This window comes from Pelobates fuscus, chromosome 1 (assembly GCF_036172605.1).
Source record: "Pelobates fuscus isolate aPelFus1 chromosome 1, aPelFus1.pri, whole genome shotgun sequence".
NCBI classification, from domain to species: Eukaryota; Metazoa; Chordata; class Amphibia; order Anura; family Pelobatidae; genus Pelobates; species Pelobates fuscus.
This window is the reverse complement of record NC_086317.1, coordinates 450,570,534-450,642,622: the sequence shown is the minus strand read 5'-3', so window position 1 is coordinate 450,642,622 and position 72,089 is coordinate 450,570,534. Positions and strand designations below refer to the sequence as shown.

General features: G+C 43.7%; 1 protein-coding gene across 1 annotated transcript; it reads right to left on the bottom strand.

Moving 5' to 3' along the window:
* Nucleotides 1-30,387: 30,387 nt before the first annotated feature.
* Nucleotides 30,388-71,226, bottom strand: LOC134598929 (UV excision repair protein RAD23 homolog B-like). The gene is made up of 3 exons (XM_063444927.1): nt 71,010-71,226; nt 37,165-37,335; nt 30,388-30,605 (listed from the first exon to the last, which is right to left on the bottom strand). Exons 1-3 carry the CDS (start codon nt 71,089-71,091, stop codon nt 30,412-30,414), a joined length of 447 nt encoding a protein of 148 aa, XP_063300997.1. The 5' UTR covers nt 71,092-71,226; the 3' UTR covers nt 30,388-30,411.
* Nucleotides 71,227-72,089: the final 863 nt, after the last annotated feature.

The following is a 72,089-nucleotide window of genomic DNA, read 5'->3' as shown; positions in this document are numbered from 1 at the left end:
AAGCGGCGAAACAAGCCGCGAGCCGGATTTTGAAGCAGGGGAGTGAGCCTGGGCACCCTTACTCACCACAGCAGCTCCTGCTCCCGTTTTCTTCGTGACAGGTGCGGATTTTTCAACCTTCTTAAGCTTCTCCATGTTAGGAATTGTATTAGTTATTAGTATTTATATGTAGAATTTCTTCATTGAAATTAAATTGGTGCTTTATGGACGAAATTGCCCCCCTTGTCCAGGAGCCTCTCTAAAACGTGGCCATCTAAGATGGTGGCCAAGACACGCCCCCTGATGTCATTCCTCCTTGGCATTGTGTCGACACACACCAGTATTATCTAGACCAGCAAACTGCTAGAACTTAGGCTTTTATTAGCCCACCTGTCACCACTTAGCCTCTTAATTCCTAAGGAAACAGTATGGGTGTACTTAGTTTTTCACATATGTCTTCTCCATTTTGGCTTTATTTTTGTTAAATCATGACACTGTGTAAAAGTCATGTGTTGTTGTTCATCTGAGAATTTACCTAATTTTAAGGCCTGCTTAGGAACAGTGATTGTTATTATGTCCTGATATGTAAAACAATAGAATTCACAGAGGGTGTATACTTTTTTCCATGACTGTATGTGATTAGACATTGTCTATTTTAGCCTCACGCGTAGTTTTCTTTAAAGTGGAAAATACCTTTCTTTCAGAATCATTCATCATTCTATAGTCCATCTATTTTAAATATGGCCTAACCCTAGTCATTGCATAGCCAATGAATGCACATACGTAAAAAATAAATATAATGTAAAAAGACAGCAATAATATAGGTATGTGACTTATAACCGCTTATTGTATGAGTGATTCAGGTGGAGTTGTGGTTTCTATAGCAGGAAAAGGAAAACAGTGTCTGATTGAGGTTATTCTGGTCAATGCATTTACGTGTTTTCAGAAATATGTGAGTATATGTATTTACCCTGTTACGCTCACTTTTGCTCAGCTCCAAGTAAGTGAGTAATATATACAAATATAATAGAGTGTGTGTATATGACAGTATTATACTATATTATATTACTATATATCATTATACATATAGAAAAGTTGAACCTTGACATATGGTAATATTAAACCCTCTTAAAGGGACTCTCCTGTGCCAGGAAAACATATTTGTTTTCCTGGCACTGCAGGACCCTGCAGTGCCCCTCTCCCTCCCACCCCCATCCCATGTTGCTGAAAGGGTTAAAACCCCTTCAGTGACTTACCTCAATCCTGATGTCCCTCGGCGCCGGGACAGGCTCCGCCTACTCTCCTGCCCCCGCCAACGTCAGCCAGCGGATCAGACCTAATGCACATGCGCTGCAATGGTGATCATATCATACCAGACCTCCTATACTTGAGTTCAAAGTGGTGCTAATAAATGTAGACATATTACCTAAATTTACTTAGTAGTTGCCCTGGTATAGACAGTATTATGTTGTGATATTATTACAGGAAAACTATAAACACCAAAACAACTTTAGCTTCATGAATCAGTTGTAGGTATATATCATGCCTCTGCAGGCTCTCTGCTAAATTCTCTGTCATTTAGGAGTTAAATCATTTTTTATTCTGTTTACGCAGCCCTAGCCATACCTCCACTGGCTGAGACACGCAGCATTAAAAAAAAAATAGTATTTTATTATTGGTAACATAAGCAGATACAATTCAAAAATAAGGCTCTAGTGATGCAGTGTGTTCTGGCACAGCAATGCCACCTGCTGTTGCTCTGCTGCACTGCATCTAATATAATGTTTGGAAGAAACTACTGTTGCAGATTAGCATCTCCAAGCTTTAATATTATTGACACTTGGGGCACTTCGTGAGATGCGGTTTCTTTTAAATTTATGCTAAAGATTTAGAAAATTTCAACATCATCCAGTTCAGACAAGGCAAATCCAGCGCAAAAATTGCACACGAGGAAGAGAAACATTTTATGCTTTACCTTTTTTGAAGTAATTCTCTCCTTGGTGGTCCAGTGAGCTGGCTCTCCGGTCTGCAGCTTCGCCAGGTGTGAGCTGCAGACCATGTGATGGGGTTGTCGTGTTAACCTGCAACAACGTTCTGGGAGTTTGCAAGCCCTCCATCACATGGTCTGCAGCTCACACACAGACCGGATGCTCTCTCCTCTAGGGCAGACTGATGGAGGGGCCCTGCACCTGGGTATACAGGGTAAACCACGATGTTCCCTCTAGGTGTCGGATCAGCGGATTAGTCTGCCTCAAGGCCATTTAGTTGGCCACCTAAATCACCCAATTAGAGACCCCCTCGCCAAATATATGTGCAACAGAGGTGGCCCGGGCCCCTAATGGCAGGGGCGGCAATATGCCACCCATGTTAAAGTGCCGCCTGGGGCCATGGTGTTCATGGGCATCCGCAGGAATTTTTCCAGGGGGGGAGGGGGCATAATTGTAATGACTTGACCCCTTTTTGACAGTGTCATGAAGGGGAGGGGAATAGTCATAATACAAGTCATAGTCACATAAAGCCAGGGTGAATAGCGTTTTCACAACTATGGTGTCAGGAATACATGTTTGCTGGTAGTCGCTGCTCCTTGCGGTTCCTTTCTGCTCCTTCTCCTACTTTACCTTTGTGCTCATTTTGATTATTTCTGCTCCTTTAGCTTTGTGCTCCAAGCTGTACCTTCCTGCTCCTGCTGCCCCTTTCTGCTCCTTGCTGACCCTTCCTGCAAATATCGATTCCTTTGTGCTCCTTCTCCTACTTTACCTTTTTGCTCCTTCTGCCCCTTCCAGCTCCTTGCTGGCCCTTTCTGCTCCTTCTCCTACTTTACCTTTGTGCTCCTTCTGATTCTATGTGTTCCTTTACCTTTGTGCTCCTTCTGTCCCTTCCTGCCTCGTTCTGCTCCTTGCACTTACCTGATCTGTAGGCAGTCCCCTCATGCCTTACTTACCTGATCTGTAGGCTGCCCTTCCATGCCTTACTTAGCTGATCTCAGGCTGCCCCCCATCCCTTACTTACCTGATCTGTAGGCTGCCCCCACCATCCCTCACTTACCTGATCTTAGGCTGCCCCCCATCCTTCACTTACCTGATCTGTAGGCTGCCCCCCCATGCCTCGCTTATCTAATCTGTAAGCTGCCCCCCATGCCTCACTTACCTAATCTATAGGCTGCCCCCCATGCCTCACTTACCTGATCTGTAGACTGCCCCCCCATGCCACACTTACCTGATCTTTAGGCTGCTCCCCATCCCTCACTTACCTGATCTGTAAGCTTAAAGGGACACTATAGTCACCTGAACAACTTTAGCTTAATGAAGCAATTTTGGTGTATAGAACATGCCCCTGCAGCATCACTGCTCAATCCTCTGCCATTTAGGAGTTAAATCCCTTTGTTTATGAACCCTAGTCACACCTCCCTGCATGTGACTTGCACAGCCTTCCATGAACACTTCCTGTAAAGAGAGCCCTATTTAGGCTTTCTTTATTGCAAGTTCAGTTTAATTAAGATTTTCTTATCCCCTGCTATGTTAATAGCTTGCTAGACCCTGCAAGAGCCTCCTGTATGTGATTAAAGTTCAATTGAGAGATTGAGATACAATTATTTAAGGTAAATTACATCTGTTTGAAAGTGAAACCAGTTTTTTTTCATGCAGGCTCTGTCAATCAAAGGCAGGGGAGGTGTGGCTAGGGCTGCATAAACAGAAACAAAGTGATTTAACTCCTGAATGACAGTGAATTGAGCAGTGAAATTGCAGGGGAATGATCTATACCAGTGGTAGTCAACCTTTTTCTACCTACCGCCCACTAATGCATCTTTTTGGTTGAAAAAAATTCCTTACCGCCCACCAGTTTTCGCGCAAATACGGAATATTTTTTAGAAAGGAGGGTGTTTTAAAAAAAATAAATGTACGTACATTTATCTTTTTATTTCTATTTAATGCAGGTTTATAAGGTTTTAACTTTATAAAGTTTAATGAGAAAACAACGAAGTAAATTGAAATTACCTTTACTAGTGATTAATGAGATCCTTGAGGTTGATGCTGCGAGACTAAATATTTGATATCTGGTTCGATTTTCGTAAGGAACAAACGAAGGTCTCTTTCAGTGATATTCAGATGACTTCTCTGTTTGCGTATAATATGATTTCTCATTTGTGCGTCAGCTCATCTCCTCTCCCTCCTCAATTCCCCTCCCCACCTTTTTTCCCTTTTTTCTATTTTTTAACCTTCCTTGTAGCAATGCCCAGTGGGAAGGCTGAGCTAGGTAGCCCACTTACTATAGTCCACTATAACAGACAGGCACACACACATGACACACATACAAGACACACATGCAAGGCACACACACAGACACACACAAGACATACATACACACACACAAGACACACATACAGACACACATACACACACACATACACACATACACAAGACACACACATACATACACACAAGACACACATACATACACACAAGACACACATACATACACACATAAAGACACACATACAGACACACATACACACACACACACGACACATACATACAGACACACACAAGACACGCATACAGACACACACAAAGACACATACATACAGACACACACAGACATGCACACACACAAGACATACATAGACACACACACATGCAGACACACAAGACACACATATATACAGACACACACACACACACAAGACATACATAGACACACACACATGCAGACACACAAGACACACATATATACAGACACACACACACAGACAGACACACACAAGACATACATACAAAGACACACACACATTATATTTAAGTCACCCTCCTGTTTCCTACCTTTTAGATGCAGGAGGGTGACTTTCCCTGGGGTCCAGTGGTGGCTCAGGTGGATGGGAGTCAGAGTTCCCACTCTGACTCCCTGGTCTTCCTCCCGCGCGGCTCTCAGTGTTAGCTGGGAGGAGTGACGTGCAGTCACTTCCTCCCAGCTCTGTTATGTCATCACAGGGGGCCCGGTCGAGCTGACCGGGCCCCCTCACAATCCACCTCCATCGGGTGGCCCTGACAGCATGGGCCACCCGATGGACCCCTCCATATGCGGCCACGGCGGTTTGCCGCGCGGGCCGGGGCCGCAAATGGTCACGGCGGTACCCAGTCGCAGGGGTACCGCCGGCTCGCACCCGCCCGGTCGTCAAAACCTGGAAATCCCTACCGCCCACCTGGAATCCTAAAACGCCCACTAGTGGGCGGTAGGGACCAGGTTGACGACCCATGATCTATACACTAAAACTGCTTTATTTAGCTAAAGTAATTTAGGAGACTATAGTGTTCCTTTAACCTTAATAATCTCTATTTAGAGCCCAAACTGCTCAAACTGCTTAAACTCCTTAGACCCCAAATTTGGTTTGAAGCTTCTCTTCTGATGACAGAGTGGTCTGTCTGTGGCTGTAGGCTAAGCAAAGGAACCTGAAAAAGAACAATTCTGGAAATGTGACGTTTTACTGCATGTCTGCTTAAAATAAAGATGTTATTTTGTTTACGTTGTAATACTAAGTGATATGTTATCAGGCTGGAGTTACCAGCTACCAGGGAAATATTCAGAGTTAGTTACTAAACTCTGAGTGGAAATACACATTAATACATTTAGTTTAGCCCAACATGTGAGACATAGAGTTGAAGGATTTTTCTAAATCAGCTGTTGGTCTATGTTAAGACCTGCAGTGGTTATGGTACAGCGGTGTTCTATTCCTTTCCCAATAGCTAAGCATAAGTGATTATAGCTGCAGTAGGGAGTAGAGGAATAGTGTAGATGAATGCAGCTTCCAAGACGATTCTCCCCAACAAATAGAATATCCCTGAAACATGAGCCTAGACTTCATGAAGGGTGTAACAGGAAGGAAGTTTATTGAAAACACACTGGCTTTTATGAGAAATCCTCCTGCAAGAGGACCTCCCACAGCAAACAAAGACAATAACCAATCACCATACAGATTTACAGTAACCTCCGCCCTCCCTCTGCCTGGGAGATATTGAGATAAGTTAAGGAATACATCAATTATCTCCAGGCAGAGGGCACACAATTTCCCCAAAAGTTGGAACACCCCTTTCCATACAAGGTATCCCCACAAATTACATATCCCCTTATAGCCCCGATCCGGGGGACAAACATTTTCAGGGGTTCTTAAAAAGTATGGAAGTCACCTTTTACCGACCACACACGAGGCTCCTGCCCAAAACAGTTCCACAAATTCAGCGTGTGCGGTCGGTCAATTCAGAAAAAGGTAAAAAAAACGAATAAAGTACCGAATACATCCTCCTGGCTCATAGGAGCGATTGCTCCCCTTGTCCGTACGAACAAAACTACCGAATGGCGCTCTCCTGGCTGTTTGGCAACTAAAGGAAGCAGGCGTTCGGTAGTTTCAGCGGTGGTTCGTGAGGTCAAATGTCCGATTTTAGTTCCAGACACTTGACAACCAAGTCCCGCTGCCTCCCCTCGTGCGAACAAAATGGCCGCCATTTTCTGTTCTACGTGGCATTCGGCTATACAAACAGCGGGCGCCCAGAGAGCACTTAATAGACGGTTCTTTTGAAGTAAATGAGCCAGGAGGGTGGTCGGTGTTCGGTAGTTTCAAACTACCGAACTAATAGATTCAATATGCATACAATACTGTAGGAAAAAGCCAGAACATAGAAGAAAATACCGAACAAAAGTCTATTTTCTTCACAGTCTAAGTGATGACATTCGGTTTAATTTGATCCAATTTTTGATCCAATTTTTAAAAATCTAGTGTGACTAGCCACTTACTGACTGTCTTGCTTTTCTATCTAAATGTTCTGGCCACTTCCTTATTGCAGGCCATGTTTTCGTTTCTTGACTCCTCTGTCAAGCTGTATACTAATTGTATATGATTTGGATGTATCTGGATAATTGGTCAGCTACCGTTCGTTACCGTTCGCCAGCCATCTCCAAGAGATCATGTATCCACCTATTTTATAAGATATTGTGTACAGCAACAAGTGAATATAAATACCTAAGATAAGGTGCATGGTAAATTCCCACCCATGCTATTTAGCAAGTCTCCATAATGACAAGTTTAAACAAACCCCACATCTAACGATAAACCAGTATAAATAAATATTTGCATCTGGGGAATAAGCCTCACTCAGCATATCATTTTCTCATGCAAACATGATATCCAGTTTCTCAGTGGTTTTACCTTACAAAGCACAAGGTATTTAAAGTGTAATTGATAAACTTGTCACCATAGATAGAAATCCCCAGCTCATCTTTAAGTTACCATGCAAGTCTTGTTTTCATATCTAAAAAAAACTCCCCACTGATCATTATAAATTCTCAGATGTACAGTATTGCAGTATTGCAGCATTTTCATATTAGAATACTAATTAAAAAAAAATACCAGATGTAGTTTTTCTGAAGGACTGGTTTTACACAACACTTCTACAATGCAACTGGCAAGTTAGCACACATTTCAGTATACAATAGGGGATATTTATCAAGGTAAAACAGGTGCTATTTTGTGTGCAAAGTGCTAAATACCAGTGACGGCTCTCTAATTAGTCGAGTTAGGCGGCCCCTAAAGATCTCCCCTGCCAGTCAATGCAGGGCCGAAGCAAACAGACTGCTGGTATGGTGGGAGTTGTAACACTCAATGGGCAGTGGGCAGATCAAAGATCTCCCTCACCGGCCTGCTCAGGCATAGGTACCCAGGGAGCATGTGGTCTCCACCTCTGGCTGGTGCGGACCTCATGAATCACTCCCACCAGGGCCGGTGCAAGGATTTTTGCCGCCCTAGGCAAAAGTAAAGTTTGCCGCCCCCCATCCCCCCCCCGATATGACATCACAATGCCCCATGTTAACTAACGCAAGTGCTGCAGTGCCACCGTGTTTACATTAAAAGGCCTGCAGGGACAGGCTATAGACACCAGAACTTCTACATTAAGCTGCAGTGGTTCTGGGGACTAAAGTGTCCCTTTAATGTGAGGTAAATTAGAGATTAGTGCCACGAATAATATGCTAGATTGCCTACTTACAATCAGATGAGGATGGTGATGGGCTCTACCTGCAGTCTGGCTCCACTGGTCTGGTGTAGAACAGGCTCTCTGGAGGCTGTTTGTGTTCTGGGAGAACAGGAAGAAGGCTCCATTTTTTTTTAAGGCCCTTTGCACAGCTCAAGGTCTGGGCCCCAGGGTCCACCTTCATGTTCCACCAATTCGTTTGTTCACAGGAGTAGGGGATGTCCTGATATGTGTGTAAGGGATGCATTGTGTGTAAGGGTTGAATTGCTTGTGTGTGTGTGTCTGTGTGTAATGCATTGTGTGTTTTTCTGTGTGCAAGGGGCGCATTGTGTGTGTGTGATGGATGTCAATCTCTCCCCCCTCCCTTGTCACTCTCTTCTCCCCCTCTCCCTCCCTCGTCACTCTCTTCTCAACCCCTCTTGTCCCTCTCTTCTCCCCCCCATGTCCCTCTCTTCTCCCCCCTCTTGTCCCTCTCTTCTCCCCCCTCCTCCCTTGTCCCTCTCTTCTCCCCCTCCCTTGTCACTCTCGTCTCCCCCGTTGTCACTCTCTTCTCCCCTCCCCACTCTCATTCCCCCTCCTAATCCCGTCAATTCCCCTCCCTGTCAATTTATCCCCCCCCCTTTCAATTTATTCCCCCCACCCTGCCTGTCCATTTATTCCCCCACCCTGCCTGTCCATTTCCCCCCCCTCCCTGTCCATTTATCCCCTCCCCCTCCTGTCCATTTATTCCCCCCTCCCTGTCCTCCCCCCTCCCTGTCCATTTATCCCCCCCCTGTCCATTTATTTCCCCCCCTCCCTGTCCATTTATCCCCCCCTCCCTGTCCATTTATTTCTCCCCCCTCCCTGTCCATTTATTTCTCCCCCCCCCTCCCTCTTCATTGATTTCTCCTCCTCCCCTCCCTGTCCATTTATTTCTCCCCCCCCCTTCATTGATTTCTCCTCCTCCCCTCCCTGTCCATTTATTTCTCCTCCCCCCCTCTCCATTTATTTCTCCCCCCCCTCCCTCTTCATTGATTTCTCCTCCTCCCCCCCCTCTCCATTTATTTCTCCTCCCCCCCTCTCCATTTATTTCTCCCCCCCCCTCCCTCTTCATTGATTTCTCCTCCTCCCCTCCCTCTCCATGTATTTATCTCCCCCCCCTCTCTATTTATTCCCCCCACCCTCCCCTACCTCTATAGTAGCGTGGCCGAGCTCTGTATCATGGTCCGCGGGTACAGGGAGCTTTTGTTTCCTGTACCCGGCGGACTAACAGGAAGTGAACACCAGTGTTCACTTCCTGTTAGTCCGTCCGAGTACAGGAGACAGATGCTCCCTGTACCGGCGGACTATACTGCGCTCGGTCACGCTACAGAGAGGGAGTTACAGGAGGGAGCGCTGAGCCCCCTCCCTCTCCTCATGCTGTGCCCGGGCGGTGCGCCCTCATGGACGCACCAGCCCGGGCAAAGCTGCAGCCGCCTGAGGCTCTCTACAGAGCGCTCGGGCGGCTGCAGCATTAGGGGGGCCGGCGCTCCTGGCGGCGCCCCTTCCCAAGGGGCGCCCTAGGCGGCTGCCTAGTCCGCCTTACAGGTAGCGCCGGCCCTGACTCCCACAAGTGTATCAGAGCATTGATGTGTGTTTTCACAGCTCTGATTCATTTAGTAACTTCAGACCAGAGAGAAAAGAAAGTTTGACCTGCACCTTCTAGGGGTGCAGACCAAGTGGTCCACTCACCAGACCACCAGAATCGTATCTGTCCAATACAGGCAGTGGATGCTGAATAATATGTCAGCACTCGCTGCTTGGAAACTGTGCTACATGCACAGGGAAAGCAGGGAGCCGAAGGTACCGTCCTTCCTCCCCAGCAGCAGTGTGTCCTGCAGGGAGCAGAGACAGTCGGTCTTGCTCCCCAGCAGCGGGACAATATATTGAAAGGGGAGACAGTCGGTCCCCCTCTCCACCAGCAGAGAGAGTGTCAGGGAGAGAAGCCTGTTACCCCCTCTCCCCAGTGGATGAAAGTGTGTAAGGGAGAGGAGCTTGTTACCCCCTCTCTCCAGCGGCAGCGTAGCCCACCAAGGGGAGACACTAAGCTCCCCACCAGTGCAGATGGGACCGTGGTCTCTGCGCCCAAGCTACAGGGAGTACGGCCAGTTGGTCCTGCTCCCCAGCGACAGAGTATTCTACCGGGAGGGGAGAGCCTCGTTCCCCCTCCCCAGCGGCAGCCTAGCCCACCAAGGGGAGATGATAAGCCCCACACCGGTGGAGATGGGGCCGTGGTCTCTGTGCCCAAACCACAGGGGGTAGGGACAGTCGGTCCTGTCCCCCAGCAGCAGGGTTGTTTATCCAAAGGGGAGACAGCCTGTCTTCCCCTCCAGCAGCAACACCAGGTCCAGAGGGAGGAGCCTACTAACCAGCTGGGCTACAACCAGGTTACTCCCATGGTAGCACTGGCACCAGGGCAGAGTACCGCTGGTCTCTGCCCACTCAACAACCCACCGATCCGGAAGGCTAGTACCCCCCAGAGCCATGGTGGAGCCCCTGGACATGGAGAAGCTACCCACTACCCCAGGTGCAGTAACCAATTCTTGTGGGTGGGCCACTCTGTTGATTATGTTTTGTGGGTGGGTTGCTGGACTAACGAAGGCACTGACCGACAGGAGGTCAGATACCTTGTTAGTCTTTTGGGGAAAGGGGAGAAATGTGGCAAACCAACCTCGCCACTGGGCATTGGAGAAGACTGATTGCCAGCCTCCTGCCATGTAACTATGGCCCCTGGGATGTATTGCCCTTTAAAGACATTATTTGGGCTTATTGGATTTTGAAACACTTTTTCTGACCCTTTGAATACATGAGAAAGGTGTGCCCCTCCCCTGTTTCCTGTCTATTGTTCTTCAGCAGGGCGTTGTCCCAGGGACACTGCAAGACCAGTTGAAACTTGTTGCTAACCTTTAACCCCATGGCGATTTGACTGTGTTTGTGAGATCTGAGCGCTGTTCGGATATAGTGAGCGCTCAGATCCAAGCTATCTGGGGATAGGGGATTGAATGTGGGGATTCTGTTAAGTATAATAGGAATGATGCGATTTTATGTGTTTTTACTGTTGTTGTGAATAGAGCTATTTTCTGTATGCTGGAGGTAATTGGCTTACCACACCCAAGCCATGCTTGCAGGCGGTCACAAAGGGATTTCCAACTAACTTTTGACCCACTGGACCAATTTGTATGATTTTGACGTATTTTGCTATTTGGAGTATGCTGATTTTGAAAATGAAAATGTAAGTTTTATGTGAATGTGATGTATACTTTTAGAGTTATGAATATTGTGTAAAACTGTGTATTTTCCTGCCTGTGATAATTAAGTTAGACCATTGTGTTCAGTAATTATATCACAGGCAGAGGGGAGGATTTTTTTGTGGGAGTGTCTGAGTGTATTATACGTATTGATTGGTTGTTCTGCAAAACCCTGTGGGCAGTACTATGTGTGAAAAATGTCCATAAAAGCAGAGTGTTTGATTAAAAGCTTCAGTTCTACTTCACCCTCAATTTGGAGTGCCGTCTCTTATTGGGGGAATCTGCTACAAGGGATTGCTAAGCTTTTCATACTCCCTTGCTAAATCACTACTAAGCTCTTGTAAAAGCTTGTTCCTGTCCTGCTCTCTGAAGGAGTCCACGGTGGTTATGGTGTCGGCTGGAGTGCTTGGAGCCCTCAGGAAGCGCTAAGAGCATCCATCAACGGAGGTATCCAGTCGGGGTGCCAGGTGATCCGTTACAGGGTACTACTAAGACATTTCACAAGCTGTTGGAAACAGTTGTCCTCTCGGCACTTAGGCTCCTCCGCCGGCCCCTTCGCCCCCTCCCCCTCTGGAGCCTCCCTCCCCTCCCCTCGGCGCCCCCCTTCTTTCCCTCTCTTCTCTTTTCTATCTTTCCTTCTCTTCTTAGGCCCTCTTCTACAGGGCATAACTTAAAATATGTACCAGCATACACGGAATACGGATAAAGTTCCTAATATCAAAAAGATGATGCATAACGCTGATGTATGCTAATATGAAGATGGGAGTTTTGGATCAATATGACACTGCAATTTTATCGGAGATCCTTAAAGGCACTCTAAGTCCAATATATGCTGAGTTTAAGAAATTAAAGTGTGCACCATGAGGTCCTCTGTACTCTTGTAACGTTATCTTGCTACTCTTGTACGTTACTCTGGCACAGAGTGGCACAAGGCCTCTTCAGGCTAAGACAGCTTTAATCGACAAGCCTCCTACTCTAGATAAACTCTAAAAGGCGTAGTTTCTGCTCAATTCTGACCAGGTGTCATATGATGTTGTGTCTTGATGTTTATTTTTTACTTCACAACTACTTATGTACAAAAATAGTCTTTCTGTCATGATATAAAAACGTGCACTGTGTTTTCCATGCCATGCATACCCAATGTGATGTTAATTATTATATCAGGTATATATGCTGTTGGACATATTGGCATGGTGGACATATATGTAACTGCTTTTACTTTGTGCACGCAAAAATAAATAAATAAGAAGAAGAAAGAACATGTTTATGCTTGCAATAAGGTGTTGTTAAAGAAACAGCTTGTCAAACCAATGCCTAGGTTAGCACTTGAATAAAGCTTAAAATAAATGCCAACGTTTGGTATTTATCTCTAGGGAGATAAGGTTGGGTGTTACCTAACAAGTACCCCATACTGGGCGCCATAAAGCCACGTAGAGGGCTTGTAATGTGAGGTTTTAAGCTTTACATTTGCTATGCTGCACAGTTTCATGTTGCATGCAAGGAATTGGGATTGTTTTGGATCTTAAAGGAACAGTACAACCCTGTGGTCCGTTCTGCAGCCAGGTCCTGCACAGTAGAATATTTTAGTGGATGAAGTTTATTTTATAGCAGCGGTGGAACTAACGCACACCAAGTTTGCACCTGGGAACACATTGTCATCAGTTGGCCCTAATTGTATGGGCCACACGATGGCAACATGTCCTCATGTGCCGAGTCAGCCCTTGCGGCCCTAAGAGCGCGACAAGCCCCTGTGATGATGTCAGCGCTGGGAGGAAGTGACTGCCAGTCACTTCTTTCTTGCTAAGACAGAGCCACGCGGGAGGAAGGCAGAGAAGGGGAGCAGAGTAGGAGAACCTCTGACCCTCCCCCCATCAGGCAGCCCACTGGACCCCAGGGAAGCCACCCTCTTGCACCCTTAAAGTAGGAAATGTGAGAGTGGCTTAAATTTTTTACAATTTGCATGCAAGTCTGTATGTGTGTATGTTTATCAATTTGTGTGCCTGTCTGTGTACCTATATTTGTGTCTATGTATCTGTTTGTTTATGTATCTGCGTGTTCATGTGTGCATCTGTGTATCTGTATGTGTATATCTTTGTCTGTATATCTGCATGTGTGTCCGTATGTGCCCCTGTTCGTCTGTGATCAGCACAGTGATCTGCACAGCACTCCACTCCTGTCGGTCACAGAATGTAGTGTGGCCGAGCAGGCAGACTGCGGTAGAGGAACCTCTGTTCCCCTACCCAGTCTGACAGGAAGTGCTCACAGAGAGCACAGAACTGCAGGAAGAGAACTATAGAGTGCACAGAAGGAGAGGGAGACTAAATAAAAGCACAGGAGGGGAGGGATGCTAAATAAGGGAACAATAGAAAAGGGGGCAAAAGAGGTCTCATGAGGGGAGGGGGCAAAAGAAGGGCACAGGAGGTGAGGGGGTGAGTTCACAGGGGGCTAAATAAATCACAGCAGGGGAGGGGGTCTAAAGAGGGCACAGGTGGGGAGGGGGCTAAAGAGAGAACAGAAGGGGAGGGAGCACAAACAAACAGAGGGCCTGGAGGCACAAAGAGACACCCAAAGGGACTGGCGACACAGTGAGACACACAGAAGAGCTGAGGGCACAGAGGACCATAGAGGGGCTGAGATGGGACAAAGACACACAATGGGTCTGGGGGGGAAGAGGCCCATAGTAGGGCTGGGGGACAAACAAACACACAAAAGGCTTTGGGGGAAGACACACACAGAGGGGAAGGGGAAAAAGAGACACACAAAGGGGTTGGGGGAGAAACAGACACCTCCTGGGGGAAGAAAGAGGCCTGCCAGCGACAGCCTGCCAGCCAGCCACAGCAGCAGCCTGCAAGCCACAGCAGCCAGCTAACAGCAGTAATTAAGGTGAGCAGAGCCAACTTCGGCTGGGTATCAGAAAACTATGCTATATTACTATATTGTGAATGGGGACCAGAGTGTTAGAGAGACCCCTCTCAGGGCCCATTAGACTTCATTGTAGTCTCTAATGAGGGGGTGCCATGTATAGGATCTTCCCCGGGTGCCAAATGCTCTAGGTACGCCTCTGCCCTGTGTATCTGTGTACCTGTATGTATGCCAATGTTTGTATCTGTATAAGTGTCATTCTGTGTATCGGAATGTGTGTTATTCTTTGTCTGTTTATATGTATGTGTGTTAATGTGTGTCTGTATTTCTGCATAATTGTCAGTGTGCCCCTGTGTGTGTCCATGTTTGTTACATAGTTACATAGCTGAAAAGAGACTTGCGTCCATCAAGTTCAGCCTTCCTCACATATGTTGTTGCTGTTGATCCAAAAGAAGGCAAAAAAAAATGTCTGAAGCGCTTCCAATTTTGCCACAAACTAGGAAAAAATTCCTTCTTGACCCCAAAATAGCAGTCAGATGTCTCCTTGGATCAAGCAGCTATTACCCCACTAATTAGAAATGATATCCCTGTATGTTATGTTTTTGTAAGTATTTATCCAATTGCAGTTTAAACATCTGTATAGACTCTGACAAAACCACCTCTTCAGGCAGAGAATTCCATATCCTTATTGCTCTTACTGTATAAAAACCTTTTCTTTGCCTTAGATAAAATCTCCTTTCTTCCAGCCTAAATGTGTGACCTCGTGTCCTATGTATAGCCCTGTTTATGAATAGATTTCCAGTTAAAGGTTTGTACTGGCCCCGAATATATTTGTATAAAGTATGAGTGTCATTGTGTCTATCTGTGTGTCTGTGTATCTGCATGTAGCGGAGAGGTAGTATAATCCACAGGGTCTCCACTGGTAGACAGGAAAAGCAGGTAATAATCCAAGTAGGCAGATACAGCATGCAATAATACAGGTAGCGTTAAAAGAATCCTTCCCTCCCAAGAACTAGATGACACATAGGCTGGGAGTCAACTGAGCTTTTAATCACAGGTCACCGTATTTATGTGATTCCCCATGCAAGGGGTTTCCCTACTGACATTTCAGGGGTTGTACAGTAGGGGACTACATGGGGAACTGAATAACCTGAACATTTCTCCCATCATGCCCTGCTGCACGAGAGGGATACTCCCACTAGAATATACAGTTAAGTGGATTATCCCTCCGTGCAGCAGAACCAATATTTTACATGAAAATACATACATTTTATAATATTCCTTAGATTTAAACGAATGGACGTATCGTGAAAGTACCGCTCAGATCCCAGCTTAAATAACTGAACGCCGCATGAAATACACATTGCATTAAAGTTCACTTCAAACTACCGATTTAACATATGGGAACAAACTACCGAAGGGCCGGGACTCCCGAGCGGCTTGGAAGTCCAGCGGTATTCGTGCCGTCGAGTAGCCGATTTTAGTTGCAGGCGCTTGACGGCCAAATACCGCTGGGCTAACAAAGGACCCAAGATGGCCGACCGCCGCGTGGTCGGTAGCCGAACGGCGGCCACCCTGAATCCTTCTAATTACCGATTGCAACACTGTTGCAATCCTTAATGGGAGCCACACGACCTCCTGTGTGTGTTCTCCCTTCGGTAGTTTGGTTGTTTCACGAACAGTGTTGAAATTCACTGTTCCTGAAACGATTTTGCAGGAAGGCTGGCGGCTTTCATGCCGCCAGCATACAAACGCCATTGTTCGCAAGAACCACACTACATACACTTGGTTCTTAACCCCTTAAGGACCAAACTTCTGGAATAAAAGGGAATCGTGACATGTCACGCATGTCATGTGTCCTTAACCCCTTAAGGACCAAACTTCTGGAATAAAATGGAATCATGACGTGTCACACACGTCATGTGTCCTTAAGGGGTTAAGGGGTTAAAGGCATACATACACACTTGTAATAAAATACAGTAAATACAGTTTAAAGTGGCTGGATTTGCCACACTGCATATGTCTTATTGTGTGTGTACCTGTGTATCTGCATCTATGTAAGTGTGTGTGTGTCTGCTTATCTGTATGTTTGTTAGTGTGTGTCTATGTATCTGCATTTGTGAATCTGTGCATCTCTGTATCTGTATGTGTGTCAGTGTGTATCTGGATGTGTCAGTGAGTGCACCCGTGTGTCTTTGTATCTGCATGTCTGTACCTCTGTATGTCCGTATCTGTATGTTAGTTAGATTTTATAATTAAACCCCCGGACTTTCTCTTAAAATGCATAGTCCCTTTATGTGGTAGAATATATTAAAATGCTAAGATGTCCCAAAAAAGAGTGAGAGCCCTGGTATCACAATTTCAAATGTAAAAACTACAATTGTCAGGTTCCTAATTTTGCTCTTCAACTTCTCAAAACCTGTTACATCTGGGAGAATGACTGAACTTGTGTACTAAGTATATTAAAAAAAACTTATTTTTCCTGTGGTCACGCAGTGTGTATCAGAATAAACATGTTTTTGTTTTGAACATTGTTGGGGTTGTTTCTGCAGTAGTAAATATTTACAGTGAAAATGTTACTTGGAAAGTACATATGACTAAAAATCCCTTAAAAAAGATTTGTGAAACACTTGCATGAAAGGTCCCTTGCTTAATATGCTTGGGTGTCTTTTTCTTAAGAATATCTACTCTTAAGTAGAGATTTAGATTTAGAAAAATATAAATGAGCATTTTGTAAAGATATAATCTTTTTAAAACGCTTTTAAAAACTGTTTTGGGATTGAATTGAAATTCCAATGCAATCATAAGATATGTCAGGGACATCTTTTCGTAGGGACTACTTCGTCCTTGGAAAATTCTCAAGTAGACAAAACTTGATATAAGGCAGACTGTGGGAATAAGGTGTCATTTTGCTCATCATGAGATAATATCTATAGAGGCTCCTGCAGTGTCGGAGGATGGCGTTATATTGCGAGGAGTGTTTAGCAAAAAAAGTGGGAGTTTTTTGTCCCTCTATGTAAAAGAGGTCTTGAATTTGTTTAAAGCAGTGATCCTCAACTTTCGCTCAGTCAAGGCACATCAAAGCTCCTCCCACAATTCTCGTGTACGAGCAAAAATACATATAAAAAAATAGGAGTAATACAATGCATGCACGGAACAGTGTCACTTTACCCCACAGAACATGCTACAGTCAGTTTTCCCATTCAAAAAAATACCACAGTAATTTTGCTCATAACATATGCCAAGTCAGATGCCCATTAATATCACATTGAATTTGAATGCTGGGATATATGCCCACAAACACATTAGCAGCCAGGACCGGTGCAAGCATTTTTGTTTACACAGACGAAAATGCATTTTGCCGCCCCGATATTTGTCTGGATTAAGACTTTTGCATGAGACAAGTAGACATGCTACACACCTAGCAATATACCTGCATGTTATGTTCTTTTATTGCCCTTTTTGCATTCACTTTTTTAAGAAGACCCTGAAGGGGAAATAAAGGTTTTTGTCTTTTATAATTTAAATCAAACCGGACACATTTAGTCCACTACTTGCTTAAGACGATGATCACTGGGGACCTTTTATAGCGGATGCCAGAGTGAGTACTTGCTACAGATTTGCTGCTTGACATTTGAACTATAAAGTAATAATTGTTCTGGTCGTGGGATAGCTCATCTGCATTATTGGGTCTGCACGTGTAATTGGCATCTCGTGAGGACTCGTATAGTGGCTTTGGGTTCTTATTTAGGTGTAGCGATTAGTCCTAAATGTGTTACTTGACTTCCGAGCAAATAAGCATGTGCTGAAACATTTACACAAAACTGGCCAATTCCAAAGAAACAGCCATTTAAAGGGACACTCTGGACACCAATAATACTTTAATGTATATGTTAGCTTTTGGCTAACTAATATGCAGTATTTTTTGCATGCTCAAATATTTACAGTTTTTGCACAACAAAAATGTATGTACATTACAGAATGCTGACTTCCTTTGCCGTGCCCCTTTATGCCAGAAAGACGTCCTTATTATATGTATGCACACAACTCACACTTACAGCACTGCCAATACAAAGCCATATTTCTAACACTAAAGTGTCCCTCTGGCCCCACCACAGTGGCTATCGATGGATTAAAGAAAACCTTTAAATACTCCACGAGTGTCACCGCGAGGAGGAACCTAATGCGCGTTAGGCCTCTAGTGTCGTTTCACATGGTTAAACTCTGATATAGTAGACAGCCACTAGAAGTAGACTTAACCCTGCAATGTAAACATTACAGTTTCTCTAAACTATCATGTTTTTAGATGCACGGTTAAGGGGATAGGGACACCGCCCCCAGATCACTTCAATGACATAAAGTTGTCCGGGTTCCTATAGTGTCCCTTTAATTCATAACCTGGAAGCAGACAAACTACAAACAGGTAGATATCTTTACTATATCTCTCTGTGTGTCTGTGTCTCATCTTCTAATGGAGGTGGTTTGTAGTTCACCGCTGTAATTGGCTGAGCTGTGTCCGTACGTTTAATAAGGAAGTCTTTTTCTTGGGTGAGGAGGTGTGGCTAAGGAGGCTGGCTTATGGCGCAGCATTAAACTAAATACGTTTTACTTTTTGTATAAAAACTATAAAATATTTGAGAATGCAAAAATACAGCCAGTTAATGAGGCCAAAACCTAATGCATTGATTAAAGTTGAATTTGTGCCCAGAGTGTTCCTTTAAATAACTCCAAAATTGATTAAAAGAAATGAATTCCCTTAACAGCAAACTGTAGTAAAATGAAAATGGACAAGCATTTTGCATACATTTTGCAGTTTGTGTTTGATTCACTAAAATTCCGTGATTCATTACATTTGAATATTTTACTTTGCCTGTTTGTTTGCCGATGAATTTAATGAACAAATCAGAACATGTTTTATGGTAAATAAACTGATGACCCGCTAGCCTTCAAGCTAATAACATTACATTCCTGATTACCAGTTACGGATTTACAAGTGTGATCTTTATACCTCTCATGGGTGTGCCCAGCATATTTAATTAGGGTGTGCACCTGGGAGTTGGTTCTCTGTTATTTTTACACTTTATATATGGTGAGTATTTATTGAAGGGAAACTCCAAACACCATAACCACTAAAATACACTGATGATGTTATGGTGCCAGGACTGCGCAGCCATCATCACGGTGTAATTTGTCATACTGTGTTAGATCAGTTTAACAACTTAACTGGATCACACTTGTCTCCTGCATCCCGATAGCTCCACTGAGTTAATAAGAGCTGTGCTAATAAGTCGAGTGTGTCAACTGAGCATTATTAAATTACATAGTTACATAGCTGAAAAGAGACTTGCGTCCATCAAGTTCAGCCTTCCTCACATTTGTTTTTTGCTCTTGATCCAAATTAATGTGTGCAGTCCGGTATATACCTTAATTTAAGTCTAAAACATCCAGTGTCTTCCGCACGAGAGACTGATTCAGCACAGGCGTCTGGCGTCGACCGGCGAACCCGCAGCACTCTGACCCCCCCCCGCCTAGATCTGTGGGGGATATCCCAGTCCACTCAAGGTGGAAGGATGAGCACCTCAGGGGAACCGGAGGATGAGGGCACCGCCCGACAGGGGACCCATGGCGCGTCCAAGATGGCCGCCACGTGGAATACCAAGCCCGACGAACAGGACACTCCCTGGGAGGATCTATTCGAGGCCAGGTTTAATGCCATCTGCCATAACTTCTGGCTCCGCATTGCCCAACGAGCAGCAGCTACAACCTGCCTAAACACTGTGCGGAAGCCTACCCCTAAAAAAAAAACCAGCGAGCATAACAAGCGGAGGAGACGGCATGAGAACGGGCAGCACCAAGACACCGCGTGTAGAGCTGCCACTGCTGTCCGCCCTCAGGGCCGATCTGGGAAGACGGCCAACCGGAGAATATCTCCAAAGCACCAACCACAGCGCCCGAAGCCCGACTGCCGCTGGCGGCGGCAGAACACCCGGGCTTCCAGAGGCGCCCGACAAAGGGGAGACCCGGCCCCGAGTCTGTGGTACGCTGGTGCAGGCCTCCCCAGCACCCGGGGACCGGAGAGCGGCTTCTCAACAGGTACCATAATGCCCGCAGGGGGTGGCCCCAACTACTAGGTTCCTTCGCACTCCGCAAGGGCATCGGCTGACGGAGGACTCATCGACCTGTAGGACCCGCTCACGGACACTCTTGACCGTGAGACATAACGTACCCGGATCACCGACCGCACCACTTACGTTGCAGACGAACCCTGCATGTCAGCAACAGCACTATGTTGGACTAGAACTGCCATGACACAATTAAGGGCCTATTAAAACCCACTGTACAGCATTACTAATGGTTTACAGCAGGCCTGACGTTTCTGAATAGATCCACTTGGGGATGATAGCATTTAACTTGTCCAGGGCTATTGCCCCACCTCCGGCTAACCCACATATCACCGCCATATATTTCATACCTTCTGACCTATCAAGCCTGTTGACCATCATCCCTTTACCAACACGAGAATATAACACATTTTGGATAAGCAGCCTATGTACATTATGCGTCCACTACTACTTACTAATCTAACCACATTAGCCTGCTTCAGTATCTAACTTGTTATACCCACACTACCTATACTGTTACTAGAGCAGCTTCAGTATTGCCTTGATAATTTATACCACACAGTTATAGATATGTAAGTGATTTACTTGTTCTTTTAAAAAAACAAAAAAGAGGCAGTCGCTTCACATTTTGAAATGTGTCTTAACTGTCCCCCCTTCTTTTTTCTGTTCCCATATAACTTTATGCCTCAATAAAAGAAAGAGAATCAATGAGTTTTGGGTGCCAATAACCCTGATGCTGATTCAGCGGTTGTCCTTCCTTTTACCACTTTTGGTAGGTAACAACTACTGCATGCTGGGAACACCTCACAAGACTTTCCGTTTTAGAGATGATCTGGTCTGGCCATCACTATTTGGTACTCAGATTTTTTTTCTTCCACACATGAAAACCAAGAAATGACAACCTGCTGCCCAACATATCCACCCCTTGACAGGTGCTATTGTGATTATATTATCTATGTTATTCACTTCACCTTTCAGTGGTTTTAATAGAGTGCCTTAAAAGAGTATAATTGAAAAGAAAAAGTAAAAATGTGTAATAAATATTGAAGATTATAATAAGTGTTTACGTAAGAATAATGTATTTAAAAAATAAATAAAAAGAAAATAGGTGAAGGTCGCAGAAACGAATAAAAATAAATTAAAAAAAAACACAGAAAAAGGTTGCATTTAAAAGTAAACTATAGTGCCAGGAAAGCAAACTTATTTTCCTGGTACTATAGCTTTCCCCTCTGTCAAGGTTCCTCCCATGCCCGCAGTGCAAAAAGGGTTAAAAATCCCCTCTTACATGGGCCCAGTGCCGATGTCCCTTGGTGCTGGCTCAGCTCCCCCCATCGACTTCAGCCGGTGGGGGAGATTTAATGCGCTCACATTAGGATTTCCTCAATGCTTTTCCTATGGGGATTCCGGTGATGCTGTAAGTCGTCATGCATAGTGGTGAGGACGGCCAGTGTTGTTTAGGCGACCATACAACGCCTATGAGCCCGGAAGTCCCTCTAGTGGCCGTCTGGTTTTATAAAAACTGCAATCATTGCATGTTCAGGGTTAAGGGTAATGGGAGTTTGCACCCAGACCAATTCAATGAGCTGAAGTGGTCTGGGTGCCTACAGTGTCCCACATCAAAAAGCAATGATTCATCACATAAATGGTTCTACAGCGGCTGAAACTTCTTAGGGTTTCACTGTGGAAGTGGCTGTCCATACTGCACACCTGGAGTTAACATTGTTGGCAGATAACTGATGCACAGTATCCATTAAATTGTAAACAAAGCTTTTTATGATAGCATCATTATGATGTCCGTGTCTGCATGGCATTTTATATTTGTGTTTGCTGTGTACTACATTGATCTAGATCAGGGGTGCCAAAAAGGTAGATCTCGAGAGGATTTAAAATTACAACTTCCATGATGCTATGCCATTCTAAAGGCATGCAAAGTGTCATAGGAGTTATAGTTCTACCTTTTGGGCACCCCTAATTTAGATTGTACATTCTCATGGGAATAGGGCCCTCAACTCCCCCTGTATCTGGTTGACAAACTTTGTATTGTCTCAAATGCTTTTTTTTTTTTTTACCAATTGTACCCCAGTACAGCGCTGTGGTATGTGTTGGCGCTTTTATCATTATAGTATTAATACAATTAGAGGTAGAATGTTAGGTCTATATTCTAGTTCTGTGTTAGTCTGTCTTTCTCAAGTAACAGCAACATCTTGTGGTCTAGTTTGGTAATGCATACACTGGATTCAAGTGTTTTTTCCCCACACTTCAGAATTGAAAAGAAAAAACTAGCCATTCATTTTCAGAAATGCCTACAAAAGTAAAATATGAAAATTGGCTGTTTAAAGAAAACTATTTAATAAGAGCCTGACAGCGTACCTAGGTCTCACTATTTTCCTGCCACTGTGTTAAGCCCAGCCATGCAGGGCCACTGTCATTGGATGAGAGTAGTCAGGTGACAGAGCAGGACTAAGCTCTGTGGAGCCAACAATCTCCTTCCAGAACTTCTGGATCGATGGGAGACAGGGCAGGTGCCCAGTGGACTCTAGGAGAGTTGTCAAGCCATTCTTAAATTGACTACTTCCCATGGAAGGATGCCAGGGCAGTTGTGGTTATGGTGCAGGTAGTGTTCTTTTAATAAATATATCAAACTCCGCACTTGGGAGAGAATTTAATCCAATTGGTCATTTTGAAAGCACAGAAAGGAATTTCAGACTTCTTGCGCATGTAGATGCTGACTTCATTTCAAGCATTTTAATTGATTGCAGATCAAGTTTATACAAAATTGCTTGATACCACATACATTGGCAACAAGCTAGGAAAGTTTGGTTTTACCTACCAAATGATATTTTGTTAAGAATTGAGAAGAAAACTGCTTATGTTTTTTTGTTCCCCCAGTTTGTCTATGTTGGTCATCCCTCTACACACAGATGCCAGTAAACATAAGGGGAAGCCCTGTTTGATTCTATTCTTATTCCCCTTACCTAATAATGGAACAAGCGCATCCCAGTGGACCATCATTTGTTTTATTACACAAATATTTTTTTAAAGGAACCAGGTAATTCCAAACATAAAGACCTTCAGTGTGACTACAAGAATTTGTTTCTAATTGGCCTTTAGAAAATAGATCAATTGAAACCACAGTTGTCCCCTCCCCACAACCCCCAACAAGATATATACATGATGGCAGAAGACCCCAAAACCTTGTCCACAAACTGTTAATAAATTAAAAACTACAGTGTTACCGGTGTGAAGCTGCAATGAGAAAAGACACATGCTAAGGCTACTGCAAGTCCTCCATGCTAGCTACCGTTGAACAGGCTGGTAAGCTGATCTGCTGATTTTGTGCAATTTGTTTTGATGGCCTCTTGTTCAAGCTCACATGGATCAAATCAGTGTTGGTTCTGTTTTGGATAGTACATTTAGTGAACAACCTCTGACATTCGATTCCAGAAGTGTTTACGAAATGTTGGTGTATGATACACAAGGTGATATATTGGACTTTATAAAAGATGGAAAAGATGTTGATCCGTTTTGGAAATTTTGGATTAACAACATACTGAAAACACAACAATCTAACAGTGCAAATTACTCTTTATTTAGGCAAAAAAGGCAAATCAAGAATATATTTAAACATTTTTCAAAAGGCACATTAAAAATATAAATTTAGTTTTAAAATATTATATGTAAAGTCTGCAGATTTATTTTAGTCTATATTTGACCCAAAATATTTGACTTTCCAAAGTTTCAATAGTACAGTACAAAGTATTAAAATGACAAATGTAACCAAAATACAAGAAGAATCGGAGAAAACAAACATTCCACAGGACCAATCCAGATCTTTGCTAGAATTAATCTTTTTAAATACAACAAAGTGAAAGTGAACTTTTAATTGCATTAATCAGTGGTTCCACACTCAGTGCTCAAAGCTCACTAACAGTTCACAGGTTTTGTCAGTATCTCGTAGAAACAGAATTGGTAAAAGACTAAGTCTTTGTCTATTGGCGTCCCTTGAGCAATGGGTTGGATACCATTGTTATACATTATCTTGTTAGACATACCCGGGGATGATCTCCATAGCATATAACATTGAAGTGCCATTTTTTGGGTCATTCAAGATTGTTTGGTTTTAGCTATATGGCTCTTTGAAAGACAGAATCCCCCCCCCCCCCTTGCCCCCCCACAAAATGTGCGATTTTATTGCATGAACGTCTTGAATGTTTTTAATATTTTTAGCAAATGTGAAACCTCATGGAACATAAGGTTTTAAAATCCATAGCCGTTTTCAACCAAGCTCTAAGGTTCGATAGTCCGGGTTTTATCTTTATCTCCATTCTAACATAACTGGGCTAACACAAAATCCTACACAGTCTGGTTTGTGAAGGAATGCTAAAGTTTCATAAAACATGGAATGATATTATCCATATCCAGCATGGCTTGACACAGTACTAAGGTGGAAATGGCAAAACAATATAGGCCTCAATTTAATACTTTTGGATAAACAAGATTTTACTTTGTTAATTATATTACTTATAATAAGGTGTCTGCGCCCCCCCCCAATTTCTATAATTTGAAGAAAACAAAAATAATTTTATAAGTTTAGCCAAAAACATTAATCCATTTGAAGAGCTTATCCATAAACATTGAAATTGCGGCCATAATCTGTCAGTGCTGAGGGATTAACAATTTACTTGACCTGTGATACTCCATTGGGGTGTAGAATATAAAGACAAAAGGGGAATGGGGTGATCAGTGCATTAGAAATGTTTTTTGATTTCTCCAAGTTCCACATCTGATTTTGTAACAAAGTGACTGCATCAAAGCAGCAAGAGGTCAAAGCAGTATATAACCATAACAGAGAGCGCTGGATTCCCTTCACTGTGAACTACATTAACCATGATGCTTAAATAACCGAAGCGCCAAGGTTAGCCGGTACTAATCTATACTGTACCCATATAATTGTGACAAGATACCCAACATAATATAATGTAACTTTTTCCCCACTTTAACTAATAGACAACAAACTGTTCTCAATATTACACGTTGCAACAGGCCAAAAAAATAAATTGGCAAAAAGAAAATGACATAAAATTGTATACTGCAGCATCAGCAATTATAAAGAATACAGATCGCTTGTCATGTTGCTACAGGTTAACAAATCAACTGCATTAGTACTGAGGCAATCATTACGAATTACAAGTAAAAAATAAAAAAATACTTCAGTTTATAAAACCAGCTGTATCAGGTGGGGGTTTAGAAAAAACCAAGACAAATAATAGATGTATTCAAGAAATACATATATTTGTGCCTTTGGTTATACGAAATGTGCATTATTCTTTTTGTTTTTTGTTAATTTACTAAATACACAAGTGACAATTTTTGAACCAAAAAAATCTCAGCTTAAATCATTTCCAAAAAACACGGTGAATATGTGTGCAACATTATTTGCAGCTTAACAGAATGTGTAGCTACTTAACCGTCTACATCATCCAAGACATGTCCTGGATGATGTAGTGGGCAATGGACGAATATCAGAGCTAAGAGATTTATTGTTAATTTAGGGAATTTCATACTTCTTTTAGATACACTTGGTTATTTGCTAAACTCTGAGTGGCTTAAATAATGCGAAGATAGCTTAGCGGTGACTATAGCAGTGTTTGAGAAGTTCTCTAAATCAGCAAACTCTACCTATATTTGCAGCTCAGATTTTTGATTCTCAATAGGTTTATATGGATAAACCAGAAAGTATTGACAAGATAACACATCTGATAGTTTTACTGGCTGCAGGGGAACATTGATGTGAACAATTAAAAAAAAAAAATACAAAATATACTTTCTCCACCAAGAAAGTAAGTTACTGCAGACACAGCAGCCTCAGAGCTGTATATTCTATGATTGTCATCTCATATGGAGAGTCAACACTCATTTTTAATAAGAATGCTACAAAATAGGAGTTCTTTTTCAGGTGCGGATGTTTCTTGAAGTAAAAAACCCAAATCCTTTAAGAAGTGTAATTTCCTTAATATAACGATAAGAATGATTTTGTTTCACAGCACTTAACATAACAGTCATTTCTTTTACATATGATATTAATACACAATATTAACATATTATTGCTCAAAACTGATATTTGTAATTTCAAAAAGAAAAAAGAAGGAATGCTATATATGTAGAGAAGGATGCACACTAACATCGGAATGTAAGCCTGGCTCATTCACCTTTACATACATTGTATATAGACAAACACCCCACCCCACCCCAAAAAACGTACATTTGCTGATATAATGATAGCAGAAGAAAAAAAAATAATAATTGCAATGCATACACTAAAGTTTGTATTTATCCATTTTGGTGCCAGATTCAAAGACAAAAGCTGGATGCGGAGGGAATTGGTGAATAAACTTCATACCGTTACTTCATCCTAAATGATTGCTTCGTGCTCTTCTCTGTCACAAACAAGAAAAATAAACATAGAAATAAAGTTTCATACCTTGGAACTGCTTAATTGCAAACACTAATGGGTTTATTGCACTAAACTGGGGATTGTGGGGAAAGGCCAAGATGAATTGGAGACTTTAATTAATTTATCTTGTTGTAATATGTGAAATTGCTTGGTTAATTCTCAGAATTACTGAAAAGCCCTGATTGTGGCCAGTTCACAAGAAAAAGTGCCATGACCTCCAAATTCCTCTACTACCGCTCATCTCATCTCCCAATTTGAACCTTTAGATTGTAAGCTCACAGGCTCTCTAGCAAAGTACTCTCTATAAACGATGTTCTTGGGTTAGATCTCTGCTCACGGGTAGGGCCCACTTAACCTTTTGTATTGGTCAGTTTATATTGTACTGTCTTTCTCCCATTCCAGTTTAGGAAACATTTAACATTCAGCAATGATTGCAGTAGAAATTATATTTAATTTTTGGCCACAAGCATAAACAACTGTCTGCCTGTTGGAGTGCTCTGTAGGAAGGAAAGGACCATTAGTCAAACATGATTTAATGTGATATCTCCAGGCACTGCCACTGTATAAGATAAAGGAATAAAAATAACAGGACATATCCAGAATGGAAGAAAGGGTATTCATTTTGAGGCACAAAATCAACCAGTACCCCAGTAAAAGGGCTTTTCCTATATAGGAAGATTGAGTCTTAGTAGAAAGGCAGCCTGCATGGCTTCCTCGGACAAAGGCGCATTGTAGTAGCGACAAAACGCGCGTTGGGCGTCTTGTACACTTTACTTTCTAATTCCACTTTATTTGGTGTTTTTTTGGGCTTATTTATATAACATTTGGGTTCTTATTTAATTGTCTCTGCCTTAGGAGGTAGTTACTGCATGGCAGCTGCTGCTGCCGGAAGTCACTCGGAGTGAGAGATCTCAGGGACTGATCATTTTCATATCAGCTACTAGCAATACATAATTGTAGACATTAAATAGCCTAGTAGGACTAGTATCCGGGAGTTCTTCAGCGAGATTTACTGCTGCCGTGAGTCACTCGGAGCGAGGGATCTCAGGGACCCATCATTTACATATGAGCTATTAGCATTTTTATTGCAGTAATCTAACAGCCAGTAGTATTAGCAATCTGGAGTTCTTCAGCGAGATTTATCGTCAGTGCCTAGGTATTCTATGATAGATACGTGCCGTGTGCACGTTCACAATAGGACCTTCAGTTTCCTACTCCTGTTAATACCCTGTGTAAACTATCCTTATCTTACATCCCACTGTTACTTTCTTACTATTTAGAATGTGAAGATACTTTCATTTCAGACTATTAGTGAGAAGATAAGTAGCCATAATATATATATAAAAAAAACTGTGAAGTGCAAGTTTCTCTTTAAGGGATGTTTTTTTATGATCATAAAAATCCAGAGTGTGCTTTATGTCTAAATTACTTTCAAAACATAAAATACACACACGTGAAACTTAAAAATAGGATGACTTACATGGTCCTGTAGCGAACTCCCCTCCTGGAGTTATAGAATCTACACCCAAAGTAGCCCAGGGCAAGAATTCCAATGGTCAGTACAATGCCTCCTACGAAACTGCCCAAGTCAAATCCAGAGACCTTTATTAATGAAGACGATGCTGTAGAATCTGGATCAAAAGAAACTGGAATCAGATTTTGCTCTAGTGCAATTAATGGATTTGGCTGTATTTATCAAGGAAATTTGGAGCAAAATGATATGTGTAGAATAATTTTACTAATATAAGCCGCTATATAGCACTTTTTCGTTGCTTTTTAGTAGCAGCAAAGAAAATTCAGCTTTCCCATGGAATATTTTTTTTCCCTTAGCTGTTTATTTGCAATTATCTCCAAAGTTTCCCCACTTTATTGATTCTCCCTTTGGGCATGATTTTATTTTACTATTGTGTACCCTGTGCAAATTGTACCCGTATTGACTTCGCTGCCCTGCAGCCACCCAACTTTCCCCTGCTTGTGAGAGGGTATGATTTTCATTGTTTTTTTACATATGTGGCTGTATGTATGCAAGAATGCGACAAGGAAATGAATGTCATGTGTCTTCCTCTCCCCCGTTTTAACCTTGCAGCTGAATGGGAATGTCACTAGGGGCCCTTTCACCAAAATAGTGGAGTAAAACTCTATATAATTGGATGGACTCATAGATATCATCTAATTGCTGTAGAGTGGAGTTTTACTGTGCAAGCACACTAGCCTCCCAATGATATGCTATTGATCTCGATTTTCTCTGAGTATGACGCCAGAGGCCAGCACTGCGAGGCAGATATTTAAAGTAATCACACCTTTTTAACCATGGCAGAGGGGGCCGGTCACCTAAATTTCCCCTACGGCATTATAGTGTTAGAAATAGACATTTGATTCATGATGTTGCAACTGATGAAAGAAATGGCTGTAAAAGATTAGGGCTGTTTAAATTCCTGCTGGTTTATCCCACGGTCTGTGTTTGATTGCGTTTCAGTCTCGTTTATCTCGATTTTTATATGGTTATGTAAATCCCAATTGGTAGTGCTGTAGAAGTGTGTTTTTTTTTTTCTCTTTATTTTTGCAATGGCATATCGCATGGTAAATTAACATTGTTGGGCTTGTGCAAAAGTGTAAGAATGATGTCGTACTTGAAAGTATGCAAAGGAAGTGTGTGTTTTTGTATTTGGATATGCTGGGTAGACGTCTTCTCAGAGGTTTGGGTGACTAATGTCTCTTCAAACAAACTATGCTTCTGCAAACAATACTATGTTCTACAGCAAGTGTCGGCAAATACATGAGGGCTGAATTTAAGGATACCAAATATGAGAGCTATCTGCTAAATTACTCCCATATCTGGTATCCTTAAATATGGCAATCCCACATAAGGGTACCAACTTAGGACACACACACACACACACACACACACACATATATATATATATATATATATACACACACACACACACACACACACACTTTGTCAAAATTAATAAAAATTATGTTTTACTTGGGATTTTAAAAATTATGTTTTACTTGGGATTTTAGTCAAGATTAAACCCACTCATACCCCTTTTTTCCCCACTTATTAAAAGGAACATTCTAAGTACCATAACGACTACAATGCTCTACAGTGGTTATGGTGCCTGGAGTGCCCTGGTAACTCCTATTGTAAGCAATCAAACAGTTTTAGGAGGTTTTCACTTCTTACTTGGTGGCTACCAGGCACCGCTCCACTTCCTCAGCCACAGAACCAGAAGAATACTATTAGCCTTCCTCAGCCAAGCCATGCAGGGCAGGGCAGGCTCATAAGCAGACCGTGTCACCAGGCTGAGCTTAAACAGAGCTTCTCTTGCAGAGGTGGGAGACAGGGTCTGAAGCTTGGCAGAACCAAGGTATGGAGTCAAAACAATCTAAAACAGCTTGACTCCTTACAATCAGGGTGTGTCTAAACACTCTTAAAACTATAACCACTACAAAACGCAGTAGTAGTTATGGTGGCTGGAGGTTTTCTATTTACTTCTGGTTTGTTTTTTTAAAGAAAAGTAAATATTCTTGGTCAAGATTATGTTTTCCCCTTTACTATTCCCCCCTCAACCCATTATTTTGAATACATATATTTTAAAAATATTTTAAGGAATTTAACGGATTACATTTTCTTTATATTTAATAACGGCCATCTTCAATGTAGTTAAAGCACAACATACAGACTGCAGCCAACACTAGAGGGAAACTCATTCCTTTGTCCATGGCAATGACCGTATAACACATATGGGCATAGCTTTCTGAACAGGCCTTTTTAAAAGGTGATAAATTTGCCCTAAATACATACTTGCTGTTGTTATAGCAGCAGATGTGGCTTTTGCAGAAGTCGGCTTTACGGGAGCATTGGTTGTTGCCACAGGGGTTGCCTTTTTCGTAGTTACACCTATATCAAGAAAAGAAGATATTGCACTTCTTATATTTCAAATACAAAAAAAAATATGCTTTGTTAGAGGCAAAATCATTTATAACATCTTTTGATACATGTAAAAGTCTGTTACCAAGTTAATCCCTTAAAGCACGGGTCCTCAATCTCTGGCCCCCCCAGATGTTGCTGAACTACAACTCCCATGATTCTTTGAATTACATAGATAGCCAGAGAATCATGGGAGTTGTAGTTCAGCAACATCTGGGGGGCCGGAGTTTGAGGACCCATGCCTTAAAGTGATTAAACTCGTTTTCCTGGCACTATAGGGTCATTAGGTCAGCCCCATCCTAAGGGCCCCCCTTCCGCTGGGCTGAAGGGGTTAAAACCCCTTCAGCCACTTTCCTTTCTCCAGCGCTGGGCTCCCTCGGTGCTGGGGAACGCTCCTCCCTCTGTCGACATCAGCCCCGAATGCGCATCCACGAGCGCATTCAAACCGCCCATAGGAAAGCCTTACTCAATGCTTTCCTATGGACGTCCAGCGTCTTCTCACTGTGATTTTCACAGTGAGAATCGCGGAAGCGCCACTAGCGGCTGTCAGTGAGACAGCCACTAGAGGCTGGATTAACCCTCAGAGTGAACATAGCAGTTTCTCTAAAAAAAAAAATGCTATGTTTTCAGCTGCAGGGTTAAAACTAGAGGGACCTGGCACCCAGACCACTTCATTGAGCTGAAGTGGTCTGGGTGCCTATAATGGTCCTTTAACCCCTTAAGGACCAAACTTCTGGAATAAAAGGGAATCATAACATGTCACACATGTCATGTGTCCTTAAGGGGTTAAGGAACAATGCTATCTCATAGCATCAACACAAACTGATCCTGAAAGACGCAAGTGCCAGCATTGGATGTCCTGCTATTTCACATTTGGAGGTGTATATAAACCATTTTGATAAAGGGTCTTTAACCATTTAACGCTATTAGGGTGTGCAATGCTGTCCTGCTAAAGGAGGGCTTTAACGCCTTTAGGGTGGCATAGCACACCATAATGATCCTACCTCACAGGAGCTGAATACTAACCTTCTGTTGCGATCCTGATCAGGGGGAGGCAGTTCGCTTGCAGCAAATCCTACACATCCGCATCTGATCTCAATAATACTGCAATCACACAACCGAATCAGCCATTTACATCTCTGACTGTCTGGGTTGTCAGGCAGATCCACTAACATATTTGGCCAGGGTCTGGGACTAAACAAACAAAAACAAAAAAAGACTGGACATACCCCATTTTTAATACCTTGTGTTGTCTACTTTTGCAAATGTATGCCATGAAGGGAGTAATTTTCATTCCTTTGCCATATGGTCTCAAAGGTACATAGGCCCAGCAAACAAATATGGCAAATTTCAATGTAAAAACTGAAATTGGCAAGCTCTATAATTAACCCTGCAACCGTTTAAAACTCAATAAAACCTGTACATGGGGGAGTACTGTTTTTACTCATGAGACATCACTGAACACAAATGTGTGTATTTTTTTGCAGCAAAAGCAAACAGTTTATGACATTCCAAGTTAAAATGCCATGCAGAACTTGAAAAATAACATTTCCTAATTTCTCACACTTTTTTTTTTATAACAAAATTATATTGCCATTTAACCCCTTCAGGACCGCTGACGGTTCAGGACCGTCAGCGGTAAAACGTGCGTTTGGACCGCTGACGGTCCTGAACCGTCATAACGGTTTTGGGCTACTTACCTGATCGCCGTCGGTCCCACGGCGGCGATCAGCTCTCCTCCCGGTCCAGGGGGACTGCCTGTCTGCCCGGGCAGTCCCCCCTCGGCAGATCAGGACCCCACGGCCATGTGATCACTCGATCACATGACCGCAATAGGGGTCTTTGTATCTGCCTGCAGGGGGACTGTCTGTGCTGACAGGCAGTCTCCCTGCAAGTGTAAAATCATAAAATAAAGTAAAAAAAAAAAAACAATCAGTGTAAAAAAAATTATAATATGTGTATATATATATGATATATATACATGTATTATATCTATATATATAATATATGTATATGTATCATATATATAATGTCACACTAAGTGTATTTTTATATTTATTTATACGTATATTAATATAAAAATACACTTATATTTAAATTACACACGAATATATACAATATATATAATAACTATATATATGGTATATATATATTATTATAAAATACAAATAATATGTTAATAAAAATAAATAACAAAAAATAAAAATAATTAAAAAAAAATTATATATATATTCAATTTTATTCTAACAGTATTTTGATATTGATATATATATATTTATATCAAAATACACTTAGAATGTAATGATATATATATCTATGTATAAATAAATAAATAAAAATAATACGAAATATACATATGTCCACATACAAAATTACATTAATAATTTCATAAATATACACGTAGACGTCAAATATATAAATATGTATATATATTAAAATTCTACGTGCATATTTATGTAATATTTTTACCTAATTAAGTAATTTTAATGATTGCAATTTGAGGGACCTGCCTGCCAACCCAGGCCAAAAGTCCAGATAATTTAATTTGCTAGCACTGTGCTTAACCCTGTAACTTTCTATGACACCCTAAATCCTGTACATGGGGGTACTGTTTTACTCGGGAGACTTCGCTGAACACAAATATTAGTGTTTCAAAACAGTAAAACATATCACAGCGATGATATTGTCAGTGAAAGTGAAGTTTTTTGCATTTTTCACACACAAACAGCTCTTTCACTGAGGATATTATTGCTGTGATATATTTTACTGTTCTGATACACTAATATTTGTGTTCAGCGAAGTCTCCTGAGTATAACAGTACCCCACATGTAGAGGTTTTATAGTGTTTGTGAAAGTTACAGGGTCAAATATAAGGCTTGATTTTACTTTTTTTTTTTTTATTGAAATTTGTCAGATTGGTTAGGTTGCCTTTGACAGCGTATGGTAGCCAAGGAATGAGAATTAGCCCCATGATGGCATACCATTTACAAAAGAAGACAACCCAAGGTATTGCAAATGGGGTATGTTCAGCCTTTTTTAGTAGCCACTTAGTCACAAACACCGGCCAAAGTTAGCGGTTTTTGCATTTTTAACACACAAACAAATATAAATGCTAACTTTGGCCAGTGTTTGTGACTAGGTGGCTACTAAAAAAGACTGGACATACCCCGTTTTAAATACCCTGGGTTGTCTACTTTAAAAAATATGTACATGTTAGGTGTGTTTCGGGGATTTATGACAGATAACGGTGTAACAATGTCACTATTGATACATTTAAAATATATATATATTGAAACAGCAATTTCCTACTTGTATTTATAGGCCTATAACTTGCAAAAAAAGCAATAAAGCATGTAAACACTGGGTGTTTTTAAACTCGGGACAAAATTTTGAATCTATTTAGCAGTTTTTTTCATTAGCTTTTGTAGATAAGTAAAAGATTTTTCAAGTAAAAGTCCAAAAACATGTTTTTTTTTTTTTATTTTTCACCATATTTCATTATTTTTTTTAAATACAATATATGACATAATATAAATACTGGTATGTAAAGAAAGCCCTTCTTGTCGTGAAAAAAACAATATATAACTTGTATGGGAACCGTAAATGAGAGAGCGGAAAATTACAGCTAAACACAAACACCACAAAAGTGTTAAAACTGCTCTGGTCCTTAACGTACAAACATCGCAAAAACAGGCCGGTCCTGAAGGGGTTAAAAAATAAATTGCTTTTGTTTCTGTTTATGCTGTCCTAGCCACACCTCCCCTGGCTGTGACTCACAGAGACTTCGTGAAAGAAATTGTTTAATTTTTACTCAGATCTTACAGTACAGTGTGTTTACTTTTGAAATTCTTATCTCCTGCTCTGTTGATTGAATTTTAAATCAGACACAAGAGGCTGAATAATTTGTATTTGCAAATACTACTTGTATTATATTGAGGCTTTGATAAGGTCTCTACATGAAAGTGAATTGTAAAATAGAATTAAAAAGAAATTAGAGTTGTGAAATAAAATCTCACTAGACTGCCCTTACCTTTGAAAATGAAAGTGTTGATCCTTAACGAAGCATGTATAAAACGAAAGTATTAGAAATTTCCCCCAAAAAACACTTTAAAACATTAGATATTCATTACCAAACAATGATTATGTAATTGCATACAAGTACATCTCTCTCGCATACATACATATTATATATATATATATATATATATATATATATATATATATATATATATATATATATATACACACACACACACACACACACACACACACACACACACACACGGCTTCTCCATTTTGGCTTTATTTTTGTTATAGCAATCAAGACACTGTGTAATATGTCATGTGTTGTTGTTCATCTGAGGTTGTAAAGGGTTTTAAATCCATTGATTAAGTTGCCTTAATTCCAGTGCAGAGGTCTCTCCTCCTCCTGAGACGTCAGGGCAGTTGGGGGACCTAATGTAAATGTGTGACGCTTGCCACGTGATTTAGAGCTTCCCTATAGGAAAGCATTGAATCAATTAGATTTTTTTTTATTTTAGCTGGTTGCCTTAGTTTTCCACCTGAATTTACTTTGGCTCACTCACTAGTTTATAACCCTGTAGGTTAAGAGGCTCCTGAATGCTGGTGCTTGAAACTGCAGTCAGTTACTCAGTCTAAGCGGTGCAATTTTAGGAACTGGAAAGGTATTTGTTATAATAATGTAAAATTTAAATCTATATAAATGTAAATGTGTGACGCTTTCCACGTGATTTAGAGCTTCCCTATAGGAAAGCATTGAATCAATTAGATTTTTTTTTATTTTAGCTGGTTGCCTTAGTTTTCCCCCTGAATTTACTTTGGCTCACTCACTAGTTTATAACCCTGTAGGTTAAGAGGCTCCTGGATGCTGGTGCTTGAAACTGCAGTCAGTTACTCTAAGCGGTGCAATTTTAGGAACTGGAAAGGTATTTGTTATAATAATGTAAAATTTAAATCTATATAAATTACTCAATGTATATTCTGTCTGTACATGGAATATATATATATATATATATATATATATATATATATATATATTTATTTATTTATTTTAAATGCTGGGAAGAAGTGAGCACTCGTAGAACTTGTGGTTAGAAAATAGTAACAAAGATTTTAAAAGTGCAGAGTCAATGTTTCAGACCCACTCGCACCCACTTCTTCCCAGGATTTAATCTGTATCCAAGTTCCATGGTGGAGCACCGGGGCATTGAAATTAATCTGATTATATATATATATATATATATATATATATATATATATATAGGCATCTTGTTTACTGGACTAATACGGGTAATCCAATCTAACATATATAAAGCATTAAAAATATTGTTGTCGTTTAACGTTTTATTTTTTTTGTTGGGGACTCAAATTACGTATAATGTATTAGCCTTGTGATGCATTCTTCAATTGTATTTACATTACTTTAGTGGCATATTATGCAATTCAAATCCAATCATTACACTCATTCCAGGATCAAATTAATTTACACTGCAAATTAGTAAATAGGATGGACTCAAAGCATTAATCCCTTCCACTATAAAAACGTAAAGGGCAGTTCACGGTTGCTCCACGGAGCTACCGGACAATGAGGTGTCCAACTCCTCAAAACACCAGAGCCTCCCCTTGCCAGCTAAGACTGTGTGTATGGGCTCAGAGTCGACAAAACAGTCCAATAACCGGTTTCTGTCACAACCACCAAACTGGAAACAGAAATGACTTGAAGAATGTTTGTAATTAGGCTATCTAGGCCTACATGTTTAAATTCACTTTCAATTACTTGTAATTCACACTCTAAACACAGAAGGAACACAAATCTAAGCCAAGAGGAGAGGATCAGAATTATGCTGTCTTATGCAGTCCTACTAAACAATCACAGGGAACAAAGTATAATGATAGCTGCTTACGTGTAATACAAGCTACTAACAAAGTCTATCCAGAAACCCACTTACAAATTGTGGAATGTCTCAAAGCTTAGCATGCATAAATATGTTTCTAACCTAGATTATAGAGCAGTGATCCTTGTAAAGAATAGAATCTTGCACCTGAAGTCTAACAAAAAAAATTAAAAAAATTCCTATGACACTCTGACAGTGTATGTTGTCTGATCCAATAACCGTTTTATCAGTAACGTTTAATGTCCTGCTCTCATTTGAGTTCTGCAAAAGTACTTGCAGCAAACACAACCAATAACTCTCATAGTCTTCTGACCTTCAGAGCCTTTCAAATGTTATTATGCATTGGGGAATTGAGGCAGTCATATCAACTTAGATGACATATATGAAGCGCATTCAGGCATTACTTAAGTTTAACAACAGTACAAAAGAGAAAACTTTCTGCCTGTCTGTTATTCAGTATGCTGGATACAAACAAATCAACGTCTACTTCCTTATCAGAAGCAAAGCCAGATTTTGGACACAGAGGTCAGATTGAATTTTTGGTTGGCAGACGCACGCCTACACGCTCACAAAGCCATACAAGAGAAATACAGAAGAGTGCATGCGGAGATTACCTGTAGTAGAAACCGCGGGTCCTTTTGTAGTGTTGCCAGGTACCGATGTATTAGAAATGGTCGCAGGTGGTAAAGATGGAGCCAACGTAGGGTTTGTTTTAGTCTCAGGAGTTGTCGCATTAATAGTGGTGCTATTAGCTGGAGTAGTAGCAGGTGGGTGCTCAGTGGTTGCTAAATAACAAAAGCAGAAAAATAGTCAAGTAAATGATGCAAGGCTTTTAAAGGCCAATAATCATAAGTCTAATTGTATTTTCATTATGATACATAGAGAAGACGCTTTGCAGCAGACATCTTATCCCTGTCTACCTTTCTTTCTAAAATACTTCATTCTCGCCGTTTACTGTACAGCTTTACTTTTATTTGTATAAAATATATACTTATCATAGCTGCAGGTCCAAGAGAGCCTTTCAAACAGACCCTGGAACTAAAATTTCTCCATGTTTTGCATGAGTTATGTACACACTTCACATACAACTGGGAGCTTAGCATAACGGTTCAATAAATTGTGAATCATTAGCTTCTATTATTTTACTGAGCAATTCCGCTCATCAAATATTTTTAAAATACAGAGCAAACTGAACCAGAAAAAGCTGATAATATCCTAAAGATCAAAACAGCAACGCTGCACAGATTGAGTGCTACCGAACGACCTGGCATTCTGTACTTAATTAGATCTGCAAACATGAGCATGTTGTGGAACATTTAATAAAATCTACAACTAGTAAAACGGTTTGAAACAGATAAAGGAAGTGGCATATTGCATACACCTACACACACCACATAACAGGAAATACATAGGCTGCCTGACACTGTGCGGTAGAGGTTTCGTTTCTTCATAAACAAACATTCTTAATTTATAAAATTTGTAAAACAGGCTATCATACAGATTTCAGATGTGTTTAAATCAAAACAAAAACACGAATGGCCTACTATTTCAATGTATTTGTTTTAATGGGGAACACTGAATTGTTCTATTTAATATAACATGTATGAAGCTGTAACGGATCACCTGGCACCCCGACTTGGTACCTCCGTTAATGGATGCTCCTAGTGCTTCCTGAGGACTCCAAGCACTCTGGCAGACACCACAATCACCGAATCCGAGAAACCTTTAAATTCTCCCAAGCATATGAATGCTGTAGACCATTGAATAGGAACCATACGAATAGGCTTGTACTCCTAGCAGTCAACTGGAACAGCATGCAATAAATCCTTCCCCCAATAATGAGACGACACATCACTTTGAGGGTAAAACAGGAACTCTGGACTGGCTCATCCAGCCTGGCTTTTATTTCCAACTCACACATACAGGCCACACCCAGGGGGAGGCATAAAAGAACCAATGACATAGATGTTACCTCCCACACATCCCCTCCCCTTAGTGTGACACATAATCCCATTATGCATACAGTGTAAAATATACTTTTACACAACTTTCATAACTTTAAAACCATACATCACATTCACATAAAAATACATATCCACAATCAATCCATTCAGGGGAACAACATATTAAAAAATGGCATGAATCCGACCAGGGGTTCAAAAGTTACTAAAAGTATCTTTTGTTCCTTTCTGGCTGGCAGAAAAACATCCCCACAATGCACCCTGGTTTCCTCCCTTCTGCCCTGGAGTTAATTGGAGAAGTAATCCAATTACCCAGGACTAAAGGCAGACTCCATTAACCACATGGTTGCAAAACAACATAAAACACTTTAAAATACATAAAGTCACATTTACACATAACACACAGACATTTCACCTATCCCCAGATAGCTGGGATCTGCACGCACAAAACTACCGAATAGCGTGCAGATCCTACTCACACAGTACAATTGCCATGGAGCTAAAGTCTTTCCCATAGTCTTTCATTATATGAATAGGCTCCATGGTATGGCTATCTGGGGTATCACATTCCCATAAAGTCTGGTCCATAGTCCAAAGGCAAGAGGCGGGCAATCAGCCCCCTCCAAGGACACGTGGCGAGGTCGGTTTCGCCACACTTCTCCCCTTTACCCCCCAGACTAACAGGGTACTTGACCTCCTGCCGGTCAGTGCCCTTGTTAGTCCAGCAGCCCACCCACAAGACAGAAACAGCAGAGCAGCCCACCCACAATAAACAGTTACTACACCTGGGTGAGGGAGAATCTTGTCCAGGTTCAGGTGCCTCACCACGGATGTGTGGGGGACTGGTAGGCTGCCTTGGTAGGTTGCTGAGGGGGCAGAGACCAGCGGTACTCTGTCCTGTTGCCAGCACTACCACGGGAGTAGTCTGGTTGGAGCCTGGTTGCTGGAGACCGACTGTCTCCCCTTTAAATACACCGCTCTGCTGCTGGAGACCGACTGTCTCCCCTTGAGTTACACCGCTCTGCTGCTGGAGACCGACTGTCTCCCCTTGAGTTACACAGCTCTGCTGCTGGAGACCGACTGTCTCCCCTTGAGTTACACAGCTCTGCTGCTGGAGACCGACTGTCTCCCCTTTAGTTACACAGCTCTGCTGCTGGAGACAGACTGTCTCCCCTTTGGCTAAACAGCCCTGTTGTGGGGGGGCAGGACCGACCGTCCCTACCCCCTGTGCTGGAAGTGCAGAGACCACGGTCCCATCTGCACAGGTGTGGGGCTTACAGTCTCCCCCTGGTACATTAAGCTGCCGCTGGGGAGAGGTGGTAACCAGCTCCTCTCCCATTAGAACACTCTGCCGCTGGGGAATGGAGACTGGGCTCTCTATTCCCTGTACATTAATGATCCGCCGCTGGGGAGAGGTGGTAACAATCTCCTCTCCCATGCATACTTCCCGTCTCTGCGGAGGGAGACCGACTGTCTCTCCTCCCAGCACAGAGTCCTGCTGTGGGGGAAAGGGGGATGGGCTCTCTATTCCCTGCTGGATACTCTGCCGCTGGGGAATGGAGACCGGGCTCCCAATTCCCAACAAATCACACTGCCGCTGGGGAGGGAGGACGGCTCCTTCAGCTCCCTGTAACTTGGGCGCAGAGACCATGGTCCCATCTGCGCTGGTGTGGGGCTTACGGTCTCCCCTTGGTGGGTTAGGCTGCCGCTGGAGAGAGGGTGTAACAAGCTCCTCTCTCTGAACTGTAACCTGCCGCTGGGGATCTGGGCCGACTGCCCAGAATCCCTGTAGGGCCAGTAGAGAGACCTCGATCCCATCTCCACCTGCCATCTGTGGGTCTCTCCAGGACCAGTCTATGAGGTCTGGTTCTGCTTGTCGGGTAGGTTGGAGCTGCACGACGCTGAGCAGGTGTTGGTAGTCCTGCTCCAGCTCCCACTCCCTTGTTACCAGGTGGGTCATGTCTTTGCTCACCTCGCATTCGTCAGCCCAGACATACATGCCCATCCGGTAGTCGTAGATGTCCCAAAACCTAGACCCCTCCGTGCTGCCAAGATCAATGTCGTCCTCCAAGGCATCCCATAATAAACCCGGGCCATCATAATCATCCCCCTCCGGTAAGTCGTGCTCGGCCGTCCAGGGGGTAAGTTGAATGGTATGCCACCAGAGGGCCTGGTATGCGTTGTCTAGCCAGATCTCTCGCCATACCAGGGTCTCTAGTCTTGTCACCCACTCATCCAGGGGCTGCTCTCCCAATAGATACATGCGCATCGCCACACGCTTCTGTAGCCGCTGCTCATCACTGGGGAGACTCTCACCTCGCCGCCACTGGGCGTCTTCCAGGGCATCATACCAGACTTCCTTTCTGTCTGCATCCCTGTAGTCCGCGGCCGCCTCCTCCTCCTCATCATGGAACGCTGTCCAAAAACTAGCTGATTCCATCCTGCTGTAGCCAGGGGCGCTGTACGGATACTAGCGTTGCCCTCAATTTGTAATTCCAAACGTTACCAGTGTCTCTGAGCTGCTTCTCCTCGCACTAGGACGCCATCCCACCGCTGCCACCAATGTAACGGATCACCTGGCACCCCGACTTGGTACCTCCGTTAATGGATGCTCCTAGTGCTTCCTGAGGACTCCAAGCACTCTGGCAGACACCACAATCACCGAATCCGAGAAACCTTTAAATTCTCCCAAGCATATGAATGCTGTAGACCATTGAATAGGAACCATACGAATAGGCTTGTACTCCTAGCAGTCAACTGGAACAGCATGCAATAAATCCTTCCCCCAATAATGAGACGACACATCACTTTGAGGGTAAAACAGGAACTCTGGACTGGCTCATCCAGCCTGGCTTTTATTTCCAACTCACACATACAGGCCACACCCAGGGGGAGGCATAAAAGAACCAATGACATAGATGTTACCTCCCACACATCCCCTCCCCTTAGTGTGACACATAATCCCATTATGCATACAGTGTAAAATATACTTTTACACAACTTTCATAACTTTAAAACCATACATCACATTCACATAAAAATACATATCCACAATCAATCCATTCAGGGGAACAACATATTAAAAAATGGCATGAATCCGACCAGGGGTTCAAAAGTTACTAAAAGTATCTTTTGTTCCTTTCTGGCTGGCAGAAAAACATCCCCACAATGCACCCTGGTTTCCTCCCTTCTGCCCTGGAGTTAATTGGAGAAGTAATCCAATTACCCAGGACTAAAGGCAGACATAACTTTAAAACCATACATCACATTCACATAAAAATACATATCCACAATCAATCCATTCAGGGGAACAACATATTAAAAAATGGCATGAATCCGACCAGGGGTTCAAAAGTTACTAAAAGTATCTTTTGTTCCTTTCTGGCTGGCAGAAAAACATCCCCACAATGCACCCTGGTTTCCTCCCTTCTGCCCTGGAGTTAATTGGAGAAGTAATCCAATTACCCAGGACTAAAGGCAGACTCCATTAACCACATGGTTGCAAAACAACATAAAACACTTTAAAATACATAAAGTCACATTTACACATAACACACAGACATTTCACCTATCCCCAGATAGCTGGGATCTGCACGCACAAAACTACCGAATAGCGCGCAGATCCTACTCACACAGTACAATTGCCATGGAGCTAAAGTCTTTCCCATAGTCTTTCATTATATGAATAGGCTCCATGGTATGGCTATCTGGGGTATCACATTCCCATAAAGTCTGGTCCATAGTCCAAAGGCAAGAGGCGGGCAATCAGCCCCCTCCAAGGACACGTGGCGAGGTCGGTTTCGCCACAGAAGCAATATAAATCCTAGATGTTTTGCATTAATTCATTCTTGAAACCTGTATCTTGTATAATGTGTCCCTCCAAGCACCATAACTACCTATGCCAACACCATATCACTTGTTTCCATAATAAATGTTTAATTTTAAAAACTTGTCTCTACTCAGCTCATTATTAGGAGCCTCTAGTGCATGGGTCGTCAACCTGGTCCCTACCGCCCACTAGTGGGCGTTTCAGGATTCCAGGTGGGCGGTAGGGATTTCCTCGTTTTGATAGACTGGGCGGGCGGGTGCGAGCCGGCGGTACCACTGCGACCAGGTACCGCCGCCTTCCAAGGTGTCCATCGGGTGGTCCATGCTGTCAGGGCCACCCGATGGATGTAGATTGTAAGGGGGCCCGGTCAGCACTGGGCGCTTTAACAGCACTACCGGGCCCCCTGTGAGGACATCACAGAGCTGGGAGGAAGTGACTGCACGTCACCCCTCCCAGCTAACACTGAGAGCCGCGCGGGAGGAAGACCAGGGAGTCAGAGTGGGAACTCTGACTCCCATCCACCTGAGCCACCACTGGACCCCAGGGAAAGTCACCCTCCTGCACCTTAAAGGTAGGAAACAGGAGGGTGACTTAAATATAATGTGTGTTTGTTTGTGTGTGTGTCTTTGTATGTATGTCGTGTGTGTGTGTGTCTTTGTATGTCTTGTGTGTGTCTTATGTATGTGTCTTTGTATGTATGTAGTGTGTGTGTGTGTGTGTGTATGTCTTTGAATGTATGTGTCTTATGTATGTGTCTTTGTATGTGTGTCTGCATGTGTGTATGTGTCTGTATGTCTTATGTGTGTGTGTCTGTATGTATGTGTGCCTGTCTGTGTGTCTGTATGTCTTGTGTGCCTGTCTGTTATAGTGGACTATAGTAAGTGGGCTACCTGGCTCAGCCTTCCTACTGGGCATTGCTATAGTAAGAAAATAGAAAAAATGGAAAAAAAAGTGGGGAGGGGAATTGAGGAGAGAGGAGAAATCATATTATGTGCAAACAGAGAAGTCGTCTGAATATCACCGAAAGAGACCTTTGTTTGTTCCTTACGAAAATCTAACCAGATATCAAATATTTAGTCTCGCAGCATCAACATCATTGATCACATCATTAATCACTAGTAAAGGTAATTTCAATTTACTTTATTTTCTAAGTTAAAAAAATTATAAACATGCATTAAGTAGAAATAAAGAGATAAATGTACATACGTTTATTTTTTTTATAACACCCTCCTTTCTAAAAAATATTCTGCACTTGCGCGAAAACTGGTGGGCGGTAAGGACATTTTTTCAACCAAAAAGATGCATTAGTGGGCGGTAGGTAGAAAAAGGTTGACTACCACTGCCCTAGTGTGTCTGTGATTAACAACTACTAAATTAACAACTCCTCCAGCAGCTTGTCACATTTACATACTTATTCACATGAGCTGTCCTCCATTTTCATGAACTTTTTAAAACGGCACAATTTTCCCAATTGGGTAGTACTGAAAATCACAGTTTATACAGTACGATCTAATAACCAACTAGAAGTGTTTTTAATTAGCCATTTTTTTTGATGAACATGCTTTGCCTTGCAAGAAGATTGTATGTGCGCATGCGCACATACATATTTTCCCTGTTAGATGCCTGAACACATGCATACGCCCAAGGCATTATGGGACATTAAAATTGCCATAACAGCGAAATGTTTAGGACAAAAGTTATATAAAATGCATCGAAGTTGCATTAACACCGGATATGCATGGGTTTAATAAAAGCAATGTTTAAGACCGCATCCATTACAAACGGTAGCTGCAGAAATACATTTAAAACCATGATTTCTTGAGTCCGGTAGTTGGGGGAGGGGTTGCCTGGCATTTAAAACAATGGGTATCCCTCCTACCCAGGCCACTGCTGATCGCTTGGCACACCCTCCACTCCCATTATTACATCACCAACCTGGTGGCCCTCTTATTTTACAGCCCTACTCGCACGTCAGTTCCGGCACACAACAACCGACTTACTCATCAATTTGGCTTTTGTCCCTGACTACAAATAAATATATATACACACACATACATACACACACACACACTTTTTCATAAAGGAGCACTACAGCTCCAGGTATCAACACACTTTGATGCATTTACAACATTTGGCCTAAATACTTTGTATATTTTGAATTTATGTGCTGTAATAATTTTTCTAGTTGCACTGTAAGGAGTTTTATTAGGTTATGGGTACAACAACAGAATTTTATTTTCCTGGTTATAAAAATGATCAGGAATTCAGTTTGACACATGAAACAAAAACATACGGTTTTATATACATATAAATGCAGCAAGTGTGTTTAAAGTGGTCCCCTCACTAGCACCACAAAAGCTCAGCTGTATGTCAAAGTGAGCACTGCCTACAGCTCTTTAAATCTCCGCAGCTCAGCAATTGCGCTCAGCCAAAGTGATTCTCAGTCTGTGTGCTTTCTGATGGAGACACCCAAGGTCTGAATAAACTCATCATGCTACCTTGCTGATTGTGATCAGTGGCGACCTTTGACAGATTCCCAGCACCAATCACACTGTGACTGGCAGGGACTACATGCCAGAGCTACCGAATGAGAGGGAGATCTCCCTATCATGCTGCAAACAGCCAGTAGATGGCAGTCATGGATTGTACTCTACTGTTTTTGTAAAACTTGGAAATTCTTCTGCTGTTATCAGTACTGATATTAGCAGAGAAAATCCTTTAGGAATAGGGGTAGAGCTAGAGTAAGGCTAATGCTGCCTTACAGTTATGGTTATTGGTAAGGTTATGATAGGTTTTAGGTTCGTGCAAACATAGCAGTAGGGTAGAGTTGGTACAGGGTTGGGTGGGAAGTGTTAACTACCAAAAATGATTCTAGATCAGACAGATCAAGACTGATATGTGAATCTATTTTGTGTTATTTTCCTTTAGTTGCACGTTTTTAGTTGCACAAAATATTATGAGCAAAATTGTAGTTTTGTTTTTTCTTTTCCCCCCATTCTTAACATTATATTCATGCTTAAAGGACCACTACAGTGCCAGGAAAACATACTCGTTTTCCTGGCACTATAGTGCCCTGAAGGTGCCCCCACGCTCAGGGTCCCACTCCCGCAGACTCTAGGGCGGGGGACTCTCTTTCTCCAGCGCCGGGCGGGGGACTCTCCTCCACCTCTTCTCCTCGGCTGAATGCGCATGCGCGGCAAGAGCCGCGCGCGCATTCAGCCAGCCAGTCTCATAGGAAAGCATTCTCAATGCTTTCCTATGGACGGCAGCGTCTTCTCACTGTGAAAATCACAGTGAGAAGCGCGGAAGCGCCTTTAGCGGCTGTCAATGAGACAGCCACTAGAGGCTGGATTAACCCTAAATTAAACATAGCAGTTTCTCTGAAACTGCTATGTTTATAGAAAAAATGGTTAAACCTAGCTGGACCTGGCACCCAGACCACTTCTTTAAGCTGAAGTGGTCTGGGTGCCTATAGTGGTCCTCTCATGTTGTGTAAGATAAACATTTAGGATAATACAACAAATGCCTTTTCGTTCCTTTAAAAACAAACCTATAATATGTATGAGTGAACTTAAAGAGAAACCTTGAAATTGCAGTGGAACAAAGTGCGCATTTCAACTTTCAGAACCTGTACAAGGGGTTAAGATCATTTTACGTTTCAACATTCTGCAACAGGGCATTCAAATATTTTGAAAAGTATTTTTTGTTTTTAGGTAGGTCTTAGCATGCTTTTAAAAAAAAAAATCTATATAAATATGTATATACATAAAATAAAAATTACAGACAAAGCATTCACATAAGTTACAAAAACGTAACATTGTTCAATATGTTGTGTAAATACTGAGAATGCTACTGTCATACAGTTTCTATCAAGTTTCACCTACAACCTACAATGACAGTCACTGTATTGGTCTGACCCATCTAAACTAGTTCAGACCAGATTTGTTTAATGGAGACATATCACCTTACAAAACATATTTTATAGCAAACTAGTCTTTAAAAAGCTTCCTATCATCTGCACAGCCAAAATGCACACAGCTTCTGTTAATGCACATTAAAACATCTTATTCTGCAAGTTTCAGTTCTTTGTTTGGTTAGTGTATGAAGTCAAACATCCGTTTTTTTTTTGTTGCCATAGTTGTAGGATTATTTGGTAGTGGCCATAGTTGTAGGATTATTTGGTAGTGGCCATAGTTGTAGGATTATTTGGTAGTGGCCATAGTTGTAGGATTATTTGGTAGTGGCCATAGTTGTAGGATTATTTGGTAGTGGCCATAGTTGTAGGATTATTTGGTAGTGGCCATAGTTGTAGGATTATTTGGTAGTGGCCATAGTTGTAGGATTATTTGGTAGTGGCCATAGTTGTAGGATTATTTGGTAGTGGCCATAGTTGTAGGATTATTTGGTAGTGGTTTAAGACTTAAACCACTACCAAATAATCCTGCAACTATGGCAACAACAAAAAAAACGGATGTTTGACTTCATACACTAACTAAACTGAATTGAAACTTGCAGAATATCACAAAATTAAAGCTAAAATAGCCAAACTAGTTTTTTGTTTTTTTTTATTGCAAATGTCTTGCAATTCGATTTCCAATTATATTTTAATGTGATTGGAAAAATAAATTCATTGATAGGGAGACGTCTGAATCCAACTATAGGCAGATCAACAAAACAGTGGAATTGCATGAGACACTGAAGGGACACTCCAGACCTATAAAGCACTTTAGCTTGCTGAAGTTTCATAGCTCAATAGAAACATGTCCATCAAACTCAGCCTCTTCCCTGTGTGAGACCAACAGAGTTCATCTTTATTTTGTGAACCCTTTCCTTTGCCTCAGCCTAAATCTCCTTTCTTCCAGTCTAAATGTGTGACCTTTTTTTTTTTGTAAATCTGTTTATTGATTTATGAGCATATTTGGCATATTATGAAAGTAAAGTAAGACACGCAGGTCTGGGCATGTAAAGAAAATAAAATGAGTAGAGTACAAGCAGGTGAAAACCAAGATTCCGTGAACAGAATATACACAACCGATAATACACTTATTAACAAGGCAACAAAATCCATCCTTACGGGGATCAAATGTTAGCATCGTATCCAAGACGAACGTGTGCAATCGTTATATACAAAACTACACCTGTATTTACATTCGAGAGTTTGCGTTCGGTGTACCCGGGAGGAGTACACCTGGTGTTATACCTGCCATTAAGCATACGTGTAGGCGTAAGAATTTGCTTTAAAGGCGCCCCAACAAATTGTCTGAATCATAAAGGGTTCGGTATACAGCAGCGTAGTAGTCGGCATGCAGGCGAATAACTAATAATAGTGGATGTAGCATCATGCTGAGACATCGATGTTCCCGACACCAGGCCTAAGTCGGGGCCTGAAAGAGCACCCAACCCGAGCCTAGCACCCGGAACAACGAGTTTCCCGTTAACCCTCACTTTCGGCAGAGCTCGTGCGTTGTCCAGGTATCCCTCCACCTTAATTGAGGCGCTCGGGTCCTCACCCCTGTGCGTCGTGATAGATATGTTGAGATGGCATGTAATATGGGTGCTACTCCTGCACGAGGGTGGACCAAGTCATGCGTCTGTCTAGTCGGTGGGAGTGTAGTGGACAAGTGTTCGTCATGTGAGCCACAGTCCTGTTAAACGGCAGGCATTGATCCCACAGATTGTCTTGGAATTACGTATCCCCAGGTGAACGTCTTTGCGTTAGTCATGTTACTCAGTAAGCGTATGTTCTTGTCATACCTGCTACTCCCCAGGTGTATTGGGTCGTGCATACGTCTCGTAGTTCACTCTCCAGCAACTCGAGACTAACCCAACCGGCCCCAGATTCGGGCCTCAGCAAGTAGACGAGAGGGGTGGGGGGGAAATCAAGGGGAAGGGGTATTCAGGTTACACGGGACGTGTTCCCTCCAGCTGACTGCGTACCGGGCCGTGCCCCCACCGCGGGTCCCAGCGCAACTCCCCCCTCGCGGCAGCGGGAGATGTACAAGAACCACGGCTGCCACGTCTCTGCGTGTCTTGTTCCCCGGCCAGTTAGGGTCGCGTATGCTTCTTCTGCGCCTTGGATCTCTTCCACTCTGTGGATCCACTCTTTTTGGTGGGAATTTCAGTCTTTTTCCAGTGAGCCGGGATGTTGGCTTTGGCGGCATTAAGCAAGTGCCTCAAGATCGATTTCTTATAAGATGATATGGATTGTGACGTGATATGCAGCAATGCCAGTTCCGCTGACCAGTCCGGGAGGTCCCCCATAATATGTACGATTGTTTCCCTGATCATTTCCCAGTATGAGGTGATAGCTCCGCATTCCCACCAGATGTGTAGCACTGTGCCGCGGGATTCTTGGCACCTCCAGCACGTCTGGGGTATTGAGGGGAATATACGGTTTAGTAAGACAAGTGTCCTATACCAGAAGGAGAGCAATTTATAATTCATTTCTTGGAAGTATGAGCTCAAAGAGCTTTTATGTTGCCAGAGCAATGCCGTGTCCCATTGCTGCGTCGAAAGTGTTTTACCAAAGGCAATGGGTCTTCCCATTGCCTTTTGAATGTTGTAGCCACAGGTGAGTTCCCTGTTAGGAGATGTTGATACAGCGCGGAGATCGCGTGTTCCATGTTGGTGCCTCGGTCGCACAGACCCTCGAACCACGTGAGGTCTCTGTGCAGTCTATCTTTGTGTGGTAGGGATTCGTAGAAGTGTTGCAGTTGAAGATACCTGAATCGGTGGAGGTGAGTCAGTGTTCTGTCTCCCAGTAGCGAGGGAAGGGGCTTCAGTCTCCCGCCTTCGAGAGCTTTATGTATGGGAATGTACGACCTATTTTCCTGTATAGGCAAAGCATCAGGGGGGAGTCCCCCACCTACGGCCGCATTATGTGTAATTGGCATCATCGGGCTGGGAGTGGGGGATATGTGGATTTGTTCTCGTACAGTCCCCCAGCTCAGCAGAGTCTGTAGGGTTAGCCCTTCCTTGGTAAGCTGAGCAGATGAGGGTCTCGAGTGTCCCCAGATCTTTGCCTCCAGCGCTGATCCGATAAGACCCCTGTCAAGTTCTACCCATTGTTTGGTTGAGTGTGTCGTGTGCCAGTCCAGGATACGTTGCATGACTGCGGCCTGATGATTTTTCATAAAATCCGGTACCGCCAATCCCCCGTGAAGTCTAGGTCTGCAGATGATGTCATGCCGGATTCTAGATCGTCCTCCTCGCCATATAAATTTAAGTACCGCTGTTTTCAAGGTGGAAAAGAAAGCCAGAGGCAGCGCGAGAGGTATAGTCTGCATAAGGTACAAGATCCTCGGGAGAATATTCATTTTGATTACCGCAACCCTCCCGTGCCACGTTATATGCGGGTGAGCCCATTTGGAGAGGTCCGAGAGTATAGCCTTCAGTAGGGGCGCAAAGTTGTGTTGGTACATATAATTCGGGGCCTCAGATACCCAGACGCCCAGGTATTTCATTTTATGGTGACACCAGTGAAACGCGAACTCCGATTCCAGAGACCGGTATTCCTCAGTGGGGAGCGTCAAGTTCAAGACCTCACACTTCGAGACGTTGAGCTTAAATCCGGAAATCTGTCCAAACCTGTCAAATTCCGAGAGGAGGCACGGCAGTGTGATCCTGGGGTTGCGCACAAAGAAGAGGAGATCGTCCACATACGCAGCCACCTTGTGTTGTACCCCCTTCCAATCATATCCCTGTATGTCTGGGTTTTGGCGAATTGCCTGCAGCAGTGGTTCCAGGGTCAACGCAAACAGCAAGGGAGAGAGTGGGCAACCCTGCCGGTTCCGTTGTTAATTACGAAGTCCGCGGTTGAGGCTCCGTTAATCCACACAGACGCACGTGGTCTGCTATATATATCCACTTAAGGAGTCTCTGACCACATCCTTGTTGTCGCAATGTCTCCAACATATATGTCCAATTGACACGATCAAAAGCTTTTTCAGCATCTGTCGACAACAGGAGCAGCAGTGTACCCAGTTTCCTCACGTGGTGATGGATAGAGAAGAGTCTCAGCGTGCTCTCCCGGGCCTCCCTTCCTGGAATGAAGCCTGTCTGATCTGTGTGTATTAGGGCCGGGAGGAGATGTTTAAGTCGGGTTGCTAGGATTTTCGTGAACAGCTTGGCGTTAACATTTAATAGTGAGATCGGTCGGTAGCTGCTACATTGTAACGGGTCCTTCCCAGGCTTAGGCAAAACCGTGATGGTGGCTGCTAGGGACTCCGCCCCCAAGGTCCCGCCCTCTCCGACTGCGTTGAGTGCTTTGGTGAGCCAGGGTAGCAGTATACCCAAGAAGTCCTTGTAGTACCCCGTAGAAAAACCGTCCAGTCCTTGTGCTTTGCCGGTTTTGGATGCCTTAAGGGCCGCGGCCAATTCTTCCACGGTGATCGGGGCGTCCAACAACGGGGCCGAGTCCTGGGCGATCGTGCTGGTGACCGTGCTGGACAAGTAGTCCTGAATCCTGGCGTGGTGTCTCGCGTTCTCAACATCACCGGTAGGTTCATACAAATTATATAAGCGTTCATAAAAGAGCCGGAATTCCTCCGCGATTTTCTGCGGGAACGGGGAGACTTTAAATGTGTGACCTTGTGTCCTATGTATAGTTCTGTTTATGAATAGATTTCAAGACAATGGTTTGTATTGACTCTGAATTTATTTGTACAATACTATCCTATCCCCTCTGAGGTTAAGTTTTTGTAAACTAAAGAGATAAAGTGATTTAAGTGTGAAGCGTGTGCCCTTTTTTAATTTTATTTTTTACAAAAATGTGCAGATTTCAAGCACAAGATGCAAACAATTGCTCAGAGCACCTGCCTTGCAAAGACTGTATTGAAAAGTCTCACTGGACAGCTACTAAAAGTTTAAGCTGGGGAAAAATGGGAGGGCTTTTAATTTCTTACAGTAGATCTGCAGCTTTTGTGAGCTGTTTGAAGATGTGTCTCCAAAAACAAAAACGTAATTAAATGCTACTAAACAATGCTTTAAAAAAAAAAAAAAAAATATTTGGGCATTGGAGTGTCCCTTTGAAAGTACCTTTTTTCTTTGTCTCATACACAGTCTTTAGATTCCTTTCACATTTTATATTTACAAAATAATACCTGAAGTGCTAGTTAATTTTCGAAGATATGAACAAAAAAAAATTATATCTGCTAGTGGCAACAAAAGGAGAATGATAGAAATGTTAAAATAAAAAAAAAAAAATATTTAAGCATGATAACAATGGACTAAAACGTGAGTAAACGGGCAATAAGTAACTAGCATTTTACAACAGACTCATTGCAACTATGTAGGTTAGGTTTTAATATTATGCTGCAAATGAAAATTTTTAACATTTGTGCACAAAAGTCAGAGAAAGATTTACAAAAATACAACATTATGATCGAAGAAAAAAAAATAGTGTCTGCATGCAGAGGGTAGAGACACTGAATGGCAGTGCTGCTCACTGTGCAGCACGGGCCCAGGAAGCATCTCTAGAAGCCATCTGAGGAAAGGCCAGTGGAGTTATCACTAGGCTGTAATGTAAACACTGCATTTTCTCTGAAAAGACAGTGTTTACAGCAAAAAGCCTGAAGGTAATGACTCACCAGAACAAATTCAATAAGCTGTAGTTGTTCTGGTGACTATAGTGTACCTTTAAATTATATTCACTTCAAAGTTACATCTAGTCAGGCGTACTGTAATATCACATGCTAGTTTGCAAGGATGAGCCACATATAAAGAGCACTGACACAGCTGGTGCATAAATGATATTTTGAGAAAAACATGTTAACTGAGGTTTTAGTGGTACAGCATAGGTCATTAAAGTCCTCCTTCAGCAATACAAATATTTGCTTACAAACTATTTCTCAAGGATAGGAAGGCACATGCTAGGAAGGTGTGGAGGGTAAAACTGCTGAGAAAATGCTGAAAAATAGCCTACTAAACTGGGGCAACTAAAACAAGAAATACACATCACAAAATAAAGATGAACTCTGTTGGTCTTACACAGGGAAATTAACCATCCCGGTAGAAAAAGTTCATGGAAAAAAACACTAATTCAGCCAATGGGCAATGAATGGCAGCCTTGGGTTGGAAGAGACTCTACTGACAGGCCTAGCTATCTGAGAAAAGTCGGTGCTTCAATGAAATAGGTAAGATGATTCATTTTGTCACCAAGCGATGAGGGCCCATTTGTAGGAGATATTAGTCTTTCTAAATAATTTAGTGACATTGCAAAACAACATTCTGCATAGGATGGTATGTCTGGAGAGCTCCCAATAAAAGGACAGCTGGAATCCTACGAAGGACAGGGAGGGATCCTCCCCAAGTAGCACAGTTTTGTCAGAGTTCCTCTGGAACCTTACAAAAACGTCCTCAGAGGCATCTATCAATAGCTGCATGCTTAGGGGACAAAAGTATGGAAGGTGGGGGAGCCCCTCAGAAAAAACAAACAGTCTTAGGTACTCCTCAGCACCTAACATAACAGGCCTTGGCCCTATCATAAAGACTTGCCATGCGGGTGCCTAAATCCCCCCCATACTTTTTCTGTACTGAGTGCTGCATCTGTAGCCGTCTGTGACACCCAGTTCTTCCTCTATAATAACAATGCGACCTGTCAGAGTTGCAGCCTGATCCTGGACCACCAACATATCAGCATGACGCATGGCTTTAATGTCCTGCAATAGGGCTTTAATATCAGCCATGGTTGAAGGAGCATTCTCCTCCAGCCCTGTGGTAAGTGGTACCTGCGGGTTACCAGCAAAATAGTCCTCATGAAGGCTTTCATCCTATCATGGACCACTGGAATAGGCCCCCACAGGCGCCATCTTGGAAGGTACGGGTCACTGGAGTTGTCAGAGCAAAATCCTACATTTTGGAAACTAGGCCCTGGGTTCTGCACACTATTTCTTCAGTGGTTGCCCCATAGTCAGCAGCTTATATTGTGCTACAAATTGAGCCAGTAGCATTGCCAAGAGTACAGAAAAGCACACAGAATTCTAGTTTTGTCTAACTTGTGTGAGCACCGGCTCTGCCCTTCAATAAAAAATTATGATTTATTTTATTAAAACAAAACTTTACTTTGATATACATGCAAGATTGACAATAACACTGCGTAAAGTTGTGCAAACAGCCCTACTGGCATTTCCACGGTCAAACAACTTTTGAATCCACAACTAAAGTCCTTTGTATTTCTTGCTTTCACAAGCAAAGCAAACTGTACCAAATTAAAACATCTAATTCCAAGGATGGATTGCCATATTTTGAAAAATCTAAAAGTCAAAGAAACACAATTAATAGTGAAGACTACTGTCCAGATTAAAAATGTAAAAGTGTAAACAGGTGTGCCCGTAGACTCTGCAGTGAGTGCCCATTTAACAGCCACTGATTTTACACATATATACATTTTGTGTTTTATAGGTTTAACTTGCAAATGGCTTTAGCTGCAAACAATATACAAACCAAAATGCATGCTTTTTTTTTTTAAATATAAAAATTACCTGCATGAAATAAATGATGTGTGCTAGAGAATTGATATAAGCAAGTGAATACATTGATTATTCTATTTTCCCACAATTTTTTTCAATAACTCTGCTAAATAATCATGTCTGCTTTGTCTTCTTTCTTCCATTTAACTTTGATCTCATTACTTATAAACACAATACAGTTGTTTATAAGTAATGAGATCAAACTCAAACTCACAACGAAGACAAAGCAGTCAGATTAAGAAGACTATTCTCAACAGGATGAAAAAAAGATTAAGAGATCTAAACACAAGTGAATTTTAAAATAAAAACACACAAAAAATAAAAAATAAAAATCACACTTTTATGATATCTGACATTTATACTAATCTGAATTACAATAGGACCAGGCTTATATAATGTGCACAACTAATTTAGCTGCCAAATTAGATTAAGCACCAGATTGCATTTTTAACATGCTCTAGAACGGAACATGTAAATTTATTTTATGTGTCGGTATGCATAGTTAGTATAATATTTAAAGAGGCATTCTAAGCACCATAACCACTACAGCTTATACAAAAACTGTAGAATAACATCCCAAAATGTCATTCCTTCAGTTTAAATCCCCCCAAAATATTCATGTACATAATTATCCAAAAATCTAAATCCCCACGGTTTAATAATTTTATGAGTGCTTGAACTGGATTCAGTGTTTGATTTCTAGTATATAGAAAAATCGTTCTAAATAAAAAGTATCATTTATATGATGCAAGAAACAAATTGAGTACAGCTCACTCTGGTACACTAAGAAAGGAGAGGGGTAACCCCTAATGGAAATGAAAGAAAGGTGTGGAGGTAGTATACCAGTGCTAAGGGTACTAGAAACACATAAGGAATACTATGAGTAACTGGAATACCAAATGGAAGACTTTTTTTTGTAATTATCTTAATACAATCAATGTTATAAGATACCCTCTAATGCATAATTTCTTTGTGAGTGTATTTAAAAAAAATATATATATATATATCAACACATGGAAAACAAAATTGATGTTTCTTATCAACTGTAGGCACCAGAACTACTACTGCTTAATGTGTTGGTTTTGTGCCAAATAGCTAGTGCCTGTAGCCTCAGCAGTGTAAGTGTGCTTTTTCTGATAAATGGCAGTGTAAATACTGCTCCCTAATGCTACCTCTATTTGTAAGAGGTGCGCACAGGAAGGAATTTCCTGTATGAGGTACGCAAAGATTGTAGGACCGAAGTTCGGTGTCATACTGAATGCTTGAGTCAATGCATTTCTATGAGAAGATGCTGATTGGTGCAACACATGCACATTAGCTCCCCAAGTCGTCACTAGGGAGAAACATTGGATTAGCTCATACCATCAGAATTTATTATCTCAACCAGCAGCAGCGGTCTGACCGTGTCTAGGCCGGCGCACCAATGTTTAGAACGGTAAGTAAATCCTTTTTTTTTATTAATTTTATTTATTTTTTAATAGTGAGGAGGGGTGAATCTAAAATGATATTAAACACTACACACGTTAGTTTTTCTAACACTATAACGTTATAGCGTTCCTTTTATTTAAAGTAGGGCAGCAAAGCTCTGGCACGTCAAAGTGATGTAAATAGCGACTCCCATAGAGCTCTTTCATCAGCTGGAATGGGAATAGTTACCCGTTCTCCATTACAGTCACTCACATGTCAGAATCACTGCCACATCAATATGCGCCATACCTTGCTCACACTATATTACACCACTGGTGCTGTGCATAACGAATCAATGACATGTCAACTCTAAATCAACATCTTCTTGTGTACTTCCAATTCACTACACAGGTCATGTTGATCCTACTGAAAATCATCACTAACCATCTGGAAATATTACTATTGAACCCTGGCTACCATCTAAATTAGTCTCCAACCTGCTTTCAACACTTTTTCGACTTTCAGATAGAGTTGCTCTACTTTCTGCCGTCCAGACAAACATTGTGCTAATTACTTGACCATTATTCTAAACAAACCCCCGCCCATATCATTGCATCCTGAATTCTAGACCACCACATAAATCACATAGCATAATTTCGCCACATGTAACCTGTACCCAAAGAGTGGGCACAAGAAACCTGCCCTTCGCCAGTTCTTTCCTGTGATGCTTTCATGGGAGTTGCAGTTCTACAACAGCTGGGGGAGGTACCTTATGGCCACCCCTTTCATTCTAAGTCACCTCTCACTTATCCGAATTTAACTCTCAAATCCCAGATCTCACCCAGCATCATTACCCCCCCTTATTTCAAGTCGCCCTTACATTTATCAGGTCATGCACCACATATCACCCAGTTAAACCCAGGTGACCCCATATATCTCAGGCCATATATCACATACCCCACAATCCTCCCCATATAATCCAGGTTACCCCCAATTGCCGCCACCCCCCCAACCAAATAATGAAGGTAACCCCCAATTCCCTCCATATAACCCATGTGACCCCCCCATTCCTCCATGTAACCCAGGTGACCCCTCCCATTCCTCCATGTAACCCAGGTGACCCCCCCATTCCTCCATGTAACCCCTCATTCTTCCATGTAACCCAGGTGACCCCCCCCCCATTCCTCCATGTAACCCCTCATTCCTCCATGTAACCCAGGTGACCCCCCCCCATTCCTCCATGTAACCCAGGTGACCCCCCCCATTCCTCCATGTAACCCCTCATTCCTCCATGTAACCCAGGTGACCCCCCATTCCTCCATGTAACCCCCCCCCATTCCTCCATATAACCCAGGTGACCCCCCATTACTCCATGTAACCCAGGTGACCCCCCCATTCCTCCATGTAACCCAGGTGACCCCCCATTCCTCCATGTAACCCAGGTGACCCCCCCCATTCCTCCATGTAACCCAGGTGACCCCCCCATTCCTCCATGTAACCCAGGTGACCCCCCCATTCCTCCATGTAACCCAGGTGACCCCCCCATTCCTCCATGTAACCCAGGTGACCCCCCCATTCCTCCATGTAACCCCCCCATTCCTCCATGTAACCCAGGTGACCCCCCCATTCCTCCATGTAACCCAGGTGACCCCCCCCATTCCTCCATGTAACCCAGGTGACCCCCCCCATTCCTCCATGTAACCCAGGTGACCCCCCCATTCCTCCATGTAACCCAGGTGGCCCCCCCATTCCTCCATGTAACCCAGGTGACCCCCCCATTCCTCCATGTAACCCAGGTGACCCCCCCATTCCTCCATGTAACCCAGGTGACCCCCCCATTCCTCCATGTAACCCAGGTGACCCCCCCATTCCTTCATGTAACCCAGGTGACCCCCCCATTCCTCCATGTAACCCAGGTGACCCCCCCATTCCTCCATGTAACCCAGGTGACCCCCCATTCCTCCATGTAACCCAGGTGACCCCCCATTCCTCCATATAATCCAGGTGACCCCCCTATTCCTCCATATAATCCAGGTGACCCCCCATTGCTCCATATAATCCAGGTGACCCCCCTATTTCCCCATACAATCCAGTTGACGCCCCCTATTTCCCCATATTATCCAGCTGACCCCCCCTATTTCCTCATATAATCCAGTTGATACCCCATTTCCCCATATAACCCAGGTGACCCCCCCATTCCTCGATATAACCCAGGTGACCCCCCATATAACCCAGGTGACCCCCCATATAACCCAGATGACCCCCCCATTCCTCCATATAACCCAGGTGACCCCCCCTCATTCCCCCATATAACCCAGGTTACCCCCTCCATTCACCCCATATAGCCCAGGTGCCCGCCCCCCCCATTCCCCCATATAACCAAGGTTACCCCCTCCCATTCACCCCATATAGCCCAGGTGCCCCCCCTCCATTCTCCCCATATAACCCAGGTGACCCCCCAATTCTCCCCATATTACCCCCTCTATTCACCCCATATAACCCAGGTGACCCCCTCCATTCTCCCCATATAACCCAGGTGACCCCCTCCATTCTCCCCATATAACCCAGGTGACCCCCAATTCTCCCCATATTACCCCCTCTATTCACCCCATATAACCCAGGTGACCCCCTCCATTCACCCCATATAACCCAGGTGACCCCCTCCATTCTCCCCATATAACCCAGGTGACCCCCTCCATTCTCCCCATATTACCCCCTCCATTCTCCCCATATAACCCAGGTGACCCCCTCCATTCTCCCCATATAACCCAGGTGACCCCCTCCATTCTCCCCATATAACCCAGGTGACCCCCTCCATTCTCCCCATATAACCCAGGTGACCCCCTCCATTCTCCCCATATAACCCAGGTGACCCCCAATTCTCCCCATATTACCCAGGTGACCCCCTCCATTCACCCCATATAACCCAGGTGACCCCCTCCATTCACCCCATATAACCCAGGTGACCCCCTCCATTCACCCAATATAACCCATGTGACCCCCTCCATGTACCCCATATAACCCATGTGACCCCCTCCATGTACCCCATATAACCCAGGTGACCCCCTCCATTCTCCCCATATTACCCTGGTGACCCCCTCCATGTACCCCATATAACCCAGGTGACCCCCTCCATTCTCCCCATATTACCCTGGTGACCCCCTCCATTCTCCACATATACCCCGGTGCCCCCCTCCATTCACCCTATATAACCCAGGTGCCCCCCCCCTCCTTTCACCCTATATAACCCAGGTGCCCCCCCAATTCTCCCCATATAACCCAGGTGCCCCCCCAATTCTCCCCATATAACCCAGGTGCCCCCCCAATTCTCCCCATATAACCCAGGTGCCCCCCCAATTCTCCCCATATAACCCAGGTGCCCCCCCAATTCTCCCCATATAACCCAGGTGACCCCCCAATTCTCCCCATATAACCCAGGTGACCCCCCAATTCTCCCCATATAACCCAGGTGACCCCCCAATTCTCCCCATATAACCCAGGTGACCCCCCAATTCTCCCCATATAACCCAGGTGACCCCCCAATTCTCCCCATATAACCCAGGTGACCCCCCAATTCTCCCCATATTACCCCCTCTATTCACCCCATATAACCCAGGTGACCCCCTCCATTCTCCCCATATAACCAGGTGACCCCCTCCATTCTCCCCATATAACCCAGGTGACCCCCCAATTCTCCCCATATTACCCCCTCCATTCTCCCCATATAACCCAGGTGACCCCCTCCATTCTCCCCATATAACCCAGGTGACCCCCTCCATTCTCCCCATATAACCCAGGTGACCCCCTCCATTCTCCCCATATAACCCAGGTGACCCCCTCCATTCTCCCCATATAACCCAGGTGACCCCCTCCATTCTCCCCATATAACCCCCTCCATTCTCCCCATATAACCCATGTGACCCCCTCCATGTACCCCATATAACCCAGGTGACCCCCTCCATTCTCCCCATATTACCCTGGTGACCCCCTCCATGTACCCCATATAACCCAGGTGACCCCCTCCATTCTCCCCATATTACCCTGGTGACCCCCTCCATTCTCCACATATAACCCCGGTGCCCCCCTCCATTCACCCTATATAACCCAGGTGCCCCCCCCCCCTCCTTTCACCCTATATAACCCAGGTGCCCCCCCAATTCTCCCCATATAACCCAGGTGCCCCCCCAATTCTCCCCATATAACCCAGGTGCCCCCCCAATTCTCCCCATATAACCCAGGTGACCCCCCAATTCTCCCCATATAACCCAGGTGACCCCCAATTCTCCCCATATAACCCAGGTGACCCCCCAATTCTCCCCATATAACCCAGGTGACCCCCCAATTCTCCCCATATAACCCAGGTGACCCCCCAATTCTCCCCATATAACCCAGGTGACCCCCCAATTCTCCCCATATAACCCAGGTGACCCCCCAATTCTCCCCATATAACCCAGGTGACCCCCCAATTCTCCCCATATAACCCAGGTGACCCCCCAATTCTCCCCATATAACCCAGGTGACCCCCCAATTCTCCCCATATAACCCAGGTGACCCCCCAATTCTCCCCATATAACCCAGGTGACCCCCCAATTCTCCCCATATAACCCAGGTGACCCCCCAATTCTCCCCATATAACCCAGGTGACCCCCCAATTCTCCCCATATAACCCAGGTGACCCCCCAATTCTCCCCATATAACCCAGGTGACCCCCCAATTCTCCCCATATAACCCAGGTGACCCCCCAATTCTCCCCATATAACCCAGGTGACCCCCCAATTCTCCCCATATAACCCAGGTGACCCCCCAATTCTCCCCATATAACCCAGGTGACCCCCCCAATTCTCCCCATATAACCCAGGTGACCCCCCCAATTCTCCCCATATAACCCAGGTGACCCCCCCAATTCTCCCCATATAACCCAGATGACCTCCCCCCCCCTTCCATTCACCCTATATTGATACCGGAGAAACTGACGGAAGCCAAGCACAGAGAGATGGACACAGGTTTCTTCAGGAAGGAAGAGATTCTTTATTGGATCACCGATCGGGACTCAGAGGGACTAGCGTCACCAAAATACAGCAAAGTCTGAGTACTGAATACATAGAGTACATTCCTTATATAGCACTGTAGCTCCTCCCACAATTAACTACACCCACACATACCCTTAACCTATTTAATGAATAGAGTCTAAACTCATCCATCCGGTCTAACCACGTGGCTCATCTGATACAAAGGAGAGGGACGCGTAATTCCAGTTCTTACATTCCTGCACCTGGTCAGTACAGTGATAACAGTATCTTAGCTACGTGTTATTAACTAACTGATACTACAAACACATATACATACATATGCCTTGTGGCAATCTTAGCCTGCTAAACTTGTATTTTACTGGAATTACATCACATTCCCCCCTTTGATGCCTCTGATATTTCACAATTACTTGAGGCATCACTTAACCTTGGTTTGCATATACCTCAGGTTACCATGAACCAGACCAGACTTATCTTATGATGTGAATCTTCAACATTCATCTTCTTGCATTGGTTCTCCCTGATCTAGAGCCTTATACTTATATATCGCCATTATCTGTGCAGCAGCCTTCCTCTCTGCTATACTTCCTATCAGGCTTTGCACAGACCTAACTACTAAGGGTATAAGACACGGTAGGAGTAGACACAACAGTAAAATCAGTAGGACTCCACCTACCACTGCCTTAAGCCCTCCAAACCACTCATACCAGCTACCAAACCAACTACTTGGATTGTACCCTTTCCATACCTGAGTAGGCACATGCGCTAGTTTAACCATATGGCTAGTAAGCTCAGCTATTGCTTGCCCTTCGTCATCTATTTGAAGACAGCAATTGCTCAGGTTAAACTTCCCACATACACCTCCCTCTACTGCCAAAAGGTAATCCAAGGCTAATCTATTTTGGTACACTGCTGTCCTCATCCTGGTATTATGCTTCGCTAGAAGATTGAGCGCTTGTGATGTCTCATTTGTGATAATCTCAACCACCGCCTGTAATCTTATAATACGGTTGAGCATATAAATAGGGGTTCTATAACCAAAGGTACCATCCTCAGCCCACGTGGCTGGCCCATAATAATCTATAATACGCTGGGGAGGCCATTCATTATCTTCCCAGGCGCCTATCTCTATGGGTCCCCTTTTCTTCCTATGATTCACATCATACACTTTAACACCTAAAGTCTCACCTGTTTCAATCGGTAACAAGAAGAAGGATGGTTTGAGCATACCCAACACACATGCCCCTTCCCAGTCCTGTGGCAACTCCGAATAGGCTTTCTTACCACAGATCCAGTACAAATTTGCTGGGGCTCTCCAGGTAGATGTGATGGATAGATCAAACCACACATCCTTTAAATTGGCATATCTAGCAAACGGGTTAGATGGTTCTGAGACATTTGAAGCCGACCACCAAGTTGTATTCTTTGTATCATCATCATAAGCTTTTTGCCCTAGACAAGTTAATTCTCCTACAGAAGTATTATACATCATTCCTTTCCTTGCTATGCAAACATAACCTATGATGGAGGTCTTTAATCTCCACTCAGATTTACCTCTAACACTCATATGATAATCGGCTTGTGTAGATATTAGTTGGTCAACTGCCTCAGAACCGGACATTACCTCCTTTGCTTCCCAAGGCCATTGGTCTCCCATGTTAGTACCTCCACACACATAGCAGTTGGTAACATTAAGACTACCGGCAATACTTTCAGCTAAATCGATGAACAGGTTTTTAGCATTATGGGGGATCTTATTATCTATACTCATCTCTTCATAAAAGGAATGGTATACTTGATGAGTCTGGGAGGATACCGTATCAGTCTCTATTCCTATAAACAATAATGTCCCAGGATCTAAACCCGTCCCGTATATCTGAAACCCAAATAAATTTCCATACTTATCTAGGAACTTGTCGGGGTTATTAATAAGTATATGGACTGGGTTGCATTCCATAGACTTACAATAAGGGCTAGTCGGCAACTTAGTCACTATCATGTCTTTATCTACTGTCTGTCCCCAAGTCGCCCACCCCACACAAGACCAATATGGACAAAAGTTATAGTCTTTATTTGGGCATCTAGGACTCACATATTTATTTTTACTACTGGGACAAATATATTTATCATTAGACCCATACGTCCTCTCCCATCTAAGATCCCCACATACATTCCACGGTTTTCTACCACTTGATATCGCCTTACATGCATCAAATAGCAGAACACCCGAAGAATGTACGGATTCTAACACCGTCTTATTAATTAGGGTCCCCTGAGGATCTCCATTCCTGAGAGTCAACCAAATTGTACGAGGTTGATACTCTGGACTGAAGCACTTAGGTTCTCCTACTCCTAAATGGCACACACTATAGTCTATATTTAGGTATCTACATTTTGATACCTCTCCTTTACACTCGTATTGTGAATGCCAAATTAGGGTTTGGGAAATATGGTTACCTGTTCTCGTAGTCTTAATGCATACCTCACAGCTAGGAGTGTCGGTACCTCTACCTTCCTGAATATAAAAACACATGTAAATAAACACAATCAAAAGCACATCTTTCGCCGTCATCCTCAGTCTTCGTCCGTGCGATGGAACCTCAGCTTCCAGGATGTGAGGGCTGCAGGGAATGGAGTTCTGCTCGTCTTCACAGGTGTCCCTTCGAGACTTTCCTGGCTTATACACTATGTGATGGTAAGCGGACAGGCTTTATTATGGCCTTCTCACTCACACCTGTAACAATAAAATTTGTAATCCACAATAATTCCTCGTTACTCCGACTGAGTAGTGCGTTTTAACCGGATCTTGCAGGGATTCTCTGGATCTACTGTAACTTGCCAAGAATCGACTGCTGCTGGTTTAACCCTGGAGTGATGTATCCACGGAGTCACTTCTGCTACTTTTATTGCTGTAGGGGTAGACAAAAGAACAACATAAGGACCTCTCCACTTGGGCCCTAACGGTACATTATTCCACTCTTTAATCCACACTTGATCTCCTGGATGATAACTATGAACAGGGGGATAAATATTCACAGGTAATCTATCTTGTACCCATTTCTGTACCTCCTCCATAGTCTTACCCAACTCTACAACCTGCTGCCGGGTAATTCCTTCTCCCAACTGACTCAAGTCCCCCCTTAAGTTACCAAGTACGGGAGGTGGTCGCCCATACATGATTTCAAAAGGAGAGAGGCCCATCCTTCTGGTAGGGGTACTGCGGATTCGCAATAAAGCTATGGGTAAGAGAACGTTCCACTTAAGTTGGGTTTCCTGACACATTTTAGCCAACTGGTTCTTTATAGTTCTATTCATTCTCTCTACCTTACCAGAACTCTGGGGTCTATATGCAGTATGAAGCCTCCACTTTATACCAAGCATATGAGTCAGTTGTTGTAGGCACTGATGAACAAAAGCTGGACCATTGTCCGATCCTATAGAACAGGGTAGTCCATATCGGGGTATTATTTCTCGTAGCAGGAATCTCACAACTTCTCCTGCTTTCTCTGTACGAGTAGGACATGCTTCTACCCAGCCTGAATAGGTGCACACAATTACCAACAGGTAACGATGTCCACCCGATTTAGGCATTACTGTAAAGTCTATTTGTAGATCGGACATGGGGAGTCCCCCCATAAACTGAACTCCTGGTGGCTTTACTGGTCCTTGTCTTGCATTATTCTTAGCACACGTTACACATCTGCGTACAATGGCCTGAGTCAAGTTGGACAATCTTGGTATGTAGAAATGTTTTCTAAGAGATTCTTCAGTACTGTCTCTCCCAGAATGTGTCCCGTTGTGATAATTTTGGACAATTTCTACCGCTAGTGATGCTGGTATGACTATTCTTCCATCTTCTAGCTGATACCACTTGTTCTCCAAATACTTTCCCGGTTCAGTCTTTAACCACTCCTCTTCTTGAGCTGTATAAACTGGAGTCCATTGGGACAGTGGAGTTGGTATAAGAGCAGCTATATGCCCCACATACTCCTGTCTTCCTGATTCAGCAGCACGCTTAGCTGCACTATCTGCCATCCGATTTCCCTTGGTTACATCACCATCTCCTCTCAGATACGCTCGACAATGTATGATACCGACTTCTTTCGGCTCCCACACTGCTTCCAATAGTTGTAGGATTTCAGCTGCGTACTTGATTTCTTTGCCCTCTGAATTCAGTAGTCCTCTTTCTTTATACAAAGCTCCGTGGGCATGAGTGGTTAAAAACGCATACTTAGAGTCCGTATAGATATTTACTCTTAAACCTTCAGCCAATTGTAACGCTCGTGTTAGTGCTATTAATTCTGCCTTTTGTGCTGATGTTCCTTTCGCCAGTGGCCGAGCTTCTATCACCTTGTCTATGGTTGTTACTGCATATCCTGCATAGCGGATCCCTTCTTTCACATAACTACTGCCGTCGGTGTAATATTGAACATCGGGGTTCTGGATGGGAAAATCACGAAGATCTGGTCTACTTGAGAATACTTCATCCATTACTTCCAAACAATCATGTTGACTTTCAGTAGGTTGTGGCAAAAGGGTAGCTGGATTTAAGGTGTTTACAGTCTCTAAATGCACTCTTGGGTTTTCACACAACATTGCTTGATACTTGGTCATACGGCTGTTACTAAACCAATGATTTCCTTTGTAATCCAACAACGTCTGTACTGCATGTGGGACTCGTACATAAAGTTCTTGACCCAGAGTGAGTTTATCGGCTTCAGCTACTAGCAGGGCGGCTGCAGCTACGGCTCTTAGACAAGGTGGAAGTCCGCTGGCCACTGCATCCAGTTGCTTAGACATGTAGGCAACAGGTCTTTGCCATGATCCCAAGTACTGTGTCAATACTCCCACAGCCATTCTTCTTTGCTCGTGTACATATAAGTAGAATGGTCGTGTGTGATCAGGTAGACCTAATGCTGGGGCACTCATCAAAGCCTTCTTCACATCTTCAAATGCCGTTTGCTGTTCTTGGGTCCATAAGAAGGGGTCGTGCTCTGTACCTTTGATAGCTGCGTACAGAGGTTTTGCTAGTATCGCATAGCTGGGAATCCATATCCTACAGAAGCCTGCTGCCCCCAAGAATTCTCGCACTTGTCTTCTATTCTTGGGTATTGGTATTTGGCAGACAGCTTCTTTTCTCTCTGGCCCCATAATCCTTTGACCTTCAGAGATATGGAATCCCAGATACTTGACAGTTGGCAAACACAACTGAGCCTTCTTCCTGGACACCTTGTATCCTGCCTTCCAGAGAATATGTAGTAGATCGTGCGTTGCTTGCTGACATTTTTCTTTTGTAACTGCTGCTATCAACAAGTCATCTACATATTGTAACAATACACATTCTCCTGGGATAGACTCGAAATCCAGTAGATCTTGACTTAGAGCTGAACCAAATAGGGTAGGTGAATTTTTAAACCCTTGGGGCAGTCTTGTCCAAGTCATTTGGCGTTTTGAGCCCGTTACAGCGTTCTCCCATTGGAAAGCGAAAATACATTGGCTTTCTGCGGCAATTCGGAGGCAAAAGAAGGCATCTTTGAGATCTAAGACTGTGAAGTAAGTAGCCCCGCCCGGAATTAAAGCAAGCAGGTTATATGGATTGGGTACAACTGGATGTATGCTAACAACCGCATCATTGACTGCTCTTAAGTCCTGTACAGGTCGATACTCATCTGTACCGGGCTTTTGAACAGGCAGCAATGGGGTGTTCCAGGGGGAAGTACAGAATTTTAGGATACCATACCGTATGAACTTATCCAGATAGGATTGGATGTTCTTCTTAGCCTTCTGCGGAATGTGATATTGTCTTAGGCTCACTGGATAAACCCCATGTTTCAGTTCAATTTTTATTGGTGGAATATTGCGGGCCAGTCCTGGTGGGTTGTTCTCTGCCCAAACTCCTGGTATGTTAAACAATGTCTCATCACTCCTAGGGTTTTGGCTAGTCAACACTGTATAAAGTCGCCACTCTTCTTCCTTTGGTACGGATAAAGTCATAATACCTGAAGGTCCATTAAACTTTAAGGATGTTGTTCCATTTGGTAGGAACGTAATCTGCGCTTGTAATTTGGATAGCATATCACGTCCCAGCAATTGGACTGGACATTCAGGCATATAAAGGAATTGGTGTTTTACTACGTGGCCTCCCAATGTACAGAGTCGACTTTTAAGAACCGGTCTTTCAGCACTTCTTCCAGTTGCTCCTATCACAGTAATAGTCCTTCCAGATGGAGGAGCAACTAGATTAGTCACCACTGAATGTTCAGCACCAGTGTCGATCATGAACGCACTCCTTTTCCCCCCTATTGATACATCGACCATAGGCTCCGCTCGACCAAGGGGGATGGAGCCCGGTCGGTATCAATAGTCCTCCATGACCGTGTCAGCCAATCCTACGAAGTCCCTACCTTCTCTATCGCGGGACCTTTGCGCTGCTGGAATATACCTGTCTTCCCTAACACTTCCTCTGTTCCCATTACTCCCTCTATAACCATTACTCCCTCTATAACCATTACTCCCTCCGGGGCCTCCTCTACCTCTCGCTCTACCTCTAAAGTTTCCGTAGCCTGCCCTGGGTTGGTCTCTCTCGTACTGCTCTCTTTGCGGACATTCGTTCCTCCAATGCCCTTCTTCCTTGCAATACGCACACTGATCCCTACTCAAAGGCTCCCTACTCCATCTATTATTGCCTCTATCTGGGCCCCGTTTATCTACGCCTGCGATCGCTACCGCTAGCATATCAGCCTTTTTACGCATCTTGCGCTCTTCCTCTTTCTTGCTTTCTGTTTCCCTATTCATATACACCTTATTAGCTACCTCCATTAGTTGGGTGATTGACATACCTGCAAACCCTTCTAGCTTTTGTAGCTTGCGCTTAATATCTCCGTAAGCTTGGCTGACAAAGGCGGAGTTCACCATTCGGGAATTGTCTGCGTCTTCCGGATTAAAGGGGGTGTACAAGCGGTACGCCTCCAATAATCGGTCATAAAAGACACTGGGCGCTTCATCGCTTTTCTGAATCACCTCAACTGTCTTTGACATATTAATAGCCTTCTTTCCTCCGGCTTTCATGCCAGCAATTATAGCGTCTCTATAGGCTCTGAGTTGAACCATATCAGCACCATTTACGTTCCAATCGGGATCGGTGTTGGGATAGTGTGTCGCGGCCCATGCTGCTGGATTGGCTTGGTTCAAAGCACGGGCTCTATCCTCTAATGCTTTAATGGCTGCTTGATTTATTCTTGTCCTTTCCTCATTGTTAAATAAAGTCATTAGTAACTGCTGGCAATCAGCCCATGTCGGATTATGCGTCTGTACTATTGAGGTGAACAGATCAGTCATGGCTTGTGGTTTCTCAGTATACGAGGAATTATGGGTCTTCCAGTTTAAAAGGTCGGTAGTGGTGAAAGGGACATATACGAAGACAGGGTCAGCGTGTGCCATTTGACCTGCGGCATCGATATAAGCTGACCCGGGATTTAAGCGAAGAGGCATCTGATAGTGCTTTAATTGTTGGGCACCAGTCAACTGTCGGGTTTGGATGGGGCTACGTAGGGAAGCGTCAGTCATGGGTTCCGGTCGGGGAGAGATAGGGTATGGGGATGTGGGAGGTTGGTTTTGGGAAAAGGTCGTAAATAAAACACTTCGAGCCGAGCTAGATGAAGCTTGACCGGAAGTCTGAAGTGGCGCCAAATCAGGATATTCGTTTCTAATGGGGGTGGATTCTGGTTCCGGAAGGGGAGATTTAGTACGAGGGGGGGTGGATCCTGCACTGGAGGAGGAAGCGGAAGTGGATGGGGGTAGTGAGGGAAGGGTTACAGGACTTCCTGCGTTTGCGTCACTTCTTCTTAACGGAAAGTAAGGGGGCGGCAAAGGGATCTCGGACTCAGGGGGCGTGTCCAAAATGGGCCTAACACCAGTCCTAGTGGACGAGCAAGTCCTAGCTACCATGAGGCGACACTGCTCCTCGTGGCATGTCTGGAGCCATTTTGGCGAGTCATTTACGGCCTGTCTCCAACAATCAATATAAGGAAACTGGCCGTAAAGTTCAGGCCTACCTGATACAGCCACGTGTAAGCGCTGTACCAGAGTTGGATCCAAACTGCCACGTGGCGGCCATGCCGCAACCAAAGTAGGCCACTCCCTAGTGCACAAAGTGACCAAACGTACAGGGGACATCTTAACCCCAAAATCACAAACTTTGAATCCCTTTTTAAAATTCTTAACCATACATCCTAAGGGATCCGGAATCGTTGACTGCGACGCACCCATATTTAACAGTGGAACGTTGTCGACAACGATTACTATACACGCGTACTATTCAACAGTCACACCCGTTTCCTCTGGCAACAGCACCACGTGGTACGGTTATCAAGTGAAACGTACACAATAACAATAAACACTCAGGGAATTCCCGTACACACACAGCTGTTACACCAGTCACTATATAATCAATATTATGCCCTTTGGCGTAACTATACAGTCACCCACGCTATAATTCTCTATATACGAATTACCCGTCTATAACACACCCCAGTAACATCGTCTTTTACAAATAGCGGTTACAGTACGGTTAGCATAGGTCAAAGCACAAGTTAAGGTCACAATACAATTATTAGTGGTTATGGTGTTAAACATGCAATGGACGACAATGATTAGTACTTATTATATAATGTCAGTAAATATACAGGGTTATGGTACCGTGCACTATAATACAGCAACACACTATTAACACTCTCGCTAGACGGCTGAGCTCGCGCTATCTAACAAGATATACACTTTACTAAACAATCGTTAACACATTTACAATTCCCAACTAAACTATTGGCCAGTACCTTGAATGGACTACCTAAAACTATATACACCCGTTTTGGTTAGCCACACTGCCCAATCACCACATATATAGCGAGCTAGAGAACCGAATTTACACAGGCGCCTCTTAGTCGCACTATCAAAAGTCTAGTGGGTTCCAAATTTACACGCCTTCCCACTTAGCCCAGATAGGATGAGAACTAGCGAACCGAATTTACACAGGCGCCGCTTAGTCTCCCGGTCCCTCCGACCTAGCGAACGTAATATACACCCTAGAACGCTAGTCTAGACAAGACACCGGTGTCCGGCTAGGGCTATCTTACACCAGGACCCCGCCTGACTAACCAAATCAAACGGTCTGACTAAAGAGCGTTCGATCGAGCGGTGCGCCTTCGCTCCTTCCCTCCGACAGAGGGGGCAGATACAGATTCAAAAACCCCTTTGGGCCTACCGCACAATCGGTATACCCCTAGCGGGTCCTGCCGTCTAAAACAGCAGTTGTCTTACCTCCTCGTTCCTGAACCTGAGTTCACACTCATCGACGGGGACACCCCAGCACTTCTCACGTAGAGGCCGATGATCTCCTGGACAACAGACCAGTGGCGCCGAGACGAAGGGAGGTCCACGCAGAAGTTCAGGGGTGCAGCCGTAGAGAACGTGGGCAAAGATAGACCGTCTCACGCCTCTGCCTCTCAGCTACCGTTGAACGATGAGCTTCCCGGCCAATGCACCAAATGATACCGGAGAAACTGACGGAAGCCAAGCACAGAGAGATGGACACAGGTTTCTTCAGGAAGGAAGAGATTCTTTATTGGATCACCGATCGGGACTCAGAGGGACTAGCGTCACCAAAATACAGCAAAGTCTGAGTACTGAATACATAGAGTACATTCCTTATATAGCACTGTAGCTCCTCCCACAATTAACTACACCCACACATACCCTTAACCTATTTAATGAATAGAGTCTAAACTCATCCATCCGGTCTAACCACGTGGCTCATCTGATACAAAGGAGAGGGACGCGTAATTCCAGTTCTTACATTCCTGCACCTGGTCAGTACAGTGATAACAGTATCTTAGCTACGTGTTATTAACTAACTGATACTACAAACACATATACATACATATGCCTTGTGGCAATCTTAGCCTGCTAAACTTGTATTTTACTGGAATTACATCACAATATAATCCAGGTACCCTCCCTCCATTCACCCTATATATCCCAGGTGCCCCCCCCCTCTTCTACCCATATAACCCAGGTGACCCCCCCCCAATTCTCCCCATATAACCCAGGTGACCCCCCCAATTAACCCCATATAACCCAGGTGACCCCCCCCCCAATTCTCCCCATATAACCCAGGTGCCCCCCCTCCATTCACCCCATATAACCCAGGTGCCCCCTCCATTCACCCCATATTACCCAGGTGCCCCCCTCCATTCACCCCATATTACCCAGGTGCCCCCCTCCATTCACCCCATATTACCCAGGTGCCCCCCCTCCATTCACCCCATATTACCCAGGTGCCCCCTCTCCATTCACCCCATATTACCCAGGTGCCCCCCCTCCATTCACCCCATATTACCCAGGTTCCCCCCTCCATTAACCCCATATTACCCAGGTGCCCCCCCTCCATTCACCCCATATTACCCAGGTGCCCCCCCTCCATTCACCCCATATTACCCAGGTGCCCCCCCTCCATTCACCCCATATTACCCAGGTGCCCCCCCTCCATTCACCCCATATTACCCAGGTTCCCCCCTCCATTCACCCCATATTACCCAGGTGCCCCCCTCCATTCACCCCATATTACCCAGGTGCCCCCCCTCCATTCACCCCATATTACCCAGGTGCCCCCTCTCCATTCACCCCATATTACCTAGGTGCCCCCCCTCCATTCACCCAATATAACCCAGGTGCCCCCCCATATCCCTGCCCAGTCCCCCTCCTACTTACCCGTGGCGTTGTTACTGAGAGCAGCCGCACAGGATACCGCTAGCAGCACACACAGTGCGATCTCCCTGCCCGGCAGCCTCATGGTGCCCCCGGTTACAGCGTGCAGACCACGGGAGGGAAATGACACCTAAATCACGGCGAGGTACACAGCCTGTCAGCCTGCGGTGCCCACACAAACTTCCTAACGCCGCCCCGCGGGAGCGCGCACAGCCTGTCAACGGACGCGCGCCTCCCACTGGAACGCAAACACAGTGCGACGTGTGCGTTCCACGTTGCGCGTGACGTCACCGCAGGGAACCAATAGCCTTCCCAGAGCAGCCATAACCCACAGCACGTGCTTCCCATCATTACACATGGCCAGGGTGTGATAGCTAACAGTGTATGGGGAGTGCTCAGGGGGGCAGGGCTGGCCTGGACAGAGCCACTTATAGAACTGAAAATGCAATTTATAACAAAAGCTAAAATAAAAATCCTATTTCCTATTCCTATTCCTTCAAAACACGTTTAATGGTGGTTAAACGTCACATTACTCCAGACTCATCAAGTCACAAGATGGTGACCCATGCGTTACGCACAGTCAGCTCAATTACCAGACAGTGCTAATGGCGCCGTATTTATTATTGAATTTATGTGCTGCAGGATTCCAGATTGATCAATTACCTGATTTACGTGCACGCAGTATTTGATTTCTACTTTCTACAGGACAGCACTTTCTATATGTTGCCCATCAGTTTGTATGTGTGGTATGTGTCCTTGAAAAACATGATATGCGTACTTCCCAACAGTAGAAGGTGGGGATAGGTGGGTGGACTGAGAGGTGGCGGTGCCATTGACACAGTGCGAGGGCGTATAATGATGAGCTCAAGCTGCCCTACCTAAGGACACATACTCGTGTCCCTGGATGCAGGAAACCAGGGAACTAAATTGGGATGGCCGTACCAGATCCGAAATTGAGTTCATTCTAGTGTCAGGGGGTCTAGGGCAAATTATAGCATATTTAAGCACAGTGATTTATAAGAAATGTCATGGCATTTCAGCCCATACAGACAGCTTGAGTGGTTCTCAGTACATGACCAGCCT

Bases quoted from the DNA above. Each gene is read 5' to 3' on its own strand.
- LOC134598929 (XM_063444927.1), bottom strand. From the start codon at position 71,091: ATGAGGCTGCCGGGCAGGGAGATCGCACTGTGTGTGCTGCTAGCGGTA. The intron at 37,336-71,009 runs GTAAGTAGGAGG...TTTGTTATTTAG, and splicing joins TCTCAGTAACAACGCCACGG to CAACCACTGAGCACCCACCT. The intron at 30,606-37,164 runs GTAATCTCCGCA...TTCTTGATATAG, and splicing joins ACCCGCGGTTTCTACTACAG to GTGTAACTACGAAAAAGGCA.